Source organism: Somniosus microcephalus, chromosome 1 (genome assembly GCF_052327205.1).
Source record: "Somniosus microcephalus isolate GS21.2 chromosome 1, FLI_Smic_1.0, whole genome shotgun sequence".
Taxonomy (NCBI): Eukaryota; Metazoa; Chordata; class Chondrichthyes; order Squaliformes; family Somniosidae; genus Somniosus; species Somniosus microcephalus.
In genome coordinates this window covers 436,573,464-436,645,552 of record NC_140987.1, presented here as the reverse complement: position 1 = coordinate 436,645,552, position 72,089 = coordinate 436,573,464, and the positions used below count along the sequence as shown (strand labels likewise).

General features: G+C 44.9%; 1 protein-coding gene across 1 annotated transcript; it reads left to right on the top strand.

Moving 5' to 3' along the window:
- Window positions 1-25,959: 25,959 nt before the first annotated feature.
- Window positions 25,960-63,866, top strand: steep1 (STING1 ER exit protein 1). Its single transcript, XM_086000917.1, has 7 exons — window positions 25,960-26,230; window positions 32,810-32,927; window positions 33,383-33,424; window positions 37,857-37,995; window positions 55,003-55,092; window positions 61,804-61,896; window positions 62,656-63,866. Exons 1-7 carry the CDS (start codon window positions 26,107-26,109, stop codon window positions 62,716-62,718), a joined length of 669 nt encoding a protein of 222 aa, XP_085857043.1. The 5' UTR covers window positions 25,960-26,106; the 3' UTR covers window positions 62,719-63,866.
- The last annotated feature ends 8,223 nt before the right edge of the window (window positions 63,867-72,089 follow it).

Genomic DNA, 72,089 nt, shown 5'->3' with positions numbered 1-72,089 from the left:
CAAGGAGGTGGTGACTGAGGTGTGCCACCTGCTTCAGGATGATTTGCAGTCGAAGATACGGTGCAGGACCTCTCTGTCGGTGGCCCTAAAGGTTACTGTAGCCCTGAATTTCTTTGCCAGCGGCTCGTTTCAGGCAGCAACTGGGGACATTGCTAACATTTCCCAGTTTGCGGTGCATTGCTGCATCCGCCAAGTTACAGACGCCCTATATAAGAGGAGGCGGCAATTCATCTCGTTCCCTTTGACACTGGAGAAGCAGCGGGAGCGCGCACAGGGCTTCGCGACAATAGCTGACTTCCCCATGGTGCAGGGCGCCATTGACTGTATGCACGTGGCTTTGCGCGTGCCTGTACATAATCCCGAGGAGTTCCGCAACCGCAAGGGGTTCCACTCCCTCAATGTACAGCTGGTCTGTGACCACCGGCAGCTGATCCTCGCGGTCAACGCACAATACCCTGGCAGCAGCCACGACGCTTTCATCCTGCGACAGGCCTCAGTGGCAGACCTTTTCGAGGCCCCGGCTCACACATGAAGCTGGCTTCTCGGAGACAAGGGCTATCCTCTGTGCCCCTGGCTTATGACCCCGCTCCGCTCGCCCAGCACCCCGGCAGAGGAGCAGTACAACGCCAGCCATCAGGCGACGCGGAACATTGTGGAGCACACAATCGGTGTGCTCAAGCAGCGGTCCCACTGTCTCGACCATTCGGGGGGTGCCCTGCAGTACTCGCCAGAGCGAGTTGCCCACGTCGTCGTTGTCTGCTGCATGCTCCACAACCTCGCCATCCAACGCACCCAGCCAATGCCAGCCGACCTTGAAGGACCAGCAGAGGAGGAGGAGGAGGAGGAGGAGGAGGAGGAGGAAGACGGGAGGGTTCCAGAAACTGGAAGGGCCGTCCGTCAGAGGCTCATAAGGGGTCAGTTCTAGGCCCCTCTGACGGAATGCTTGGTGTCATTGGGAGAGAACCGTCCGGGTCACCCAAAGCCTATGAAGGCCAGAATGATTGCAAATAGTATAGATGGCCATTGTAAATAAAACCTTTTCTTTATTTTCAAAAATGTGCTTCCTTCCAACATGACAAAGCAATGGCAACCGAAAGCATAACTAACGAAATAACACATAACTGCCTCGCAAACCTGCCAGACTACCCAAAACATAAGTAACATTCACAGCAGGTGTATACGGCCTTGAATTCAACAAATAAGACGTCTCAGCAGCTCCCTCTACTCTTTACCCCTTGATGGAGATCTACTTCTCTTACAAGATCGGCCCCTTCCCTCCCTGCAGCTCCTCCGTAATTGGACCCCAGTGGCTGCATCAAGGCTGGGGGACGCCTGTTGAGTGTCCGAAAGCGCAGAAGCCCCTGAGGGACGGCGTGGACGACCTCTGGGCTTGGAGGGCTCGGGTGCTGACTGCTCCAACTGTGCATGGGTGGAAGCAGTCTGTCCTGCAGGTGGTGGCAGCTGCAGTGGAGACGTCCCAGTGGTGGCATCAGGAATGCTGACATCCTGAGAGCGGACACCTGCTCCGTGTTCAGCCGACACACTGGCACTCTGACGGGGCAGCACCGCAGCATGCGCCCCAATCGGCTGGTCCACAGATTGACGGCCTGCTGTGGTGCTGCAAGGGCCCCGGGTAATCCTGCCTGATCCATCGAGTGTGGCAGCAGTCAGTGCTCGCGTGGCCTCAATCTGCGTCTGCATGAGGCCAGCGAGTGACTGCATGGCAGCACTCAGCACTTGCATGGCAGGTGCCAGTGCTTCGGTGAAGCCCTGGACAGTCCTTTCCAGTGCTTCGCTGAAGGCCAGGACAGTCCTTTCCACTGCTTCGGTGAAGCCCTGGACAGTCCTTTCCAGTGCTGCCCCGAAGCCGTGGACAGTCCTTTCCAGTGATGCCCCGAAGTCCTGGACAGTCCTTTCCAGTGCTGCCCCAAAGCCCTGCGCACTCCTTGCCTGTGCTGCCCCGAAGTCCTGCGCACTCCTTGCCTGTGCTGCCCTGAAGTCTTGGACACTCCTTGCCAGTGTCTCGACGGATTCAGGCATCCTTGCCACTGCAGCTATCAGCCCAGTGTGCCTGAGCCGAGCCTGGGCGCTCACTTCAGCGAGGGACCGCACCTCTTCCGTGCTCTGTGCAGCAGTCATCGTGGCCTGACTCGCCCTCCGGGGAGATGGCCCCCGAGCTTCCCTACCTCCCTTGCGTTGCTGCAGCCCGCTGGTTCCTGGAACTGGTTCCTCATCAGAGCCACCCCCGCCCCCCCCGCTCCCCTCCAGTGAAGTACTATCCCCAGTCTCCAGATGGGCTGGCTCGCCTGAGGCTGGCACGGATGTTCCGGCTTCCTCCTGCTGGTCGCATCCAGAGTCAGTGGCACTGGCAGCTTGAGGGCCCGTCTCCCGAGCTGGTGATGCAGCATCTGAAAGCAGGGAGGTTGAAGAGTGGCTTTAGCGAAAGGACAGGGTGGCAGCAAGGGATGCAAGATTGCTGCAATGCTATGACATGGGTCCAGAGTGAAAAGCATGCTGGTGGGGGGAACAAGTGGAAGGAGACAGATCAAAAAGGTGATGACCTTACCATCGCTGTGCACAATGGGGTCGGCAGCTCCAGTGGTGACAGGTCCAGTCATCCGGCCTCCAACAATCTGGTGAACTCTCTCCTCGAGGTCCGTGAGGGTCTGGAGGCGAGGAGGTCCTCCTCCGGTCCGAAGCTGCTCTTTGCGGTTCCTGGCCAGCTTGGCCTGCAGGAGAAAGGACGAGAAGTGATGAAACATGATGCCCTGAGCTGTCATCTCATGCCCCCCATGGTGGAATAGCCCTTACATCATACCCTGAGTTGTCATCTCATGCCCCCCATGGTGGACTAGCCCTTACATGATGCCCTGAGTTTAATGTGCATGTGTGTTCCCAGAAAGGGTCATGGGTGCTTGCTGACAGATAGCCAATGGGGCATCGCGCACCCTCTGGCCATAAAGTCAGGTGCAGATGGAGGGATGAAGAAGATTGCCGAAACACCACTCACCCTGACGACCCGAGTGAGGTCATTAAATTTCTTCCTGCATTGCACAGGGCTCCTGGTCACCATGCTGTTGGAGTTGACCTTTTGCGAAATTTCCCTCCAAGCTCTGCGGTATTCCTTCTGATTAGGCCTCCTGCCATTGTCGGGGTACAGCACAGCTCGCCGGCGCTCCACTGCGCCCACCAAAGCATCGAATGCCCCATTGGTAAAGCGCTCCGCTCTCTGCCTCACCCTCTCCATCTTCTTAAAGTTTTTAACGCCACAGAATGCCCAGCGCCGATTTTGAGGCCTACAAGTCGCAGAGTGTGGCTGCTGACCCTTACTGACCCACCCTTTTAAGAGCTGGCCGGCGCCTGAAAGTCTCGTGGTCATCGATTATTGACAGCACCTGCGCTGCGCCCGCCCACGCCGATATTGAGTAGCGCCGCCGAGTTAGTGCCTTAGGAGCCCCGTGTAATGCCTGATTTTGCGCTGCAATCACCTTTAGGGGCGCTGCAACCCAATATCGTGCGAGGTGGCGATAAGTTGCGTCTGGCTATAAAATTTGCGCAGCGTCAATTCTACGCCCCAAGTGGGGCTATATCCAATTTCTAGGCCTTTGTGTCTTAATGCGAGGAGCATTCGTAATAAGGTGGATGAATTAGCTGTGCAAATAGATATAAACGGATATGATATAATTGGGATTACAGAGACATGGCTCCAGGGTGACCAAGGCTGAGAATTCAACATCCAGGAGTATTCAATATTCAGGAAAGACAGGCAAAAAGGAAAAGGAGGTGGGGTACCATTGCTGGTTAAAGAGGAGATTAACACAATAGTAAGGAAGGCTATTAGCTCTGATGATGTGGAATCTGTATGGGTAGAGCTGGGAAATACCAAGGGGCAGAAAACATTAGTGGGAGTTGTATACAGACCCCCAAACAGTAATGCTGAGGTTGGGGATGGCATTAAACAGGAAATTAGAGATGCGTGCAATAAGGGCACAGCAGTTATCATGGGTAACTTTAATCTACATAAAGATTGTGCTAACCAAATTAGTAACATTGCTGTGGAGGAGGAATTCCTAGAGTGTATACGGGGTGGTTTTCTGGACCAATATATCGAGGAACCAACTAGAGATCAGGCCATCTTAGACTGGGTATTATGTAATGAGAAAGGATTAATTAGCAATCTTGTGATGCAAGGCCCTTTGGGGAGGAGTGATCATAATATGATCGAATTCTTCATTAAGATGGAGAGTGAAGTAATTGACTCAGAGACTAGGGTCCTGAATTTAAATAAAGGAAACTACAATGGTATGAGGCACGAGTTGGCTAGGATGGATTGGGGAGCGTTACTTAAAGGGTGGACGGTGGATAGGCAATGGAAAACATTTAAAGATCGCATGGATGAACTACAGAATTTGTTCATCCCTGTTTGGCATAAAAATAAAACAAAAAAGGTGACTCAACCGTGGCTAACAAGGGAAATTAGGGATAGCATAAGATCCAAGGAGAAGACATATAAATTGGCCAGAAAAAGCAGCAAACCTGAGGATAGGGAGCTGTTTAGGATTCAGAAAAGGAGGACAAAGAGATTAATTAAGAGGGGGAAAATAGAATATGAGAGTAAGCTTGCAGGGAACATAAAAACTGACTGTAAAAGCTTCTATAGGTATGTGAAGAGAAAAAGACTGGTGAAGTCAAGCGTAGGTCCCTTGCAGTCAGAATCAGGGGAATTTATAATGGGGAACAAAGAAATGGTAGACCAATTAAATACTTACTTTGGTTCTGTCTTCACAAAGGAGGACACAAATAACCTTCCATGAGATGTCAAGGAACATAGGGTCTAATGAGAGGGAGGAATTGAATGAAATCAATATTTGTAGGGAAATGGTGTTAGGGAAATTGACGGGATTGAAGGCCAATAAATCCCCAGGGCCTGATAATCTACATCCTAGGGTACTTAAGGGAGTGGCCCTAGAAATAGTAGATGCATTGCTGGTCATCTTCCAAAATTCTATAGACTCTGGAACAGTTCCCTTGGATTGGAGGGTAGCTAATATAACCCCACTATTCAAAAAAGGTGGTAGAGAGAAAAGGGGGAATTACAGACCGGTAAGCCTGACATCGGTGGTGGGGAAAATGCTAGAGTCCATTATAAAAGATGTAATAACAGAGCACTTGGAAAACAGTGACAGGATCGGACAAAGTCAACATGGATTTACAAAAGATAAATCGTGCTTGACTAATCTACTGGAATTTTTTGAGGATGTAACTGGTAGAATAGATAAGGGAGAACCAGTGGATGTGGTGTATTTGGACTTTCAGAAGGCTTTCGATAAGGTCCCGCATAAGAGATTAGTATGCAAAGTTAAAGCACATGGGATTGGGGGTAAGGTACTGACTTGGATAGAGAACTGGTTGGCAGACAGGAAGCAAAGAGTTGGAATAAACGGGTCTTTTTCCGAGTGGCAGGCAGTGACTAGTGGGGTACCACAGGGATCGGTGCTAGGACCCCAGTTATTCACAATATATATTAATGATCTAGATGAGGTAACTAGATGTAATATCTCCAAGATTGCAGATGACACAAAGCTGGGTGGGCGTGTGTGCTGTGAGGAGGATGCAGAGAAACTCCAGTACAATTTGGACAGGTTGGGTGATTGGGCAGAAGCATGGCAGATGCAATATAATGTGGATAAATGCAAGGTTATCCACTTTGGTGGCAAAAACAGTAAGACAGATTATTATCTGAAAGGCAGTAGATTGGGAAAAGGGGAAGTGCAACGAGACCTGGGTGTCCTTGTGCACCAGTCGCTGAAGGTAAGCATGCAGGTGCAGCAGGCGGTTAAGAAGGCAAACAGTATGTTGGCCTTCATAGTGAGAGGATTCGAGTATAGGAGCAAGGATATCTTGCTACAGTTGTACAGGGCCTTGGTAAGACCACACCTTGAGTATTGTGTGCAGTTTTGGTCGCCTTATCTGAGGAAGGATGTTCTTGCCATGGAGGGAGCGCAGCGAAGATTCACCAGACTGATACCTGGGATGGCAGGAATGACGTATGAAGAGAGATTGGGTCGATTGGGTTTGTATTCGCTAGAGTTTAGAAGAATGAGAGGGGATCTCATTGAAACTTATAAAATTCTAACAGGACTAGACAGACTAGATGCAGAAAGGATGTTCCCGATGGCGGGGGAGTCCAGAACCAGGGGTCACAGTCTAAGGATAAGGGGTAAGCCATTTAGGACAGAGATGAGGAAGAATTTCTTCACCCAGAGAGTGGTGAACCTGTGGAATTCTCTACCACAGAAGGCAGTTGAGGCCAATTCATTAAATATATTCAAGAAGGAGTTGGATATATTTCTTAAGGCTAAAGGGATCAAGGGATTTGGGGAGAAAGTAGGGACAGGGTACTGAATTTGGATGATCAGCCATGATCTCATTAAATGGCGGCACAGGCTCGAGTGGCCGAATGGCCTATTCCTGCTCCTATTTTCTATGTAACTATCTATAAGGTAGGTCATGCCTGTCGAACCTGATTGAATTTTTTTGAGGAGGTGACTAAGGTAGTGGATAGGGGAATGGACTTCCAGAAGACATTTGATAAAGTCCCACATAAGAGACTTTTAATTAAGTAGAAGCCCATGGAATTGAGGGCAAATTATTGACCAGGTTTGGAAATTGACTGAATGGCAGGAGACAGGCAGTAGGGATAATAGGCAGGTATTCAAATTGGCAGGATGTGACTAGTGGTGTCCCGCAGGGATCTGTGTTGGGGCCGCAGCTATTCACAATATTTATTGATGACTTAGATGAAGGCATAGAAAGTCATATCCAAATCTGCCGATGACACAAAGATAGGCGGCATTGTAGGCAGTGTAAATGAAAGCATAAAGTTACAAAGGATATTGACAGATTAAGTAAATGGCAAAAACGGTGGCAAATGGATTTCAATGTAGGCAAATGCAAGGTCATCCACTTTGGACCTAAAAAGGATGGAACAGGGTACTTTCTAAATGGTGAAAAGCTAAAAACAGTGGAGGTCCAAAGAGACTTAGAGGGTCCAGGTACACAGATCATTAAAATGTCATGAACAGGCACAGAAAATAATCAAAAAGGCTAATGGAATGCTGGCCTTTATATCTCGAGGACTAGAGTACAAGGGGGTAGAAGTTGTGCTGCAGCTACACAAAACCCTGGTTAGACCACACCTGGAGCACTGGGAGCAGTTCTGGGCACCACACCTTAGGAAGGATATATTGGCCTTGGAGGGAGTGCAGCGTAGGTTTACCAGAATGATACCTGGACTTCAAGGGTTAAGTTACGAGGAGAGATTACACAAATTAGGGTTGTATTCCCTCGAATTTAGAAGGTTAAGGAGTGATCTGATCAAAGTTTTCACGATATTAAGAGGAACAGATAGGGTAGATAGAGAGAAACTATTTCCGCTGGTTGGGGATTCTAGGTCTAGGGGGCAGAGTCTAAAAATTAGAGCCAGACCTTTCAGGAGTGAAATTAGGAAACACTTCTACACACAAAGGGTGGTAGAAATTTGGAACTCTTCCAAAAACAGCAATTGATGCTAGATCAATTGTTAATTTTAAATCAGAGATTGATAGCTTTTTGTTAACCAAAGGTATTAAGGGATATGGGCCAAAGGCGGTTATATGGAGTTAGGTCGCAGATCAGCCAGGATCTCATTGAATGGCGGAACAGGCTCGAGGGGCTCAATGGCCTCCTCCTGTTCCTATACACCGTGCCGCTATATAGAGTCAACCGCTCACTATCTCTCCAAACTGGCACTATCTGTACATCTATTTATCATTTTAATTAAGTGCCATCTATGAGCAGGCCAAGTTAGACAATGCTTGTTAGTATACGGCGAGGGGCAGCTGTACAAACTTATCACACTATTACAGAAATTTTGTGACTAAAAGTATAATTTAAAAGAGTGGTGGTAAAAAATTCTGGAACATGTGTCTACTTAAGTGAAAGGGGAGTAAAATCCCGAGTGGTTGTGAAAGAAGAGAGATCCACAGGAGAGATGAGGCGTCGTGGCAGGATACAAATGCCCTCCGCACCCTGTCAGTATTGTGCTTTCCTTCAAAGAGAGCTGGCCATCGGCTGTGCCGCTTCTGATTAGCCGCTATGCTCTCTGCAGCGTATTCTCATCAGTTTTCCTGTAAATTTTGGCATAAATTTGCAACTTGAAGATTGGAGGCGCACAACATTATAACTCATGGTATTCATCGCCAATATCACCATTGCAGGATATATCTGGCCATTATGGTCTTGGCAGCTCAGGAGCCTGGTTGAGAATAGCTGATCAGGAAAGAAAGCTTTGCAGTATTCATCGCTGCTACTGCTATGTTGATATTTCAAAATCTTCCTATTAGATAAGTTCACTAAGGCCAGGTTGAAGCTGGAATGGAATATTCTGTTTTAAATCTGACTCTACAGCTGAGAAGAGCTGCACAATATTCCACAGTAATGCATCAACAACCAAAAACTAGCTTTTTTCAAAATGTCCATACAGATGAATGGTCTGCTAGCACTGCCTATTGACATTCACAATTTCTTTACAGGTCTACTTTTTCACTATAATTGCTTAAAATGGATATAATTCTTACACGCAGAATTTCAAAATATTTTTGTTTAAACAATGCGTAGCAATAGCAATAAATTTGGAAGCTTGCTGGGAGGAATTTATTAAGATTGATGCAGTGAATTAACACAAAGTTGAAGATTCAGGCTCTAAATATTCACAGCCTTGCCAACAGACACCTGCTGTAAGTCTGCTTATGAGCCAGTGTTCCCAAGATAGCCTTGTGAGGTTCAAGCCTCTATCCACCCTCACAAGACCATACAAGTAAGCAGGGCAGAGCCAGGGGCAAGGACTCCCTAAGCCATGAGTTCCTGCTCTTGGACCTCAGTTGGATCCTGCCATAAGACCGACCAGAAGTGAGGACCACTTGGGGTCAGGGCCTGGACACCTAAAGATGAGGGGCCCAGAAATCTTTTGGAGGTGTTGAAGTGGCTCCCTTTGTAAGGCTACTCGGGATATCCAAATTGTTCTTTTAGTCGGGGGGGGGGGGGGTGAAATCGCGCCTATGTATCTTCTTTAATGACAAGCAGCAGCCTTTTAAAAGCCGGATCCTTGTTGGATTTATATTCCTTCCCAGTCCTAGCTATTCCACAAGATCACCGCTTCAGTCAACATAAATCAAATCTTCTGTCATATAAAAATTCTGTAATATAACTTTGCATAGAACTGTGGTATGAAAGTATGATTTATGAGCATGTGATTGGACTCTTGCCTCATCTTGCATAAAACAAGAAGCTATTTCATTTTTGCTTATTTAAACATTATGGGCTGCAGTTAGAAGTTGAACATTGTTGTGTTATACACATCTGCTCTGTCTACATTACATGTGTTTGGTATCTTTATATAGTGAATGATATGGTCACAGAGTCATAGAGCTGTAGCGTTATAACGGCACAGAAGGAGGCCATTCGGTCCATCGAGTCCATGCCGGCTCTCTGTAGAGCATTCTTCCCAAACCCACGACCTCTTCCACCTAGAAGGACAAGGGCAGCAGGCGCATGGGAACACCACCACCTCCATGTTCCCCTCCTAGTCACACACCATCCTGACTTAGAAGTATATCGCCGATCCTTCATCGTCGCTGGGTCAAAATCCTGGAACTCCCTACCTAACAGCACTGTGGGAGTACCATCACCACACGGACTTTCAAGAAGGCGGCTCACCACCACCTTCTCAAGGGCAACTAGGGATGGGCAATAAATGCTGGCATTGCCAGCGACGCCCTGATCCCATAAACGATTTTTTTTTAAAAATCCAGCCCCATTCCCCCGCTCTATCCCTGTAGCCCTGAAAGTTTATTTCCCTCAAGTGCCTATCCAGTCTCCCCTTGAAAACATTGAGTGTCTCCGCTTCCACCACTTCCGTCTGCAGCGAGTTCCAGGTCCTCACCACTCGCTGCGTAAAAAAGTTTTCCCTCACATCCCCCCTGTATCTCTTGTCCAAAACCTTAAATCTGTGTTCCCTAGTCTTTGTACCATCAACTAGTGGGAACAGCCTTTCCCCGTCTAGCCTATCCAAACCCATCATAATCTTGTACACCTCTATCACATCACCCCTCAACCTCCTTTGCTCTAATGAAAACAAATCCAGCTTCTCCAACCTGTCCTTGTAGCCAAGATCCCCCATCCCCGGAACCATTCTGGTAAATCTCCTCTGCACCCTCTCAAGTGCCTTCACATCCTTCCTAAAGTGTGGTGACCAGAACTGGACACAATACTCCAGTTGTGGCCTAACCAGCGCTTTATAAAGGTTCAGCATAACCTCTCTACTTTTGCACTCAATACCTCTATTTATGAAGCCCAAGATCCCATATGCTTTGTGTATATTAGTTTATAAATGGGACATATGGCTGACTGGGTAAATGCACCACCCAGTATGATACTGAGTCACACAGTCAGAAAGACCCCAAGTACAATGACTGATTTATGCTAAGTTATCTGAACTCAGCCCAACTGGCGTTGGGAGCAGTACAGTTATTCTCAGTGTCCCTAGGCTGGGAGGCTGGAGGATGGTTGCCGCTCCCTATCACTAACTAGAAACCCCTTATGGAAGCATGTGTGTGTGGACAATGGGATGGACAGGACTGTTGTGGCTCTCACGTATAAAGAATGGATGAAGTACTGTAAAATACATGCCAACTGCTTTGAAGAGTGGACCAGCCCCTTCCACCTCCCACCACCTCAACACCACAACTATTCGAGTCCGGTTGCTTTGAGAAGTGATTCTGGCCACTGCCTACTGTGGATAGGAATTCTTACGAGAACAGGAATCCCTGCCTGTAGTATGCAACAGTTCAAAATCAACTCAGGACTTGGGTAGAAGTGGCACTGAGGGAAGGGAAGGAAGTGAAATGTGAAAAGTAAAGTGTGAGGCAGGAAAGGGGACAAGCCAGGAGCAGTGCTTTGGTGATGCAAGAAACTGGGACCAGTGTTTTGAGAGGGGAGAAGGTGGGTGCAATACTTTGGGAAGAAAGTGGGGAAATACCAAGAGCGATGCTTTGAGCTAGGGAGGGGGTGGGAGGCAGGAAAGAGACCGCCAGCATTAACTGAGAGGAAAGGGGAGGAAGAGTTGCAGCATTAACAGAAAGGCATATGGGATACTTGCCTTCATTAGCCGAGGCATAGAATATAAGAGCAGGGAGGTTATGATGGAGCTGTACAAAACGCTAGTTAGGCCACAGCTGGAATACTGTGTGCAGTTCTGGTCGCCACACTATAGGAAGGATGTGATTGCATTGGAGAGGGTGCAGAGGAGATTCACCAGGATGTTACCTGGGTTGCAGCGCTTCAGCTATGAAGATAGACTGGACAGGCTGGGGTTGTTTTCCTTGGAGCAGAGAAGGCTGAGGGGGGACCTGATTGAGGTGTACAAAATTATGAGGGGCATAGATAGGGTAGATAGAGGAGAACTTTTCCCCTTGGTGGATGGGTCAATAACCAGGGGGCATAGTTTCAAGGTAAGGGGCAGGAGGTTTAGAGGGGATTTGAGGAAAAACTTTGTCACCCAGAGGATGGTTGGAATCTGGAACTCACTGCCTGAAAGGGGGTAGAGGCAGGAACCCTCAACATTCAAGAAGCATGTAGATGAGCACTTGAAATGCCACAGCATACAAGGGTACGGACCAAGTGCTGGAAAATGGGATTAGAATAGTGAGGGCTTGATGGCTGGCACGGACACGATGGGCCGAAGGGCCTCTTTCTGTGCTGTGTAACTCTATGGCTCTATGACTCTATGAAAGGGAAGGAAAGTGAATGCCAGCTTGATCTGAGAGTATTCGAGGGAGGAAAAGATTGCCAGCTTGAACTAGGGGAAGAAGGTTGTCAGCTTAACAACAGAAAATGCTGGAAAAACTCAGCAGGCCAGGCAACATCCGTGGAGAGAAATTAGAGTTGACGTTTCGGGTGAACCCTTTTTCAAAACTGGAAAGGAAATGAAATAGATCGAAGGCAGGGCTGCGATAGAACAAAAGGAGTAAAGAGACATTAAGAGGTATTCAAAACCAGATGAGATGGTAATAGGACAAGTGGAGACAAAAGATGGCTCAGATTAGGTGTGAAGTGTACTGGCAGAAAGAGAGACAGCTGCCATGTGGGAGAGAGAAAAAAAAAGGAAAGGGGGGGAGGGAAAACCCAAAACAAAGGGGTGGAAAAAAAATATAAGTAAAAATGTAATAGGGGCCGAGGTTATGATCTGAAATTGTTGAACTCGATATTGAATCCGGAAGGCTGCAGAGTGCCTAATCGGAAGATGAGGTGCTGTTCCTCGAGTTTACGTTGAGCTTCCGTGGAATAATGCAAGAGACCAAGGACGGTGAGGTTCGAGTGGGAATGGAGCGGTGAATTAAAATGACAGGCGACCGGAAGCTCGGGGTCCCCCTTATGGACTGAACGGAGGTGTTCCGCAAAGCGGTCACCCAATCTGCGTTTGGTCTCCCCAATGTAGAGGAGACCGCATCGTGAGCAGCGAATACTGAAGGTTGTCAGCTTCTTTGACACCAAGCATTTCTTAGGAGTTAGGATACAAGCAGCAGAGTTTTGGATGAGCTGAAGTTTATAGAAGGTGGAAGGCCAGCCAGGAGGTTATGTTACTGGACTAGTAATCCAGAGGCCTGGATTCATGATCCGGAGACATGAATTTAAATCCCACCACGGCAGCTGGGGAATTTAAATTCCGTTAATTAAGTAAATCTGGAATAAAAAGCTAGTCTCAGTAATGGTGACCATGAAACTACCGGATTGTAGTAAAAACCCTTTAGGGAAGGAAATCTGCCGTCCTTACTCGGTCTGCCCTATATGTGTCTCCAGACCCACAGCAATGTGGTTGACTCTTAACTGCCCTCTAAAATGGCCTAGAAAGCCACTCAGTTGTACCTAACAGCACTGTGGGAATCCCTTTACCTCACGGACTGCAGCGGCTCAAGATGGCCGCTCACCGACACCTTCTCAAGGGAAATTAGGGACGGGCAATAAATGCTGGCCTTGCCAGTGATGCCCACATCCTATGAATGAATTAATAAAAAGGAATAGTTGAATCTGATGGTAACAAAAGTGTGGATGAGGGTTTCAGCAGCAGATGGGCTGAGGGTTATTATTTTGTGTAAATAACAGCAATCACTACACCTCAAAAAAAAAAATAATTGTGTGTGAAGCCCTTCAGATGTCATGAGGCTATTTAAATGCAAGTACAATTAATCTTTTGTTGATTTTTATTAATATTTTTTATGTGAAAATGAAACTCTGCCAGATCACTGTGACATTTTAGCATCTATTCAAGGAGCAGAACTCTCTTTAATCACGTTATGAATTAAAAAAAAATATTGGAACGGAAAACATCAAATCAAGTGGCGTTTATAATATGATTTAAGATCATTTAAATCTCAAGACTCAAGGGATTTTAGTGCTTATTAAAATGAGGGGCGCCCGTGCTCCAGAATGGAACACTTTTCCATTTGTGGCATCTACTGTGTCAGGATCAAGCACTTCAAGATCATGTATAGCATGCATTAGGTATAGAAACATAGAAGATAGGAGCAGGAGTAGGCCATTCGGCCCCTCGAGCCTGCTCCGCCATTTAATGAGATCATGGCTGACCATCCAAATTCAGTACCCTCTCCCTGCTTTCTCCCCATATCCCTTGATCCCTTTAGCCTTAAGAAATATATCTAACTCCTTCTTGAATATATTTAATGAATTGGCCTCAACTGCCTTCTGTGGTAGAGAATTCTACAGGTTCACCACTCTCTGGGTGAAGAAATTCCTCCTCATCTCTGTCCTAAATGGCTTACCCCTTATCTTTAGACTGTGACCCTTGGTTCTGGACTCCCCCGCCATCGGGAACGTCCTTCCTGCATCTAGCCTGTCTAGTCCTGTTAGAATTTTATAAGTTTCAATGAGATCCCCTCTCATTCTTCTAAACTCCAGCGAATACAAGCCCAATCGACCCAATCTCTCCTCATACGTCATTCCTGCCATCCCAGGTATCAGTCTGGTGAATCTTCGCTGCACTCCCTCCATGGCAAGAACATCCTTCCTCAGATAAGGCGACCAAAACTGCACACAATACTCAAGGTGTGGTCTCACCAAGGCCCTGTACAACTGCAGCAATAGGGTGATGCTCTCTCTATCCTTCCGCAGTCAGATACTTTAACCCCCGCAAACTCCAATGTGCATCCCAATGTACTAATGTGATTTTTCCCCCCATGCCAGACGTCTATGTACTGCCTCTAAATTATACTGTCAATTTGTGCCAAATTGGGAAATTTTGTGATGTGGTACTATTCCCAGGGGTTTCTATGTTGAAACTGTAAAATATGTTTCACACAGAGCCCTTACAGTCAACAGGGATCAGAGACTTCCATCCCATTAATCTGAACTGGATTCAAACCCACGTTCTAAAGATAAAAGGACAGTTCAATGATCCCTGGATGGCTCAGTCAGTAGCTGAGCGACACAAACCAAGAGGATCCCGGGGTTGGTCCCCGATCTATACCAAGTTAGATTATCTCAATCAGAACAACAGCAGGGGCTTGACAATTGGTCTTAGCATCCCTGGGTTAGGGAAAATGAACTCAACAGCATCTGTTCATTAGTTTTTAATTTGAGAACTCGGGTGAGGAGCAAGACACCACCAAGGTTAAAAAAAAGAGTACGAAAGATGATAAGGCAAGTCACAAAGTAGTGATTAGGTGACGTGAAACTTGAGTTACAAAAGCTTGTGTGTTAGAACAAGAGAAATGTCCTCATGGCTCGGGAAATCCGCAAGCTGAAGGGAGGCGAGAGCTGCCAGATCCAGCAGGTAAGTGCTTTTTAAAGCACTGCTTATGGGCCAGGAGGAGTAGGAGTGCTTCCCCCCCCCCTCAAGCAAACCTGCTGTGAGATCTCCCTTCCATGCGATCAGCTGATTCCCCCCCTCTCTCGCAATCAGCTGACCCCTCCCCCCCAACGACCTGAGGCCGCCCCGCGATCCGACCCTCGATCATCTCGATTGCCGTGGACCGTCCCCATTTAATCTGTTTTGGTGGTGTTGTCTAAGGGAAGAATGTTTACCAAGACACCTTCCTACTCTTTTGCCAAATAATGTTATGGGATCTTTTATGCCGACCTAAAAAGACAAACGGGTCTTGGTGTAACATCTCATCCCAGTGACGGCATCTCCAACAATGCAATACTCCCTTAATATTACAATGAAGTTGTCAGCCTGTACTATGGCCTGAATTTTCACTGTCCGACATGCCGGCAGTGGGGGAGCGCGTGGGGTACCTGGAAGTTTCAGTGGCGCGTTTGTCAGTGGCTTTTTAATGAAGACACTGCATTTGCATCTGACTTTCGGGCTTCCCGACCAATTAACGCTAGCGAGCATGATGACGTCACGCATGGGTCCAATTCAGCTGAGGTATTTAAAGGAACGCTGCAAAGAGGACAGTTGAAGATTTGTGGAGGTGGCAGAAAGATTGCTTGGAGACAAAACTTGGGGTTGCAACGTACAAAAGCCGCTCCTCGTTTCAGTGCTGCCTCCCTGGACCTCCTGCTGTAGGGTGTTAGGGCCTGCAGGGAGGTGTTATTCCCTGCTGACAGGAGGAAGAAGCCAGCCTCAATGACAACGAAATAACAACAGAAAATGCTGGAAAAACTCAGCAGGTCAGACAACATCCGTGGAGAGAAATTTGAGTTGACGTTTCGGGGGATTGTGGCGGAGGTGAGCAGCAGGAGTGCGGTGGCACGGTCGTGGATTCAATGCAGGAAGAGACTGAATGACCTCATGAGGTCAGCAAATGTGAGTACAATGCCACATTCAACTACATCCTGATGTGCGCGCCACCCCAACCCCCTCACTCTGCATTCCCAAGCCTACTTCTGCACATCACACCTCTGTTGTCTTTATTCTCTGTGGTAAACCACTGTTATACCTGTCTGTATGTGTATGTGTATTCCACTAGGTACAGGTCTGGACATGCCTCGGCTGACTCCTCCCACTATTCCAGGTATATAATTGACTACCTCCCAGTCCCTTAGTATTCTGGACGGGTCGACCACTCGAGATTAGACCTTCATTCTTTAGTTAATTAAAGCCTGGTTGTTACTCGCTTAACCTCAGTCTTTTGAGTAATTGATGGCGCATCATTCTCCCACAGGCCCACCAATGTACAGGAAACTCTAGTTTAAACGGCACCTAAATATCCAGAATTCTCTATTAACCGGCAAAATTCATACTCCGAAAACACCTCAATAACTGGCAATGTTGTCGAGTCCGAGTCTCCCGCGGTGGCCGAGTTAGTCAGTGGGGGTAGTTCTCCAAACTGCCACTACTCCGCTTCTTGGCGCTGTCGGAATCCGAACACCTCAATAACAGGAGTCTGACTCTCCCGCGCTGCCGGTAGTCTCTTCCGATCCGCTATTTTTCTGTTTACTGTATAAGTTTTGTTTTACTGTTAAGTAATTAAAGAGTTATGGATTACCCTCAACTGGCAGTACTGTACTTAATCAAGCATCTTCCACCATCCATTTAAAACAACATTCTGTAGGTGAGTACCCAATTACTGTATACGGCACATTTCTTGATTTTTTTTATTTTTGTTTGTTAAAAATAGCCTGGTAGATAACCCTCTCTGTCATCCAGAATTTTTAATCAACCGGCAACACGCCGGTCCCGTCGGTGCCGGATACCAAAGAGTTTCCTGTACCTTGCAGATGCACCCATCCATCTCTGTCTATGCACTTCCTCACATCCCCATCTGACTCTCCACCACTGACACTCACCCTCATAATGCAATGTAATGCCTCTGCCTCATAGTCTCCTTCTACAGATGTTGCCCATCCATCTGTTCCACTCATTCCATGACTCTCACTCAAAGATCTCTTGTTTCCCTCCTTGCAGGAGAAGAGAGCACAATACTAGGGAAAGGCTGAGAACCGGAGGTGGCCCTCCAGTCATCACCACGCTGGCTGCTGCAGAGGAGGAGGCACTGGAGCTAAGTGGAGTGTCGGCGTTGAAGGCGGTGGGAGATGGAGAGACGGGGAACTCCCAGCTACCTGGTGACAGAATTAAATATCACACAGCCACATGGCATGCAACAGTCACTCATACTGACTTGATGTCAGCAGCCAGTGAAATATGATCATGTGCATAATGTTCACTTAAAACATTCTTACCGTGATGGTTCTAATTCATGTTTTTACTCTCCCACAGGTCAATCAAGTGTCCAACAGGCAGTGGAGCTGGAGGAGGAAGACTCCTCAGAGGAGGTCGCTAACTCTGAGGGTGCACCGTCACAGGACGCATGCACACCAAGCACCAGTGCAGCTACACACACGTCGGTGGGACCATCAAGTCAGATAGTTGTGTTGTCACCTGGTGTCGCACAAATCACATGTGAGCAAGAGCAGATGGTGGAGACAGGGACAGCAGTGGAGAGTCCTCGTCGTAGGGCACAGGACACTGCAAGCTCTGCTCAGCTGGATGCAGATGCTGAACCTCGGGGGCCGTCGACAAAGAGGATGGTTCTGGAGGAGCAGCAATAAATGCGTGAGGCCCTCCAGGATTTCCAGCCGATATGTGCACACTTAGAGAAAATGGAAGAGTCCATCTCAAGCATGACTGGCATGATGTCACATGCCTTAGCTATTATGTGTTCATCCATAGAAAGGGTGACCACTTGCATGGAGCATCAAACGAGGCAGTCAAATGAGTGCATGCTTGCCCTCACCAACAGCTTGCACACTCTGAATGCCACCTTAACTAGGATGGATAAATACCTAGGCTTGGCCATTCACTGCCCCACTGATGTGCAGCAAAGTTCTCTCCAGCTCCTTGCTAGCAGGGAAGTGTGGGTGGGCCATCAGAGGGATGATAGCGAAAGGGGACATAGAAGTGGGGACACTGCTCAAAAGACTTTCATTTCTCACCCATTGCTCCCCCCCCCTCAGTCATTGCCCCGCATGCTGCCTCGTGTCTCGATGGCCAAGTCTATCCCTGAACAGGTGCAGGTGGAGCAGTCTTGGGGCCTTCACGGGCTCCAAAGCCCAGAGGATGTTAGCCAAGAGCATCTCAGCAGTCAGAGCAGGCAAGTGAGCAGCCTGCCTCTACCTCCGCTGAAGCCACAGGGGTTGCACGACATAAAAGTGGTAGGAAGAGGAAGATGGAAGAATTCTAGTTGCACATGGGTGTGTTAGCCAATGTTACACTGTGAAGTTTATGTTTAAATTTCGAGGCACATAAAATTATTTCTTTGCACCACTTTCCCATCTTGCCCATTTTTGCCTGCTGCCTGGCAAGTGGTCTTGTTACTTGAAATGAATGGTAAGACATGACTTAACTGCGAGTGATAGGTGTCTGTGAAAGGAATGGTTTGGTCATAGTAGGACTGCTTTGTGGTTGGCGGGGGGGTGGGGGTGTTGCCAGGGGCAGGTGGAAAGTGGGTTCAGCATCTGACTGCCAGATGGGTGCACTGGTGCCACCTAACTAAATTGTAAGAAGTCACACAACACCAGGTTATAGTCCAACAGCTTTATTTGAAATCACAAGCTTTCGGAGCGCTGCTCCTTCTTCAGGTGAAGTGGAGAAATGCATAAAGACACAGCTTATATAGTCAGAGAATCATGTCAGATGTTTACAGGTAACCTTTCCAACTGCCATTTATCACACCTCGGCAGAGAGATAATCACAGCAGTCAAAGGTGTGAATGGTGTCCAAACAGGTCAGTCAGGGAAACATTACATCAAAGAACAATGAGGTGGGGTCACAAGGGGTCAAATATTGCAGATGCTGGGGTCTATGAAAAACAAAAAAACAGACAAAAAACATTTTTTTTGCCTGGAAATCACAGCAGGTCCGGCCGCATCTGTGTAGAGAGAACAAGCCAATGTCGACTCGAGTCTGGATGACCCTGCATCAGGTGGGGTTACATGTAGCGTGACATCTGACATGATTCTCTGACTATATAAGCTGTGTCTTTATGCATTTCTCCACTTCACCTGAAGAAGGAGCAGCGCTCCGAAAGCTTGTGATTTCAAATAAAGCTGTTGGACTATAACCTGGTGTGTGACTTCTTACATTTGTCCACCCCAGTCCAACTCCGGCATCTCCGCACCATGGCTACTATCGACACCACAAACTGCCGGCTCAAAGTGGAGAGGATCTCCAAGAAGATCGCGCATATCGACACAGACATCAAGTTTCTACAGAGATGCAAGAAAGCAGACAAGATCCCGAAAGGACTACAGATCACTAACCCACTCAAGTCGACCTACAACACAGACTACACTGAGAGACTCTGCCGTCGTACCTCTCGCACACTCCTCAACCATCTCGTACACCAGCTCTACAGCAGACGCCGCAACCTCGAAACCGAGATGGAGTCCATGTTCTCAGCCTGTGCTCAGGACGCAGCAGACCAGCTACGAGACACCGCCAAACAAACAAGGCAACGGAACTACGCTACCTACATGCACACCAAGAACAGGAAGCTTGAGAAACTTGGCATCACCAGCAGCAGCAACCAAGCCTCCCCCGGTACCACGGTTGAAGCCACAGGGAAATCCATCGTCAACCTGTCCAACCACACCCTTCAACCAGACGAAATTGAAGTTCTCAGCCGAGGGCTCAATTTCTGCCCCACCACCAAAATGGACCCCATCGGTCTCGCGGCAGACAGAGGAATTCATCAGGAGAATGAGGCTCCGGGAATTCTTCCACAAATCCCAAGATGTCAGCAGCGAACCCAATGAGACAATCAATGATCCGGAACAGCAGACAGAGGGATCCGCAGTGCAGCAACCGAAGAAGAAAGAGTCAAATTGGACCCCTCCGGAGGGTCGCTGCCCTAAGCTTGCCATGTATGCTCAAGCTGTCAGGAGATGCATCAATGCCAGATTCATCAGCTGCACTCACAAGACAGTCCAGAATGTCACCCGAGCACAACGCAACGCCATCCACGCTCTCAAGACCAACCGCAACATCGTCATCAAACCAGCAGACAAAGGAGGTGCCATCGTCATACAGAACAGAACGGACTATTGCAAAGAAGTATACCGACAACTGGACAACCAGGAACAGAACAGACAGTTACCCGCAGATCCGACCAAAGAACACACCCGCCAACTCCACAGACTGATCAAAACCTTCGATCCAGACCTTCAAAGCATCCTACATGCTCTCATCCCACGTACTCCCCGCGTGGGAGACTTCTACTGCCTCCCAAAGATACACAAAGCCAACACACCTGGACGTCCTATCGCATCAGGCAACGGAACCCTGTGTGAGAACCTCTCTGGATATGTCGAGGGCATCCTGAAACGCATCGTACAGGGAACCCCCAGCTTCTGTCGCGACACTACAGACTTCTTACAGAAGCTCAGCACCCACGGACCAGTTGAACCAGGAACACTCCTCGCCACAATGGATGTCTCGGCACTCTACACCAGTATCCCCCACGATGACGGCATCGCTGCGACAGCCTCAGTACTCAACACCAACAACAGCCAATCTCCAGACGCCATCCTACAACTCATCCGTTTCATCCTTGACCACAATGTCTTCACCTTCGACAACCAGTTCTTTACCCAAACACATGGAACAGCCATGGGGACCAAATTCGCACCCCAATACGCAAACATCTTCATGCACAAGTTCGAGCAAGACTTCTTCGCTGCACAGGATCTCCAACCAACGCTATACACCAGATACATCGACGACATTTTCTTCCTATGGACCCACGGCGAAGAATCACTGAAAAGACTACACGATAACATCAACAAGTTCCATCCCACCATCAAACTCACCATGGACTACTCCTCAGAATCAGTCTCATTCCTGGACACACGAATCTCCATCAAAGACGGACACCTCAGCACTTCACTCTACCGCAAGCCCACGGACAACCTCACGATGCTTCACTTCTCCAGCTTCCACCCTAACCGCGTTAAAGAAGCCATCCCCTATGGACAAGCCCTGCGAATACACAGGATCTGCTCAGACGAGGAGGAACGCGATGGACACCTACAGACACTGAAAGACGCCCTCTGCCGAGGTGTGATAAATGGCAGTTGGAAAGGTTACCTGTAAACATCTGACATGATTCTCTGACTATATAAGCTGTGTCTTTATGCATTTCTCCACTTCACCTGAAGAAGGAGCAGCGCTCCGAAAGCTTGTGATTTCAAATAAAGCTGTTGGACTATAACCTGGTGTGTGACTTCTTACATTTGTCCACCCCAGTCCAACTCCGGCATCTCCACACCATAACTAAATTGTACCATTGAGGCCATCCCGGGCAGCAATGTTCTCCACTACTGATGTCCTGTCCACATCAAGTTCCTCCTCCTCCTGTTCCTCCTCCGAAGAGGCTCTGTGCCTTGCTCCTCCTGCAGCTTCAATCCTCGCTGCCGTGCAGAGCGCAGCATACCACGATCATTCAGGAGACCCTGGCTGGTGCATATTGAAGGGCTCCTCTAGATCTGTCCAGGTATCTAAAGCGCATCTTCAGCATCCTGATTGCTTGCTCTATTACACATCTCGTCGTTATTTGGCTTTCATTATAGCGCTCCTCGGCCTCATTGCTTGACCTCCTCAAGGGTGTCATCAGCCGCGTCTTCAGTGGATAGCCTTGTCTCCAAGCAGCCAGCCGGTAAGTCTGGTTGAAGGTGCAAAGAGCTGCGGGAGGATGGACTGGCGCAGGATGAATGAATCATGGCAGTTCCCTGGGAATCTGGCACACACCTGCATGATGATCTTTTTGTGGTTGCAGACGAGCTACACATTGAGGGAGTGGAAGCCCTTCCGGTTCACGAACACGCCTGGGTGATGTGGGGGTGCCTTGATGGCCACATGTGTGCAGTTGGTGATGCCCAGCACCTGTGGGAAGCCAGCCAGAGCCACAAACACAAGTGCCCGCTCATTCTGACTGGCTTCATCAGTGGCAAAGTGTGCATAACTGCCTGCCCTGGCAAACATGGCATCGGTCACCTGGGTGATGCATTTGTGGGCAGCCGACTGCGAAATCCTGCAAATATCTCCTGCAGATCCCTGGAAGGAGCCTGAGGCAAAGACGTTGAGGGCGATTGTCACTTCGATAGCCACTGGTAACGCGTGTCTACCAGGTGTACTTGGCAGCAGGTCTTCTTCCAGCAAGCTACAAATGTCTGCTATGGCCTGACGTGATACCCTGAGCCTCCTGAGGTACTGGTGTTCAGTCATGTCCAGGAAGCTGATCCTCTGCACAGGCTGAATCTCCTCCTGCGAGGTGCACCCCTGTGCTCATCCCCACGCTCATGTGGAATGGCATGTCAGTGAAGAGAAAGCTGTAGCCACTGCTGCTGGTGTTGCTGCTGCTGCTCATCTTGGTCCTCATCTGATGTCCAAGGTGAAACAGCATAAGCGGTGTAAGATTTGCAAAATTTCTGCATTTCCCCGAAGGCTGTTATTAATAAATGGGACCCTGCGTGGAGATTTTAAATGAAAAAGGGTACCCAAGATGGCATCCGTGCCTTGTGGCAGAAAGCCTGTGGGATTTTAAACTGGACTCTGCAACGCAGACAGCTTGTGGATCGAAACCCGAGCTGCAGTTTTCTGTGAAGAGAGACTTTGTATTTTGAAACCAGACAGGACTCTGAATTATGTATTAGACCGAATTGGAGACAAATTTAAATTCAGTTTAGGCCTATAGTTAAGGCCATCAAGCAGTCTACATATATAATCGGAAACAGATTAAGAGAGCCATCGAGGCTGGACAGGCCCATCAAGGAACATTCATGACAATACAAGTCGATTATCGGGCCGGTAGATGCGATTACCGGCCATCTAAAAACAGTTAGTATGGATTGCTACCATTATTTAAAATAGCCCGCCAAGATTAAGACAAAGAACTAACCTGATTTGGCACGCAGATAAGGGTTTTCAAAAAGAATATAATTGAAGGCACCCGGGTAGCAATCGCTCTCTTCTCTTCTCTCTCTGCTCTTCGGCCCCTCGCCCTCATGGCTGTCGCTCTTTCCCCGTCCCGCGCTTACCCCCTGGCCTTTGCCCGTGCCTTTTGCCACTCCATCGGGAAATCGCCCCGGCACTGCATCGGGCGGACACGGACAATTCAGGCCAGGCGAGGTGGGACGCGATGAGGGGAGGAGGGAAGACCAACTGAAGAAGACCAACTGAGGAGACGAACTGAGGGGAGGCTTTGAATTATCAGGCCTTCAGCCTCAGCCAACCTGCAACTATCTTCATACAAACTCAAACTGTCGGCCGACAACGAAGAATCATCCCTGCAAGGTAAAGTACCCAAACAGAGACTTTAACTTTGGGGTACTCGAACCTGGACAATGCCCTTGCAGCGCCCGGAGACCACGTGATGACGGTAGGCTCCAGAGAGCACCAAGAGCGAACCCCGAACCCCGCCGCTGTTTTGAGTCCAACAAACCCTTTTGTTTGGTGAGCATGAAGTTCTGACCCCTCATAGCTTAATCTAGTTAGGTATAGTGGGTGGGATAAGGATAAGGGGATTGTTAAGATAGTTGTTTTCCCTCGATGTGCCGTGTGTCCCCCATTCCCTGTATAAGTATAGTTATTCTTTTGTATTTTTGCCTGTAGAAGTGTACACTAGTAATTTTCCATAAGATTGTATCAATTTTTCCTCTTCAATAAAATCTTGGTTTTTGTTTACATCCAACCACCTGTCTACTGGAGTCTTCTCTGTACCGCCGCCTTGTACCTAAGTCCGGTGTCTAGAACCCAGGGGCGTGGGAGCGATTCGAACCGCTCACAAAACAGTCAGAGGCATAACTGACTCGGCGCACGCGCCACCCCCTGCAGCGGCACACATGCTGATCTGATATTTGACAGATGTAAAGTGGAGATCAGACATACAATCCTCCAAAGTAGTGATAGTGACCTCCAAAGTTGTGAGAGCAAACTCTCAGAACAAGTGCTGTGAGCAAAAGCCTTTCACTTAGACAAGGAAGCAGGTGTGAGGTCTCGGTACTTATGCGATTTTTTGCCTGTCATTTGTTCAGCCCTTCAATTGCACATACAGTTAAATTTGAAAACCCATGTAAAAACACACACTTAATAGCCTCTTAACTAGCTCTTAATTGCTTTAAATTGGTAACCCGCCGCTGCTGAGGGGCTTTCTCGCTTACAGCCGAACGTGCTCGAGTGAAATGCAGAAGTCAGCGGGTTGAAGCCGGCTTCCCGACGTGCTGTCAATTTCAGCGCATTTAACCACCCACCCGCTCCCAAACCCACTCTATCCTGTTAAAATTCCGGCCTATGTGTGAGACTTGAGTCCACAACCTTCTGATTCATAGTTGAGAGAGCTACAAACCGCAGCAAGTTGATAATGTAGCTTTCAATAGCTCCGAGTGAGTGAGTACAGATATGAGCAACCAAAATAATCTGGCTATTAGGAATCTCAATTTATGAGCAAAGGTCAAGAAAGTTGAGCATTGCTGTGCGTAAATTGGCTGCCACGTTTCCCTACCTTACCACAGTGACCACCCATCAGCTGGTCCAGGCAGCGGGCGGTCAAGGGGGTCGTTTGGCCCGACTGCCTGCCTCTCTTCTGCGGCCACGTTCGCACCCGGGTGGCCCTGGAGATGGAGCAATCGGTGTCCGCCGGCACGTTCGAGGCATTCCGCGACTGGGGGGCACGGAGGGACTGGGGTGCATCATCATGTCCATGAATAGAATTTTAATTTAAGTTGTTAAGTTTTCTTTAACGTTTATTATTAAGTTACAGTTTATTTGTTTCACCCCCCCCCCCCCCCGAAAAAAAGGTACAACAGTGACCACACTTCAAAAAGTAATTCTGGCTGTGATGCCCCGAGATCGTGAAGGGCGCTAATTAAATGACAGTAGAAAACGCTGGAAAAACTCAGCAGGCCAGGCAACATCCATGGAGAGAGAAACAGAGTTAACGTTTCAGGTCGAAACCCTTCTTCAGAACTGAGAAAAAAGCAGGAAATGAAACAGATTAAAAGGCCAGTTTGGAGGCTGGGAAATGGGGGAGGGGATGAAAGAACAAAAGGGAAGGTCTGAGAGGTGAAGAAACATTAAGAGATATTCAAGATGAGACGAGATGGTAATAGGACAGGTAAAGAGATAAAAGATGGCTCTAGATGAAGTGTGAAATGCGCTGGCAGAATGAGACAGCTGCCATGTGGGAGAGAAAAAAAGGAAAAGGCACAAACCAAAGGTGTGGATAAAAAATATATAAAAATGTAATAGGGGCCGAGGTTATGATCTGAAATTGTTGAACTCGATATTGAGTCCGGAAGGCTGTAAAGGGCCTAATCGGAAGATGAGGTGCTGTTCCTCGGCTTACGTTGAGCTTCCGTGGAACCATGCAAGAGGCCGAGGACGGTGAGGTCTGAGTGGGAATGCTTCAAGGACACCCTCAAAGCCTCTTTGAAAAAGTGTAACATCCCCACCGACACCTGGGAATCCCTGGCCCAAGACCGCACAAAGTGGAGGAGAAGCATCCGGGAAGGCGCCGAACACCTCGAGTCTCTTCGCCGGGAGCAAGCGGAAGCCAAGCACAGGCAGCGCAAGGAGCGCATGTCAACCCAAGCACCCCACCCCTTCAACCACCGTCTGCCCCACCTGTGACAGAGACTGTAGGTCCCGCATTGGACTAATCAGTCACCTGCAAACTCATTTTTAATGTGGAAACAAGTCATCCTCGGTTCCCAGGGACTGCCTAAGAAGAAGGAGGAGGAATTGAAATGACAGGCGACCGGAAGCTCGGGGTCACCCTTAGGACTAATTAAATGACAGTTCTGTGTTTCTTTGGATGAGGTCTGTCGCCATTTTGTGAGAAAGCATGAGCGAATGTGGGCAGGTACTGTTAGTGGGCACTTCCACTCAGCCCACACTGAACAACCGCTTGCAAAATCTTTGCAAGCGATCCCACAACACATCGCGGTCTGAATTTCCAAGATGGCGGCTGGGGAATAGCCTCTATCTCTAGTGCGGAGGAGGCGGTTGTTACGGGTTTCCGTCTGTCTCGTCCCGACCCGGAGTGAACCAAGATGCCGAAGGTGGTGTCTCGCAGCGTGGTGTGCTCCGACACCCGGGACCGCGAGGAATACGACGATGGCGAGAAGCCCCTGCACGTTTATTACTGTCTCTGCGGACAAATGGTGCTGGTTCTCGGTAAGCAAGCGCCTGAGTCTCGACAGGCCCCGAAGCCTCGGTCTCGAGTATTGAGTTCTGCGGGGGTGGTGGTGAGGGTGAGGACCTTCCCAGGCAGGACACAAATATACATGCGAAACTTTTTTTTACACAGCAAATGCGGGCGTGGGGTATTATTTTTTTCTCCTTGGGTTTAAAAAAAATTACAGATGAGATTTGGGAGGTTTGATTGATGGTGATTATGTTTTTGTTATAAATTAATCAAAAGTATCATGAAGCAATATAGTGCAAAATCAGCTTAAATAAAACCCTGAAGTATAATGGGATGACATATGTAGAATAGAAACATAGAAGATAGGAGCAGGAGTAGGCCATTCGGCCCCTCGAGCCTGCTCCGCCATTGAGATCATGGCTGATCATCCAAATTCAGTACCCTGTCCCTGCTTTCTCCCCATACCCCTTGATCCCTTTAGCCTTAAGAAATATATCTAACTCCTTCTTGAATATATTTAATGAATTGGCCTCAACTGTCTTCTGTGGTAGAGAATTCCACAGGGTCACCACTCTCGGGGTGAAGAAATTCCTCCTCATCTCTGTCCTAAATGGCTTACCCTTATTACCCTTATCCTTAGACTGTGACCCCTGGTTCCGGACTCCCCCGCTGAATATGGTTATGTAAAGGTCCATGACAAACTTGGTGATACAGTGAGATGACACGTCTGAGAATGTGTGGTACTGCAGCGTGCTGGGATAAAAAGAAAAACTGTATGAAGGGAATGTGGAATAAAAATGGAAGAAGCTGGAAACTAAGCCGGCCCATCAGCATCTGGAAAGGGAAAATACAGTTAACATTTTGGGAGAAGACTTGTGTCAGAACATTAAAAAAGGACGATAGGAAAACTTCTTCAGGCGCGTCAGCCTTCACTTCGTGCTAGAACTCTTGTGTCAGTTAGAAGGTTGGGACTTGAACACTTAACCTAGGCCAATACTTCAATGAGGTACAGCATGCACCATGCATGCCACAGTCAGTTTCTTCAGGTGCTTGGCAGTCCTTAAAGGGACTGAAGGAGCTGACACCAGAAAGGGAAGCTTGATTTTTTTTTTACTTACCTCATTGTGGAGCCGGCAGTAACAGGAGTACTCTTCCTGGCCCTACATTAAATCCATGGCCGCTGCCACTCGCATCGCCTCCCGATTTTCCCCCACACCCCGGTTTTGATGGAGTAAATAAGGAGAAACATTCCACTGGCAGGAGGGTCGGTAACCAGCGGACACAGATTTAAGATAATTGGCAAAAGAACCAGAGGGGAGAGGAGGAATGTTTTTTACGCAGCGAGTTCTTATGATCTGGAATGCACTGCCTGAAAGGATGGTGGAGGCAGATTCGAAAGTATCTTTCAAAAGGGTATTGAAAATATACTTGAACAGAAAAATTTGCACCACTATGGGGAAAGAGCAGGGGAGTGAGAATAATTGGATAGCTCTTTCAAAGAGCAGGCACAGGCACGATGGACCGAATGGCCTCCTGTGCTGTATAATTCTACAGCTCCCCCCCACCGGCGTCATTAGGCCTGTACAATGTCTGCTCCAATCTGGGCACAATCTAACTTTTAGGCCTTGGTTTTTACTGGGTCTTCCCAATTTGTGTTGGTTCTTGGAGCTCAGTTTACAGGGTGTTCAATGTGTTTCATTTGCATGGTCCTCCACCATGACACTGTTCTTTGGCCTGTCCTTGTTCTAAACTTCCAATGATTTGGGTCAGCACCAGCTCATACTTTAGGTACTTTTACTTTAGGTGGTCTGTCATTTGTTGTTTTGTAATATTCACCACCGTTGTGTTATCCAGCATGTTATTGACTGGCATCTGTTCTCTAATGTTGGTGGCGATGCTCAAGATAAAGAATAAAGGGTTTAGTTCTTGTGACTGAAGCACCTTCTTCCGTACTTGTCTCAAAATCTGCTCAATCCAGCAGCTGCCCTCCTCCTCTCTCTTCCCCCCCCCCCCCAATCACACTGGTCCAGGCCACACTGCTAAGACCAAACCCCAGCTCATTTGATTGATATTGGGAGTGAAGCCTCTGCCAAGTCCTGAGCCCCTGCCCTTGAACCAGTGGTTCACACATCTGACCCTGTCTGTATACCTGCCTATGAGCCATGACCTTGTCCTGTTGCTGACTGGGGAAAATGTAAGTGCATTTACCCCACACCTCCAAGCCACAGGGCCTTGACAATACACAGTAACATGAAAACAGAATTAATTCCCTGAGTGAGGGGAAAACTGAATGAACAAGGACTGCAGATACAAATTAAGTCATGCAAACACCATGTTCACCAGCTAACTCTCATATATTCTGTTTGTACCTCGGGGGTTATCTCCCGAGTCCAGCAGTTTTTTGATCTGCCTTTGTGAAAATCCCACTAGCAGCGATTAAAGTAAAAAAAAAAAGACAGGTGGAGCTTCAACAGTATAAAAGTTTAATAAATTACTGTGAAGCAATCTTATTTTTCTAGCTCCCTTGTGATTTACCATTGCATTTTAAATTCATCTCAGTAGGGTGTTGACATGCTGTCTTACCCAGTTGTGCGACAAACATTTCAGTTCTTTATTCAGCTGATGAACTTTTTATACATATATAGATATATCCTTAGAATATTTATCGATATATCCTTAGAATATTTATCTATATAAATGCAAGGGATTTAAACATGAGGGTGAGAATTTTAAATTTGAAGCACTGGGGGACTGCGAGCCAAGGTAGGCCAGTGCGCACTGGGGTGATGGGTCGGTGGTACATCGTGTGGGTTAGCATGTGAGCAGCAGAGTTTTGGATGAGCTGAGGATGCGAGGTCAGCCAGGAGAACATTGGAATAGTCCAGTCTGGAGGTTACAAAGGTCTGGATAAAGGTTTTGGCAGCAGCTGGGTGGAGGTGGGCGATGTTAGGGAGGTGGGCGATGGAAACAAATAGTCTGGTTCCACCTGAGGCAATGGCTGGGGAGGGGGATGGAATCAGTGGTGAGGGTATGCAGTTTGTGATGCGGGGGGGGGTGGGGGGGGGGCTGAAGACGATGACTTCAGTCTTAATGTTTTAACTGGAGGACTTTGTGGCTTATTCTGGACTGGATGTCGGACAACAGAGCAGCACTGAAGGGGTCGAGAGATGTGGTGCAGAGGTAGAGCTGGATGTCATCAGTGTACATGCGAAACCTGACCCCTTGAGGTAATTTTGACTTTGGGTAATAGTGTTAAATGGGCGATTATCTGATCCCATTATACGTCTCGCCCGATTTCTATTTCCATGGAAGTCAATTTAATTTCTAATTTTCTTTCCTTCTCTTCATCTGAAGCCATTGTCACTTTGCACAGAATTAATACAAGCTGCTACTTATATATTTTTGAGTTTTTGTTGATACAGATATTACAACAAATCAAGTTATGATAAATACAATCTGGTGTATTTGACAGTATCTGGGCTGCTGGAAAGTGCATTCAGTAGAATGATCAAAACCTTGCATATGGAAAAAAATATATACAGGAAACTCTTTTTTTTATCCAGCACCGACGGGACCGGCGTGGTGCCGGTTGATCCAAAAAGTCCGGATTACAGAGAGGTATACTTACCAAGGTACGAGAGCCCCGTACACGGCCACAGGTGCAGGAGCCCCGGTTACACGGCACTTGTGCAGGAACCCCAGTTACACGGCCACAGATCCAGGAGTCCCGGTTACACGGCACTTGTGCAGGAGCCCCGTACACGGCCACAGGTGCAGGAGCCCCGGTTACACGGCCACTAATATACAGTAAAACGTACCTGAGCCTACTCCTGAATTTTGCCGGTTAAGAGAGGTTTCCGGATATTTAGGTGCCGGTTAAAAGAGAGTTTCCTGTATTTTTAATGAGATAACAGGATGTATGGTTTTACAGGTGCCAATTGCCTTCTGGTACTTCACCAACTAACCATTTTCAACATGTGGACCTACATTGTGAGATTTGGCAGGTTATTTGATGCTAGGCCATCACAACTCTAAGATCCAGCCCTTACCTGACAACCACACACGTATTGATCACTGGATCATTATCTAGAGTGGGAGCCCTGACTGTTTTTACTTCCTAAATTGGGGGCACTGAAGCTAATTGTAGCACCCCTATCTCTGCTGCTTTACCCGAGGAACGATAAACATGGCACAGATCAGGGATCAAAACGGAAGATGACCTTGGTCTGTGTGGCTCTGCTACACATTCTCTTAACCAGCTGAGTCTTTGAGGCAGACTTCACCTAAGTTTCTCGAGTCTCAACGACGTCTTCAGCACTCGCTGTTCATAACCCAAATTCAAAAACGTAGGCACATGGGAACAGGAGTAGGGCATTCAGTCCCTTGAACCTGTTCTGTCATTCAGTTAGATCATGGTTGATCTGTATCCTAACTCCATCTACCTGCCTTGGCCCCATATCCCTTAATACCTTTGGCTAGCAGAAACATATCGATCTCCGATTTAAAATTATTAATTGAGCTAACATCATCTGCTTTTTGTGGGCCAGTGTGCCACACTTCTACCACCCTTTGTGTGAAGAACTGTTTCCTAACTTCTCTCCTGAATGGCCTGGCTCTGATTTTAAGGCCATGTCCCCTTGTCCTAGACTCCCCCACCAGCGGAAAACGGTTCTCTCTATCAATTCCTTTTCAAAATCCTAAAACCTCAATCAAATCACTCCTTGACCTTCTATATTCCAGGGAATACAAGCCTAGTTTATGTAATCTCTCATAATCTAACCCTTGGAGCCCGGGTAACATTCTGGTCAATCTGCGCTGCACACCTTCCAAGGCCAATATACCCTTTCTGGTAATATCCTACAGCTAGGCAGAGTATGAATGCAAGCCTCGCAGTTTGCAGAACAGTGGGTATGCTAAGGTGCCACAAGTGAAGGGGAGGTGATCTAGTGACTCCTTGGCATTATGAGCACTACTGATTTAGACTAAAGTAGTAATATAGCAGAAAAACCGAACCACCACTTCCAATACTTTATAGCATTTTTAAAAAATCAACAAATAGGGACCCTTATTCTTAATGAGGTGGTGGTTGGGAATTTTTTTTAGTTCTGCAATACTTAAAAAAAAAAAAAAAAAATAGTGGAAGAGGTTATCCCTTTAACGACCAGCAAGTCATGTGATCAGTCCCATTTCTCTTTTAATATAGCTAGCATGAATGCGAGAGGACATTTTGACTCCGGCATAATTTTTTCTTCTTGAATTGATCTTTTTTCCCTTCTTATTTCTCCCTGTGCTTTGCGTATTCCTTAAGCTTATAAGTCAGACTGGAGCCCAGTTCCCACGCCTTCATATGTGCCATGCTGGAGCTGGTCACCCAGATTGACCCTCAATTGAAGCTCCTCCTTCCCTCTCGGTGGCAAGGGCTTTACTGCTTCCCATAGTAACTTCTTTGAGATGGTTGTGTGGAGAATTGCAGATAAGTTGCACCACTGTGCCTCCCCCATGCACTATTTTGATTATTTAGATAGACTGGCATTATGAAAAAAACTGCAAGGTCTGCAAAATTTTACTAAAGCTGTCATTATTACCTCTGACCTAAAACAACTCGGGTTTACTATTACGATAGCAAAATACTGCGGACGCTGGAAATCCGAAATAACAACAGAAAATGCTGGAAAAACTCAGCAGGCCAGGGCAGCATCCGTGGAGAGAGAAACAGAGTTAACGTTTCAGGTCGAAGACCCTTCGTCAGAACTGGGAAAAAAGCAGGAAGAGGGATAGATTTTAAAGCAAGTGGGGGCTGGGAAAAGGGGGAGGGGATGAAAGAACAAAAGGGAAGGTCAGAGATAGGATAGAAAGCCGGAGAGATTAAGAGACATTGAGAGATATTCAAGGAACAAAGGATGCCTCCCATGTGGCAGCTGTCCTTCATTCTGCCCAGGCCATTCACATTTCATCTCGAGCCATCCTTTAGTTAGTTCTGGTTTGAAGCTACTGCAGTGAAATTAGCCTACCTATGTTTTCTCCTACCGCACTCCCATTTGTTTTTAAATTGGTTCATATTTGGGTTACTACATGGAGGATCTCACAACATTGGTTCAGTTCACCTTGGGATAAGGAGATGTGGAGAGATTGAAAAAAAAATAATGATTTACCTCTTATCTCTTCCCCTTTTCCAAGAATTGCAGGTAAATGTACATCTTCCCAAAAGTTGAGCATTTTTTCCCCTGCAATTCTATTACCTTTTTTTTTTCCTGAAGACTTATGCTAGGTTACATTTCCTTAAGCGCCTGCAGTCCTCTACTATCTCCCCATTGAGGCCATGTTTTATATATTCGCCTAGACGGTGAATGTTGGCAGGCTATTTGACTGGATGAAGCAGGAACCTTATCTGATTCCGCCCCCCCCCCCCCCCCACTAATTCCCTAACCCAGGAACACTGACAAATTGGACCCCAACTTCTGCCCTGGCAGAGCTCTGTTAACGCTGCATAGATTAGGTTCAAACGTGGGAATTTCTGGTCTATACGGTTCAATCTCACGCTACTCACTAAGCGATCAAGGCAGTGACGTGCATGCTTTTTAAATCAATTTTTTTATTTGCCCCTTCAGATTGTCATTTGGAGAAACTGCCCATGAGACCACAAGACCGAGCGCGGGTCATTGATGCATCTAAGCATGCTCATAAATTCTGTAATATTGAGGAAGATGAGAGCATTTATCTTCGAAGGTAAGGTGGCAGTGTTCGATGTGTTCTGGAAGCCTCGATGGAGGTTGGAGTGTGCCTTCGATAGTGAACTATGACCTGTCGTGGTATCAGATATTCTTGGGTCAATGATTTTACTGGCCAGATGCAAAGTAGTACTTTCATTCCCTTGCCTTCAGAAAGACATCAGTGTATTAAAGAGGGTATGGAGAAGAATGAAATGCATGGTTCTGGGTCTTGAGACTCTATGGTTCTGAGGAGAGATTTGCAGAGCTTCACTGGAGAAAAGAAAACTGAGGGAGGAGATAACTATGTAGCACACATGGTCGTGGGTAATCTAATTGCAGAAGTAATTTCCATCTCATCCATTACTTTCATGAAACAGATCCGGGTCAATTTAAAATAAAATTCAAGCGTGAATTGTTAATGATAGTAATTGCTCAAAACATTTATCATTTTATTTTTTTCCCCATTTGTAGGCCACAAGGGATAGAGAAGCAATTCAGGAAAAAATGTGGAAAGTAAGTACTCATCATTTACTTGGAATTTTATTGTAAAAAGCGGTCTCCTGTGGTGTTGCACTCTGGAAGTCAAGACCAAGTGTACTCAAAAGTGAAGTGGCGTTAAAGGTGGTGGGCCTTTGCTATAAACTGCTGCAGTCCTTGGGTGATGGTGTTCCTACAGTAGCGTTAGTTAAAACTTTATAGGGTTAAGAGTTGTTCAAGAGGAAACTGAGCTTCATGGAGGCAGCTTTAGCAATGGAGGTGATAGTGAGACCAAGAATATCAACGGATCAAGAAGATTAGAAGTAGAGCCATCAATGGTAAGAGGTAGTTGCTGTTGGTTACCCATGCGAGAAATTACGACAAAATTGTGTCGTCCAAGAATTGAAAGAAACAAGATTTTTGTTTGCTAATGGACAAGATCAAACATAGTAATTCAGTCATCAAACTGAGGGTATGCAATCTGAAGGAGGTTGCTGCATTTAGAATGGAATCATCAGCAAAAGAGTGGATTAGAAAAAGACTTGGATTTATGTACTGTACTATCTTATTATGTCTCCAATTTCTCAGCATATTTCACCTATAATGAATTACTTAATGACTTCTTATGTGGACAAACATGTTATGTAGGAAAACATGCACAATGGGCTGGATAACGATTTGAAGAAGTTATTGATATGAATTAGGAGGGCGAGAGAGCAAATCCTAAAGGCTTGGGGGAAATCAAGCACAAACAGTGACTTATATATCAGCTTAGTGGTGGCGCTCTTGCCTGTGAGTCAGAAGGTCGTGGGTTCAAGCCCCGCTTCAGAGACTTGAACACTTAATCTAGCCTAATCTGACAGTTCGGTGCAGCACTGAAGGGGTATTGCATTGTGGAGGGGCCATTTTTTGGATAAGAGTCTAAACTGAGACCCTGTCTTCCTGCTCCAGTGGATGTAAAGATCCCATGGCATATTAGTAGAAAATCAGGGAAGCTCTTCTGGTGCACATTAATCCCCTAACTAACATCACTTTTATATTTTATAAAAATATCTGATTATTTTTCTCGTTGTTTGTGGGACCTTGCCATTTGCAAATCGGCTGGTACATTTGCCTACATCACAAAAGTAATTCATTGGCTGTAAGATGTGAAATATGCTATATAGATGCAAGTTCTTTTTTGCTTTCTTGAGGAAACTAACTATAGGAAACTCTCGTTTAAACGGCACCTAAATATCTGGAATTCTCTATTAACCGGCAAAATGCTCACTCCGAAAACAACCGGCAGTGTTGCCGAGTCCGAGTCTCCCGTGGTGGCCGAGTTAGTCAGTGGGGGTAGTTCTCCAAACTGCCTCTACTCGGCTTCTTGGCGCTGTCGGAAGTCGGAACACCTCAATAACAGGAGTCTGACTCTCCCGCGCTGCCGGTAGTCTCTTCCGATCCGCCATTTTATAGGGGTGCTGTGTGTCTCCCGCGCTGCTGGTAGTCATTGCATTGCATTACCCTCAACTGGGCGTACTGTACTCAATCAAGCATCTTCCACCATCCATTTAACACAACATTCTGTAGGTGAGTACCCAATTACTGTATACTGCACATTTCTTGATTTTTTTAATTTTTGTTTGTTAAAAATAGCCTCGGTAGATAACCCTCTCCGTCATCTGGAATTTTTGATCAACTGGCAACACGCCGGATACCGAAGAGTTTCCTGTAGTTATAACCATGGTTTTGATGGGAAGCATTTGATTGGAGCTTGTTCAGAAGTTTAGTTGTTCTGTGCAGTAGCTACCCTTAATGAATCGCTTATAAATCGCTGAAACAAAATTGACTTCCACTGTTGAAATTGTGATCTTTCAGTTGTCCACCGGGCCACTGGATGTAGTACTACACTATGGATGCGAGGTGCCATCTTTATTTGACACTGTAGAGCGATGTAGATGGTAGCTGTGGAAGTAAATTGTTTCTGTAGCTCCGATCATCCCATCCTCTTTTTTATTAAAATAGGATTGGCGATACTGTAGTCTTTTTCAAAAAAAATGTAATGAGAAACCTAGATCGAGGGCCCAGCTGCAGAACACCACCAATGTTGGAGAATACGTGCGATAAGTTGAAAAGTGATAGTTACATAAAGACAAGCTAGGGTTTAAAAATACAAAAAACCTGGCCTTGAATTTCCACTCAGTTGCGCTGGTCTTTTCGGCGCAATTTGCCCAAAATCGACGAAAACATTGCAAAAGATCGCGGAATTTTAAGCGCAAATCCAGCTTCCGCAATTTTCTGCATTAGTTCAAAAAATATCGCGCTAGAAGCCGGCCACACCCCCTTATCGAATTAATCGCTATTGTGAGTTTGTAGGCCTTCGATGTTACCACTCTTAAATATATCGAGGAATATTTTTTTAAAGCAAAATTAAAAAAAAAAAAAAAAAAAAACAATTCTAAAATGCTGCCTGATGCACTGGTTCATGGTAGATTTTCAGCAATATGCAAATTAGTTTGAGCAGAACCTCCTGGGGCGGGGGGCGGAGAAACACTTCTCAAACCTAGTGCAATTTTGGGCACAATTTGTACCCGAATTGCCAATTGTGCCCAAAGCGGAAACTCTGCCCCACAATCTATAAGTTTTAAGAGAAATAAGTAAAGAATTTCAGAATTTTGAACTCCTGGATAAGAATGAATTAGGCTCGGCGACTGCGCAAGTTTTGATCCAGTGAGGGTATAGGGAGGAGGAAGTGTGTGAAGAAGGGCATATTTAGAGCTTAAGAGGAACAAGAGAGGAAAGTACAGAGGATCAGTAACAATTGAATAGCTTCCAGTGAAGAAAGAGGTTGGAGGCGAGACATGAGAAAATACTGACCCATTGGGTAACGGGCCTCCCCATTGGGCAACGGGCCTCCCCATTGGGCAACGGGCCTCCCCATTGGGCAACGGGCCTCCCCTTGTAACTTGTCCAGGGACATGAGAAAATACTGACCCATTGGGTAACGGGCTTCCCCTTGTATCTTGTCCAGGGATATGAGAAAATAGCCAGAAGAGCCTCCCCAGATGTAGGAACAGTATTCAACTCTTCGATTGTCTTGGGTTTTAGAGAGTTATGAGTTGCATTTTACCGTGCGCATAATGAATTTGTCTACAAGATTATATGCTGCTTTGACTTCCAAGGCAGTTTGAAGCAGTTCCCCTTACACACGGCAATGTTAAAGTGGTAGTGCTGGGTGCAAACTCAGTTTAATCTCTTCAATTTGAAGAATCTAGTCACGAGAGAGTACTAGAATGAGCACTATGGAGTGATGAAGTGAAAGTCTATCCAACATTGGGAGGAGTAGCAAAGTACAATTTTTGATTTCACAATGTGCAAAATAATGCCAAACGTGGGTGTTCAAAACAGCTTGCGGTATAACCCCATTATTTAATTTTAAGGAGCTGCAAAAGGAATTTATCCCTTGTATCAGGAGTTATTTAGCACACCACTTGTGAAATACATCCTCTGTCAGATCTGATTTTGCATAGAAAGGAGAAACATTTGAAGAGATGATTACCAGAATAGACTGTTAAATTGGATTTACTTGAGAATTGTTTTTATATAAAAGTCTTTAAACTGAATTGTTAACAGCAGAGGTTACGGTTAGGCATGTAATAAGCCCTTAATAAAACATTTCCGTGTTTGAAAATGCTGACCTGTACTATATCTTAAATTATATTGTTACATTTATATTACTTTGCTACATTTGCTGTATCTGCTCCATTTGTTTCATTTATTTAAAACCAAACCATGTTCCTTGCATTCATATTCAGTGGAAAAATTCAGAGCGAAGCAGCAGAATTTTAAGCACACGAGAATTAGGAGCAGGAGTCGGCCTTACGGCCCCTCGAGCCTGCTCCGCCATTCAATAAGATCATGGCTGAACTTCTACCTCAACCTCTACTTTCCTGCCTGATCTGCATTTTCCTTGATTCCCCATGAGTCCAAAAATCTATCAATCTCAGCCTTGAATATACTCAACAATTCAGCATCCACAGCCCTTTGGGGCAGAGAATTCCAAAGATTCACACCCTCTGAGTGAAGAAATTCCTCCTCATCTCGGTCTTAAATGGCCGACCCCTTATCCTGAGACTGTGCCCCCTAATTCTAGACTCCACAACCAGGGACATCAACCTCTCCGTTTCTAACCTGTCAGTCCTCAATGAGTTTCAATGAGATCACCTCTCATTTTTCTAAACTCCAGAGAGTATAGGCCCAATCTTCTCAATTTTGGGAACAAAATATAAGGAGTTGATTATAAATTTTTAATATTCTTTTGAACATTGTGTTTTTTAATGGTGACGTGTTATCTGATGATATAAAATTTGTGCTATTTTTGTGAGGGTTTGGTTTAATATTTCTGAAATGCCATGTACTTACCAAAATGTCTAGATATTTGTTTCTCTTGACTGTCTGGTACAGTATGGTGACTGTGTACCTTTTGCAGATGTGGACTCCTCCTCTTTTATCAGCACCAGCAGAAGAACACTCCAGTTACTTTCATTGTAGACGGTGCTTTGGTGAAGTTCGGCCAAGGGTTTGGCACCACTAGCATATACAGCCAGAAGCAGGAACCGCCAAAGAAGGTAACCCTCTGAAAATGAGGTGGAATTTTTAAATAGTTAAATATTGTCATTTTCTAATTTAATTGACTATCAAGCAGTTTAAAGGGTCACCTAACAAAAAATAATTACTTGGGACAATACATAACAACTCATTAAGGACCGCACAAGAGTTCAGTATTCGGGCGAACAAGATTATTAGATTAAACTGTTAACATATTTTCAATGGCGAGATTGGGGTATGGACAACAGAAGAATACAGAAAAGAAAATTCCCAGAATAGTTGATTATGTAGTCTAATCTAGAATATACAAAAGTGACTGACTCAGCAAAATATGTGCATATAATATGCTAAAAAGGCATTGACTTTTCTGGTACAGCACCTGACTTCCATTCAGTACTTCCCCAAACAACACAACTGAAGTTGGGAATGGAAGGGTGGGGAGGAGTAATTAAACTTAAATTTTTCCCCTCCCATTACTGTACTCGCATGCTTTGATGCTAGCCTATATAGTTATGACAGCCATTTATGGATTATTGGAGGATTTTTTCAACTTATTTTGGTAAGACTAAAACATTTTTTTATTCGTTCATGGGATGTGGGTGTTGCTGGCAAAGCCAGCATTCATTGCTCATCCCTAATTGCCCTTGTGAAAGTGGTGGTGAGCTGCCGCCTTGAACCACTGCAGTCCGTCAGGTGACTGTACTCCCACAGTGCTGTTAGGGAGGGAGTGCCAGGATTTTGACCCAGCGACGATGAAGGAATGGTGATATATTTTCAAGTCAGAATGGTGTGTGACTTGGAGGTGGTGGTGTTTCCATGAATGTACTTTTTTATTTTACAATGCAAAATGAGATTCTTTGCAGGTAAACGAGGAATTCTATATGTGCATCTGGGCAGGGTATATCAGCTAGCTGTTGAACTTTGTGGCGGTCATTGCAACCAAACCATTATCTGCCCAGAGTCTGCCTTTTCCAGCAGGAGATTCTGGACAGCAGTCCCTGGTTGGTTTTTATCTTTCCTCCCAACCTAAGAGCTTTGAAAGCAGTAGTAGCATCACCATCACTGCCGATGTGGCTGACATCAGCTAATTCAGCATAGACCAGTTATCGAACTTGGGAAGAACATGGTGTTTTGTATCACTCAGTTGTCACATCATTTACCCATTGAGAGATTGGAAGAGTTCATAAACCATGTTCAACACATTTAACAGCAACAATAACTTGCATTTATATAGTACCTTTTTAATATAGAAAAACGTCTTGAGGCACTTCCGAGGTGTAATCAAACAAAAATGGCCATTGAAGCAAAGCAGGAAATATTCGGAGAGGTGAACAAAAGCTTGGACAAAGCTGGGTGTAAGAAGGGCCGTAAAGGAAGGCGGAGAGCCAGAGAGGTTTAGGAAGGGAATTCCACGGTATGGGAACTAGACGACTGAAAGGCATGGCGGGATGAAGTGAGGGAAGGCTGCAAACAAGCTTAGTCAGAAGATTGGAGGGGGGAGGGTTGTAGGGCAAGAGAAGGCTGCAGAGGGGCAAAGACAAGAAGGGATTTAAACAAGAGGATGAGTTTAAATTGGAGGCTTTCGGAGACTGGGTCAGTAAGGATAGAGATAATAGGTGAATAGAATCTGGTGCAGGTTAGGATATGGGCAGCAGAGTTTTGGATGAGCTGAAGTTTACAGAGGGGGAAGGATGGGAGGCCAGCCAAGAATGCATTGGTATAGTTGAGTCTGGAGGTGACAAAGACATGGATGACGGTTTCAGCAGCAGATGGGCTGAGGCGGGTAATGTTGGGGAGGTGGAAATAGGTGGTCTTTGTAATGAAAAGTATATGCGGTTGGAAGCTCAACTCAGGGTTAAAAAGGATGGCGAGATTGCAAACCAATTGGTTCAGCCTTTTTAAAAAAAATTTAAAAAAAATTGTTTATGGGATGTGGGCGTTGCTGGCAAGGCCAGCATTTATTGCCCATCCCTAGTTGCCCTTGAGAAGGTGGTGGTGAGCCGCCGCCTTGAACCGCTGCAGTCCGTGTGGTGAAGGTACTCCCACAGTGCTGTTAGGTAGGGAGTTCCAGGATATTGACCCAGCGACGATGAACGAACGGCGATATATTTCCAAGTCAGGATGGTGTGTAACTTGGAGGTGGTGTTCCCATGCGCCTGCTGTCCTTGTAATTCTAGGTGGAAGAGGTCGCGGGTTTGGGAGGTGCTGCCGAAGAAGCCTTGTCGAGTTGCTGCAGTGCATCTTGTAGATGGTACACACTACAGCCACGGTACGCTGGTGGTGGAGGGAGTGAATATTTAAGGTGGTGGATGGGGTGCCAATCAAGCGGGCTGCTTTGTCCTGGATGGTGTTGCGCTTCTTTAGTGTTGTTGGAGCTGCACTCATCCAGGCAAGTGGAGAGTATTCCATCATACTCCTGACTTGTGCCTTGTAGATGGTGGAAAGGCTTTGGGGAGTCAGGAGGTGAGACACTCGCCACAGAATACCTAGCCTCTGACTTGCTCTTGTTGCCACAGTATTTATGTGGCTGGTCCAGTTAAGTTTCTGGTCAATAGTGACCACCCCCCGCCCCCCCCCAGGATGTTGATGGTGGGGGATTTGGCGATGGTAATGCCGTTGAATGCCAAGGGGCGGTGGTTAGACTCTCGCTTGTTGGAGCTAGTCATTGCCTGGCACTTCTGTGGCACGAATGTTGCCTGCCACTTATCAGCCCAAGCCTGACCATCGCCCAGGCCTTGTTGCAAGCGGGCATGGACTGCTTCATTATTTGAGGAGTTGTGAATGGCACTGCACACTGTGCAGTCATCAGTGAACATCCCCGATTCCCATTGACTTCAGTTTTACTAGGGCTCCTTGTTGCCACCCTTGGTCAAATGCTGCCTTGATGTCTAGGGCAGTCACTCTTGCCTCGCCTCTGGAATTCAGCTCCTTTGTCCATGTTTGGACCAAGGCTGTAATGAGGTCTGGAGCCGAGTGATCCTGGCAGAACCCAAACTGGGCATCAGTGAACAGGTTATTGGTGAGTAAGTGCCGCTTGATAGCACTGTTGATGACACCTTCCATCACTTTGCATATAATTGAGAGTAAACTGATGGGGCGGTAATTGGCCGGATTGGATTTGTCCTGCTTTTGGTGGACAGGCCATACCTGGGCAGTTTTCCACATTGTCGGATAGATGCCAGTGTTGTAGCTGTACTGGAACAGCTTGGCTAGAGGCGTGGCTAGTTCTGGAGCACAAGTCTTCAGCACAATAGCCGGGATGTTGTCGGGGCCCACAGCCTTTGGTGTATCCAGTGCGCTCAGCTTTTTCTTGATATCGCATGGAGTGAATCGAATTGGCTGAAGACTGGCTGCTGTGATGGTGGGGACCTCCGGAGTAGGCCGATATGGATCATCCACTTGGCACTTCTGGCTAAAGATGGTTGCAAACGCTTCAGCCTCGTCTTTTGCACTCACGTGATACAGTAGTAGCCAGAGAATGGGATAGAATTTGTGGTAAGGATACAGAGTTTGTGGCAGAGATGAAGACAATGGCTTTGATTTTTCTCACTGTTTAACTGGAGGAAATTGCAGCTCATCCAAGCCTTGATACTGGATAAGTAGTTTGACAACACAGAGGCAGTGGAGAGGTTGAGAGAGATGGTGAAGATGTAGAGTTGGGTGTCTTCGGCGTACATGTGGAAGCTGACCCCATGTCTGCAGATGGTCAAGGGGCAGCATGAAGCTGAATCAGAGAAGGGGAGCCACAAATAGATCCTTGGAGACTGGAAGAGAAGCCATTGCCGGAGGTGCCCTGCTACGATTGGATAGGCAAGAGTGGAACCAAGCGAAGGGAATCCCACTGAGCTGGACAATTTAAAAAAATTAAAAAAAATGCTTTGGAGTATTGTGTAGTTAATCGCGCCATAGGCTGCAGAGACATCGAAGGGTTAATGCACCACAGGCACTGAGGACATCATTTGTGACTTTTTTTATTCATTCATGGGATATGGGTGTCACAGGCAAAGCCAGCTTTGATTGCCCATCTCTAATTGGCCTTGGGAAGGTGGTGGTGAGCCGCCGCCTTAAACTGCTGCAGTCCATGTGGCGAAGGTACTCCCACAGTGTTGTTAGGGAGAGAGTTCCAGGATTTTGACCTCCTGACGATGAAGGAACGATGATATATTTCCAAGTCAGGATGGCGTATGATTTACGTAAGAACATAAGATATAGGAGCAGGAGTAGGCCAATCGGCCCCTCGAGCCTGCTCCGCCATTCAATAAGATCATGGCTGATCTGATCCTAACGGCTGATCTGATCCTAACCGCCAATCTACTATCACAGAACCATCTCCTGAATCTAACAGAATTAGACACACGAAATAGGAGCAGGATCAGGCTACACGGCCCCTGGGCCTGCTCCGCTACCCACAGGGCCATGACCGATCCGAACCTAGACTCATGTCCAAATTCCTGCCCGCTCCCCGCAACCCTTAATTCCCTTTACTTCTAGGAAACTGTCTATTTCTGTTTTAAATTTATGTAATGATGTAGCTTCCACAGCTTTTTGGGGCAGCATATTCCATGGACCTACCACCCTCTGAGTGAAGTAGTTCCTCCTCATCTCAATTTTGAAAGAGCAGCCCCTTATTCTAAGACTATGCCCCCTAGTTCTAGTTTCACCCATCATCGGTAAGTGGTGAATTAAGTAAAATTAAAACATTTTTTCCACAAGTTTATTATTTTTAAATACTTTAAAGAAAGGTAAGTTTATTTTTAGCCCCATTAAAAACTAATTAATTTTTTCAAAAATTTTAATTGTTTAAAATAGTTATTTTTTGTAATTTATAGTTATTTTAAAAAGTGATTTAAAAAAAAAAAATGTATTTGAAGTTTTAGTTAGGTTTTGGGGCCGATCTCTATTCCTGTCAAATTTATGAATGGAGATTCCCTGCTACGATTGGCTCTCCATGGCCCACGTGATCCCAGGGAATGCTTCGAACTAACTGCGCCCCTGGGATATGCAAGCACTGCGCGCCGGCAGCTGGAGGAGGCCCAGGATCGGAATCCCACGCGGGCCCACAACACAACGGCAGGCGCACTAGGTAAGTGCAGATCGGGGGCTTGCACCCGCGGGAAGCCTCCGACCCGAATTTCTGGGCCATTATCAATCTCCTCTAGGATCTAATTGAGAGTATTATCGACTTATTGCTTCCACTAAAATCAACCCGAACACATTTTGGGAACATACAAGAATATTCCCCCCGGACTGTTGATTACAAATGAACAGAAATAAAGCATTTTTGACTCTTTTAATTTTTATAATTTTGGAAGAATTGAAAGAAGGACTTGCATTTATGTAGCACCTTTCATGACCACTGGATGTCCCAAAGTGCTGTACAGCCAATTGAACAACTTTGACAAACTAAATGCTCCAATGCCAAGTGCTTACCTTGGAGGATACTAATTTCATCTTGCCAGGGCAAGGTGGAACCCATCTCCACCCAGTTTCTCATCGGGATGCCTTTTAAAATATTTTTACTGGTTCCTTGGTCTGACGTTGATCTCTTCTGCAGACTCCCTCAATCTCTATTGTTATCGTGATATAAACAAAATTTGCAAGTGGGCAGAACTGTGGGAACTGAAATTCAGTACAGATACGTGCTGGTTGTTAAACATTGGAAGAAAAATGGGTGGCACAATGAATGGTGTTGACCTAGCTAGCAGAGAGGCTGAATGAGATCTGCGCATGATTGAATCAATACTTACCCATGTCTAGAAATTATGGAGCAGCAATCAATAAACTAAACAGAATGCCGAGCTATACTGCCAAAGTATGAGGCTGTCACACTGAAGCTGTATAGTGCTTTGGTTAGGCGGCACCTTGAATACTGCATTCCCCGAGTAGCAAACCCTGAAAACGTTGCATGCAACTACTATATGACTGATCTCTAGTGTCCGAGGACTATTATGAGAATAAATTTGAAAAGTTTGGTCTCTTCAGCCTCAAAAGGAGGGAAATTTATAGAGGTACTTATAGAGACAAATGGAATAGAATAATTAATTTGGAGCACTATTTCAAATTAAACTGTGACTACAGAACATGGGAACCTGGGTACAAACTGGTAGAAGGTGATTGATATTTGAAATGGTCTTTTAGTTAGTGGAAGAAAGAAATCTGGAATTGTTCAAGAAGCAGTTGGATGCTATGACAAGGTAACAATAGGTTTCTATGGAGACGTGACAAATGGGCTGAATGGCCGCCTTCATCTGCACTCTAATCTTTCATCCTGATGCTGTTTTTTTTTAAAAAGAAGGAAAAAGTAATGTTCCATTCCAAGCAATATCATGCAGAGATTGTGAAAGCTCTAATCTTTTGAGTGTTCTACAATCCAACTCCAAGAAATGTTGTAGTCGAGTCCTTTTTGGAGGGAGTGCAGAATTTCAAATTGTAAATATAAGTATATGTTAATATCAAGCCTAAAGACCAATTTCCAAAAATTGTGTGCCTTGACCACCTTTTATCATTCTGTTGCACACAACATAATGGGCAGGAATTTGCGGTCGAGATGACAGCGAACTGGCAGCGTTCGCTGTCATTCTGCCTTTGAAATTGACCGCAGCTTTGGGATTTGGCGCAGGCGTGTGCAGAAATCCCACAGTGTGATCTGTCATTGACAGCTCCGAAGCAGACTGCGCTGTTCCCCACCCCACGGAGCCGGCAATCAGTTTAATCTCTCAAATCGGGGAAACTGCCGAAGAATTTGTCTCTTCCGCAGTAAGTACGCAGACACTAAACGTTAGGCCCAAAGGGGTTAGGTGTAACTGGGGTTTTGCCAGCGTTATTACTGCTCAACAAATGTTAAGAGCCTAGAAAACTAATTTTAATTTTGTGCAGTGTGAAATTTGACCATTTTAATAAAAAAAAATTAACATTTTTAAGAAATTAAAACGTGATTTTTTTTAATGTTTGTCCATCTTTATTTCAGGTTTGCTTTTTCCCCATGTGAGAGCACCAATCTTTGTTTTGCTCTCTCTAACATTTTTTAAAAGTTAGAATTTTAAGAGCTTACTACTTGCTTGTTCGCTGTCTGAGAATTGTACATTTTGATTGGCTGCTTAGACAGCTTGTTGACGTCACAGCAGCTCGCACAAGGGTATCCCCACTATCCTTCGTTGATTTGAATTGAATGTTGACAGACCCGAGGTTCTCGCCGCAGGGATCGTGAGATCCTTGTGTGAAATGTGCTTCGGGGCCAGCGCCGAAAGGCTTCGTTTCGCCGCTGACTGCAAATTCCGGGCCAACATTGATGTACAATTATTCAGTCACTTTATACTATGCTTTCTCACCAGCAGAGTGTTTACCGCAGCAGCTGACTTACTGTCAATTCACAGGGTGTGATTTTATATGACAATCTGGGAATATTCCTTTCTGATGATGTGGCTGAACTGAGCCAAATACTCAAGAATAGTGAAATAATTCTTTTTACAACACAATTTGGGACATTTTATTCTAGCTGCAACTCATATAAAAAAAAAGTTATTAAAACTGCCTCTTCAAAGAGAAGGAATGGAAAAAAAACTGAACTTAAATTTATGCAGATAAACAGACCATGTAATAACAACAGAAAATGCTGGAAAAATTCAGCAAGTCAGGCAACATCCGTGGAGAGAAAAAAGTCAATGTGTCGGGTCAAACCCTTTGTCAAGACTGGAAAAGCCCAGGAAATGAAATAGATTAAGAGGCCAGGCTGTCTTGACAAAGGGTTTGACCCGACACGTTGACTCTATTTTCTCTCCACAGATGTTGCCTGGCCTGCTGAGTTTTTCCAGCATTTTCTGTTGTTATTTTGGATTTCCAGCATCCGCAGTATTTTGCTAACAGACCACGTAAAGTTGTTTAGTAGAAAATCTTGGTGTACCTGCATTTTTATCTTGATGTGTGCTGAGTAATAACTTGGCCTGTTGAGCTAAAGGATGTACGTTCCTGGTTGCTGCGTTTAATGCTCTTGTTAGACAGGGGAGGGGAATGTCCTAGCTGCATTGCTGAAACTTGCTGCCTAACTAGATAATAGTGGAGTCGTTTTAACAGCAGTCACGGACCAGTCTGCTGTCCTAATCAAATATGGGAGGAAAATGTGTTTTTTGTATTACATTTTTGTTTGCTTTCCCCATGTGTAATCCAGTTACCTCAACTGCTTGCTCTTCTACAAAAAAACAAAATCTTTTGAACATGATAACTTTACAAAATGTTCCCAATGTTCTATGGTGATAACGCAAGCTTCAGGTCTAGCAGACAGCAGCTGAATACAGCATGAGACACACATGTATTTCAGCTAGCCATATGCCTGTTCAATTTTTATTTCTGTAAGGAGCAGGGTGACATTTGTACATGAAACAGCTTTTAATTAAAATTTCAGCCTATGCATTAGGGATAGCAACAAAGAGCAAGACAGAAAGGAAAGGACTCTGGAGGAGGGCAGGGGTATTAGGAAAGCTTAGCATTGGAGCCTTTCCGAATCTTCCAGCCGCAAATTGGGGGAGGGGAGGAGACGAGAGTTACGGCCCATTGGAAAATTGCTGATTGTCTCTTTTTTTCTTTCTCTACCGCCCCCCCCCCCCCCAAAAATAAACCTTTCTGCTCTGTGCTGAAGATCCAGGACTTTACCCAAATCTCCATATTTAATTTGCAAGCCTAGCTTGTGAGTGGTGATAGTACTTGACCACGCAGGGCGTCACAGCCGATCATGACCCTGTCCTCAATTAATGTTGTGCATGCTTTCCACCAGGGGTTACTGGATGACAATCGAGAGCGGGGAATCCTGCTAACTTTTTTCCCCCCTAGCCCAGCAATACTGAGGCTATTTATGTAACATCTCGCCACTGCTGTGAATAGCTAACTTGGCACAGAATGGGAAATGAACCTGGGACCTTCCTATCTGTATGACGCATCTACATACTGGGTTGTACAAATACTAACGGAGCCATTGGAAGAACTAATGCTGGTTGGCCTTAATTTGTGTGACACTACAGTATATTCAATTATTCGCAAGGATGTCATTATGTTAGAATGTTAGCGGATGGTGTGTTTCTAAGACTTGAGTTTGAAGCAAGTTGTGATGGACTGCTTTCTGATGACCCCGGTCAAACTGCATTATGGGAAAATAATTAAAGGCATCTTGGCTGACCTACACAGCTTGGAGACTTGTCTCTGGGACAAGTTGAACTTGTCTCCAAGGGTGTTTTTATCTATTGCCGCGGTTCTGGTTAATGTTTGCGTTTAACCCGACATTCTTCTCTGCTGATAATGACACCTTGTTTTTAGCAGCAAACGGGAGCCAAATCAATGCGTTATTTACTCCCCCCCTCCATGTTTCCCTGTTCAATATAAAGAATCCAAAAAAGGGACTTAAATGTAATCCTTGGGTTTTGAAAATTTGGTAGACAAAGAATGATGCTGCTTTCTGCTGTGGCGCAGTTGAAAGTAAAATAATAACTGAGTCCTCAGTGACTGAAAAAAAGTATAGCTGCTGCAAACTTGGCTGTTTGCTACTCACTTCTTGCTTTCCCATTCCTGCTGCAACTGAAGTCATTTTTAGGGGACTTCCCAGCCTCGTGGTTCCTCCAAGTATTTGTGTAAAACTACCTTCTAGCAACTGTTCAAAATGTTGCAAATGTACATCGGTTGCTGCATATGCAATTATTAAAAAAATGCTAGGAGGAAAATAGCCACATGCACCAGTAAGTCCGCTGAAAAATATTTTGGTTGCAATAGGAATAGCGGCTACTTTATTCTCTCCTTCAGAAGCAGTTTTTCTATCTGTTGCTGGTGAAACAGTTCCGGACCGTAAATAAACAGTTGGAGGTAGAAAATGTAAATCTTTCCAACCCAATGTGAGATTGCTATCTGCATCAAGTTTATTAGGTTAGCTTGGGTTCTGCATTTAAGTTTTCATGGAACTTTAAAAACGTTCACTTCAGCAAAGAAAATACTTAAAAGTTGAATAACTGCAAATAGTAAAGCTACATATAACCAGCAGCCATTCTTCACTTGCATCACAGAGACCCTATAAGCCCTTCCACCTGATAGATAAGCAAGCCCTGGTGTCAAGTCCTCAATAGGATGAGCTTGATCCCTGTTTGTTCCAGTTGAGTGGATTTGTTTGTATTTGCATCCAGCAGTATGCTGAAAGTATGATTTACATTTACCACAAAAAACCCTCAAGACTGCTTTCACTGAGTCCTTGATAACATGGATTCATTGGATTTTCGAATAAAGTGTCAGGATTCAACAGCGCTGACACAAAAGAAAAACCAGCCTCAGACCAAATGGTTCATTTAGGAACATGAGTAGGCCATTCAGCCCCTTGCACCTGCTGTGCCATTCAATTCGATCATGGCTGATCTGTCTTTCAACTCCATTTACCTGCCTTGGCTCCATATCCCACTTCATGGAAGTAAATGTTCTGGAATTCAAAAGTAAACACCAGAAAATGCTGCAAATGCCCAGCATGTCAGTCAGCACCTAAATGAGGAAAGCAACCTTGACATTTCAGGCGTCCAATGAAGGGTCCCACTGAAACATTAATCTCTCTTCCTCTTTCAGATGCTTATTAACCTGCTCTGCCTCTCAGAATTTTTTTTCATTTCAATTCCTAGAACTGCAGTGCCTGTTTGCCCACTTAGATCGTGGAGCCAAAATGCAGGATCCCTTTCAGACTTTTTGCCTTTTTTTAGGAATCCAATATTGGATTTAAAATGTGGAGAAAAGTTGGAACAATAGTGATTTGCTACACTTGGTGTCCACGATGCTTTGTAAATATAAAGGGCCAAAATATTTGCTAAGCGGTGCGTTTTGGTAGGAGGAATAAGGAAGCCATGTGTGCCTTGGAAAATAAGGGGGCGATTTTCCCACTGGAGGCGGGTTTTGGTTTGGGTGGGTTCGAAACCCGCCTCCACTGATAGTTTTGAAAAAATTGCGACTTTCCCCTGATTGGCCAGTTGATTTCAGAGGTGTGGGTTGCCCTTGGTCAATTAGTGTTTTGGGGCTGAAACTCGCCTCTGCTGACATCACTAATCCAGCCTGATTTAAGGGCTGCTTGCTGCCTTGGATCATTCCACTGGATTTCTGCCAATGCTGCACCACCTGCAACATATTCTGAGAAACCACTATGTCCAATTCCAGGGCAAGGGCCTCCCCGCGGTTCTCCGATGAAGTGCTCCCAATGTTGGTTGAGGGGGTGAGAGCTAGCCGGGAGGTGCTTTTCCCCTCATCTGGGAGGAAGAGGCCTCCCAAAGAAACCAAGGCTGTGTGGGTCCAGCTGGCAAGGGGTATAACCTCCAGATCTGTGTGCAGATTGGGTGAATGTTTCTGTGTATTGATGAAATGCCACCCCTGTTGGAAAGCATTAAAATGATTTGATGCCAAAATGTTGGCGTGATGGCATCTGTTCTTTCGCCTTAGGCAGCTACACATTGCGGGCTCCGCGACACTTGCGTTGTCCGGTTGGTGGCCAGAGTGAAAGGAGGCCAGAGAGTCATTTCCATTGTCTATGATGTCTTAAGATGGAGCCAAGGACATGTGCCAACTTGGGCAACCTATGCAAATCTGGCCAGGATAAGTTTATCCCTTGCATCCCGGGCAGCCATGTGCTCACGTGCTGCCGCTGCTGCTGGTCGATACACCGGTGCTCTGACCTCCTCCTGCTCTGCCACCTTCTCCTGCTCCTCATCCTCCTCCTCCTCTGAGGTCCATGGTGAAAGAAAATGAATGGTTCCCATGCTGCTTGCAGATGCCGCCGTTGGGGAAACGCTCATTGCAAACGGGGAGAGGGTCTTCCAAGGAGGTCCCACGGTTAATAGATTCAAGCTGCAGCACCTCTGACTTTGGAAGGCCTGCTAAAAGTGCTCAGACCTTTTAAAGCAAAGTTCTGCCACCTGCAACTAATCCCTGATGAAATCTCTGATTAATGTTTGCGCTGCAGCTGTGAGGAGACCACCCACTTGTCAACCCACCAGGTTTAGCAGGTGTGGTTTAGGAGGGTCGTGGAACATGCCTAAATGGTCGAAAAATAACGAGGGTCTCTCAAAATAGGCTTAGAGAGGCCCTTAACGAGCATTTAAGCCTCTCTTACCAAGCTCTCTGGCCAACTGGAGGCGGGACCATTTCCCGCCCTGCAAAACCGGCACCAGCAAAATCCCACAGAGGCGGGTTCCGAACCCGCACTCTTTTCCAATTTTCCTGCCTTTCCTGCCTCCAAACCCGCCTCCTCGGGCCTCAGAAAATCGCCCCCAAGAGTCTAAATGGGATAGAGGAGCAACAGGGTATAAATCATTAAAAGTACCAATGCAAGTTAACTAAGCCAAAAAAATGCAAACGACGCAAGGAGTTCATTTCTAAAGGAATAAAATTGAAAAGCAGGGAAGTTATGTTAAATTTGTATAGAACCTTAGCTAGACCGCATTTGAAATACTATGTACAGTTCTCGTTACCATATTATTACAAGGATATAGAGGCTCTGGATAAGGTACAAAAAAGATTTATAAGGATGATACCAGAACTGAGGGGTTATAACTATCAGGAAGGACTGAATAGACTTGGGCTTTTTTCTCTAGATAAGAGAAGGCTGAGGGGTGACCTAATAAAGGTCTTTGAAATAAAGGTCTTTGAAAAAGAGCTGTTTGATGGGGTAGATGCAGAGAAGATGTTTTCACTTTGGGAGAGTCCAGAACTAATGGGCCAGAAGTATAAGATCGTCACTAAAGAGAAACTTCTTTACCCAGAGTGGTTAGAATGTGTAACTTGCTACCATACGAAGTAGTTGAGGTGAATAGCATAGATGCCTTTTAAGGGGAAGCTAGATAAGTACGAGGGAGAAAGGAATCGAAGGGTATGCAGATAGTTAGATGAAGTAGGGTGGGAGGAGGCTCGAGTGTAGTATAAACACCACCACAGACCAGTTGGACTAAATGGCTTGTTTCTGTGCTGTGAATTCTATGTAATTTGCCAGTGGGAACAGTGCAAAACCTTTATTTCCAATGTTATCTAATAAATCTTTTCTGTAGTGGAATTGGAGTTTATCTGTGATGATTGATCTTTTTCATTTCTGCAATTGAACGAGTTTTCAAAATCTAAAGCTAGATTGCTTCACAGCTGTTTTCAATCTAATGGTTTTGAATAATTTTAATATGCATATTTTACTCCAGAAAATGTCTACTCCTTTTGGTATTGCCAATTTTTTCTTATAATGCATGCTACTTTGTATTAGGACATTGGCTCAAGGCCAATTATACTATATGGAAGTAATTCTAATTTTTTGTTTTTGTTTAAAAATGTTGGTCAGGAATGCAAAACTGCAGGCAATCACTGTAGTCTGGGTACATGCGACTGAAATACCTGATCAGTAAGCTGAAATAGTCTTGCATAGTTTCAAATCATCTTTGTCATAGTGCAGAAAACCCTTTCCTGCTAAGATAACTTCTTGAACCTTAATTGACAGTTGTATTCCATGCCCTTGATGCACGATGACATTAACACAGGAGGGTCAACACTCAGAACCTCATTACTCTAGATTTACATTTGAAGATGATCCGTAGATGGATTTTGGAAAATTACTTGTCTCACCTATGTACTGAAATAAAAAAATGTTGTTCTAAAATGTTATGATTTAAGAACTGTTTTTTGATTCAACATTTTTTCCTGATTCTATTTTTGAAATGGTCAGGATTCAAAAATTGGAAATTCATTGTTGCAGATGTTTTGACGATAAGAATATTTGTAATTTGAAATTTGAAAAGCTTGGGGTGGACATGCCCTGTGGGTCAGTGAGTAGATAACCTATACATAACAGTGAGGATCCAAGCTTGATTTCCTGTGTTGAGTTAGCTGATCTTGGGTTGGGTGCATTAGCGATGCTATATTTGGTTCAGTATCCCTGGCTTAGGAGGTAAAAATTGCTTCTGATCGCCATCTGCAAATGCACGAGGACAAGTTTGCATTTGGTTGTGATGACCTGTGGTTAGTTAGCCTACAGACACTAACGAGGCTTGCTCACAAATGTTGGCCACTTGAATGAGGTTTTAGGGGGCAGTCAGCGCTCAATGAATCATACCCCAAAATGGCATTAATGTCTTCAGGAGACTGCAGGAGAAACTTGATGAGAAAAATATTAGTAAGAAAGTCAATGGCCGTGGTGCAGTTTGTTTGAGCTCTTTTTTTTCTTTGACCTAAGTTTGAATACAACCGGAAATTTGGCTGCATAACAATCGCTGCATTTCAAACTAATTTACTGTACGTGAAGCAGCTTGAGAAGGGTTGAGAGACGTGATAAGGGGCTATATAATTCTAGTCTTGTTTTTCTTTACAAAATACTAGGATGAAAGTCTTCTCTGCCCGTGGTGAGGGTTCTATGTAGAATGAAAATCCGGCAAACTCAACCCAGTTCCTTGTGCTATTAGTCCACTGTACAAAATTGCAGAATTGTGGGTATGCAAGATGGAAGTTCGATTGGCATGGATTGTATAGGAAATGGCAGTGTCGAGCTGGGGGTGGGGTTAAGGCACATTGAAGCAGTAGAGAGAACTTACCTCTGCATCTGTCTGTGCACCTAGCATCAAAGTGTTTCATGCTAATACAAGAAATGGAAATATGTTCCATTTCCCCCACTGATGACGTTCGCATAGATACACTCCAAACAAAAAAGTTTTAGCACTGAGTGAATTGAGTAGACGTTGGCAACAATTGGCACGCGCACAAAAAAAAATATGATTTTTAATCTGAAATCTGACTTTAAACCTCATTAATATGTAATACTGGAACACAAAGTGGGCAGAATCTTTTCCTGGTGAACCCAGTATGCAACTGAAATTTAAAAAATATATATTTTTGTAAACCAAGAGACAGTTCATATAAACAGAAACTGCTCCTCAGAGGACATGGCCTTCAGCAGATTTAATTAGTATAGTTCAGTAGGGACGTTCTGTCAATCTTATTTAAGCAATTAGCTGTTTTTATGTTGCTATGTTTTGTAAGAGTGGTTTGATAATGGCTTTCTGGAGCGTACAAATCCAGTTACAGCTCGCAATTGGGTTTCTGCTGCTGCTGGATCAAGTTAAGTCAGTTAAGCCATTTATATTTCCAAGTACATGGCAAGTTTGTGGTTTTTGCTTAACCTTGAGTGGGAAGAGGGCATGACCAGTCGATACAAGTCACTTCCTAACAGGGCACAAAATGTTGAATGCGTCAACTCGGACAGATTGCAACCATTGCTTGGTGCCAAGTTACAACAGGGTAGGGGCAGAGGCCTTGAAGGAGGTGGTTTGCTTGCCCTTTGAGCTGGGAACAGTGCCTGCTGGGATGAGAAGTGGCAGGGATTCACAAAAATAAATCCAAAGCTCAAGAGAAAAGTAAAAAGGATATGTGAAGAAAACTTTTTAAAGTTTCTAATTTTTGAAAATCACTTGCTCAGTTTGGTGCAGTCCGACATTAGCCTTGACTGATTGAACAGTTGCATCTTTCATCAATAACAAGGATTATAAATCAAATATTTTGGAGCACACAAGTTCACCACATATGCCTACCCTCCAATTTTCTGCAAATGGCAGTTAATGCAAGAAATGTTATGTAGGGTGCTTGTTTTCATGGCTGCAGTATGGGCACATTGTGAGATCAACATACAGCACTGAATTACATCATTTTTTCCACTATCTGAAGAGTGAGTTCTGTTTATTGTCACTCTGCAATGCCGAACCTCCCGTTCTCATTAGTACTAATCATTGCATGTGTTGAACGATTAAAGAACAGTGCTTTGGGAGAGATGAGCATTTTAAGCTAAAGTATTTCGAGTGAACTACTGGAAAAAGAAAACTATTGCAAATGCTTCTTCCTGTGAGGACATTGCTCTCTTTATTTTATCTGGGAAGGATATCCATCCCTACCCTAATCAGTGGCAGCTGACAGGAGCTGGATCAGATGGAGACTTTGTCTGAGGGTGCCTTTTCCAACCAGGAAGCCCATTTTTGTGAGGCAACTTGCACAGTGAATAAATACAAAATGTCTCCTCCTTTAAGCATTTTTAATGAAAAGCAAAAAAGTTCCGATTCAATTAGCTATCTTTTGTTCAGATGTTGCTGGAGGAGAAGTAATCTGGAGGCGTGGGTGGGATGATCTGAGTCACAAATTGGATGTTTTTGCCGTTTGACCTTTTGTGTGTGTAAGTTTAATATATTTAAGGGTTATGGAGCAACTGCCATAGAGGCAGTTTGACCTGAATAAAAGGGTAAGAAAGATGATGAAGCAATGAAGTTGGAGCTGTATATCACCGTGCTGGGATATGCCTCTAACTGTGACACAAAATATTAATTCTAATGTTCTTTTTAGCAGTGAATTGCTGGGATATGATATAATGCTTTATTGAAAAATTCATAGTTTTGCTGCACCACGAATTTTATACCCAGTTAGGAAAATCATTAAGTTGCACCCTTCAGGCGTGCAAGTCATAAAATCTGTATGAAGCTACCACCCTGTGCACTGGATATTTAATATTATGTATGCTACACACCATATTGTAAATATACTACACAATATGTATTCTATTAAATATATTACAACTAGAAAGTGAAGCACACCCTGCTTGGTGCTCCAGCATACTGTGCCCTGGAGTGATCGTGCACAGGTCTGTGCTTGTGGCTTTCCTGATCACGGCTGTACCATTGGGGGAAGACTCTGATCAAAGACTTTCCTGCACATGGGGGGGAAGTTAAGATTAGTAAATCTGAGGGCAGTCTTGTGCACTAGTGATCCTATCCTTAAAAACAGCCGAGGGCATGGTACAGGTTGGACTGCACGGGGGAACCGGAAAAGAGAAAAATAAATATAGCATTTGTTGGTTAGGAAATAAATCTCAAAAAATATGCCCTTTACAGCCTCCAAAAAAAAAGGCAACAGATTGCCTCATTAAATAGCCTGCACATTTTTCTTTTCCTTTTAAAACATCAAGCAGAATATGCCTTAATTACTAACACTGATCCTTCGGGTTTCTGCTTCCACAGGTGATGATGACCAAGAGGACCAAAGACATGGGTAAATTCAGCTCTGTCACCGTGTCCACCATTGACGAGGAGGAGGAGGAGATTGAAGCGGTGAGTTTCATCATACAACAAAAGTCTTCATTAGATTGGTATGCTTGTTAGTTAGAAATTAGATTTAACACTGAAAATATATTTAACATTGACAAATATTAATATATAACAATATAGTAATCTTGAAGGCATTTCCTGGATTCCAATATTAAATTTTAATATCCATTATTAATGTTCATTCTGTTTTTTGTGATTTTTTTTAATATATCGCCATTCAAATAGATTTTTAAGGAAAATAAATGATTGGTGTGCCCTCATACACCCTCTCCAAATGACATGAATTGTGCCTTTGGATTGGAAAAATGCAAATGTCACTCCATTATTTAAGGAGGGACGGAGAAACTAGGAAACCTGTCAGTTTAACATTTATTCCAGGTGAATCTTAAATCTTCCATTATTTTGTAAAGGCATATTTGCCCAGGTAAAATGAGCGTATTATGGTTCCCGAACCCCTCCCCGCTTTCCCATACCCCAGTTACTAGTCAGAAGAATATTGTCTGAGACTGCATGCCTTGAAGCCAGCATGGATTAACCTGCAGGGTGCGTCGCTCAAGACCTGAGGATTTTGTAATGGAGAGTTTTTTGTTTTGGGTAATACTCCAGTCTCATACCAACGTGGTTAACTCTTAACTACCCCCTGAAGAGGCCTGGCAAGACACGCAGCTGTATCACCACCCTCTCGGCAACTGAGGATGGTCAATAGATGCCGGCCTTGCCAGTGACCCCCACATCCCGAGAATACACTTCTAAAAACTTTGTACCCTTGGCCATTTCACAAACAGCCGGGAGATTTTAATTTTCAGATAGATTGCGAGAAGCAGAACAGCTCAAGTTGTAAAGGCAATGAATTTCTCAAATATATTCGGGACAATTTTCTGGAACAATATGTTTTAGAATCGACAAGATAACAGGCCGTACTAGATTTAATGATGGGTAACGAACCAGAATTTCTTAAGCTGATGGTAAGGGAACATCTTGCAAATAGTGACTATCATATGATTGAATTTGATATTAAACTTGAGGGGGAGAAGGGAGATTCACAAAATAAGGATTTAAATTTAAGGCAAACTTTGAAGGGATGAGAAATGAATTGACCGCAGTAAACTGGGCTGGGTTGTTGATGAGTAAACCTACAGACAAATGGTGGGAAGTATTTGTTATGATACAAAACCCATAAAAGGTAAAGCCTCCACACGTGTAGTTAAGCAACCATCGTCAACAAATGAGGTAAGAGCCAATCAGGCTTGCATAAATGCAAAGAACAGTGAACTGGGAGAGCTATAAAAAGCAACAAAGGAATACAATGAAAGTAATAAGAGGAGCAAAAGGGTATATGGAAAAAAAAACATGCAAGGGATATCAAAACGAACAGCAAAAGTCTTTATAAATATATTAAGAGACTCAGAGTGGTTAAGGGAATGTGGGCCAATTAAAGACAGATGCAGGCGAGACTTTAATGGGCAATTTGGAAATGGCAGACTTGGAGGAAGAGGACAAAATATCAGTGATACAAGGGAACCTAAAAAATAAGTCAAGGAGATTAACTTGGTGGATTTAATTTTTTTTAAATAATGGGACTTAGAATTAGAGAATATACAGTACAGAAACAGGCCATTCAGCTCAACCAGTCCATGCCAGCGTTTATGCTCCACTCGAGCCTCCTCCCAGCCTGCCTCATCTAACTCTATCAGCATAACCCTCTTCCCTTCTCCCTCATGCTTATCTAGCTTCCCCTTAAATGCATGTATACTATTCACCTCAACTCTCCCTGTGGTAGTGAGTTCCACATTCTCACCACACTGTGGGTGAAGAAGATTTTTCTGTGTTCCCTATTTGATTTATTGATGACTATCTTATATTGACGGCTTCTAGTTTTGCTCTTCCCCACAAGTGGAAATGCGCTCTCTGGGTCTACTCTATCAAAACCTTTCATAATTTTAAAGGGGCTTTAGTAGACAAATCTCCAGTATCTGATAAAAGACATTGGTGAGGAAATTGCAGTTGCATTTTCCAAAACTCCCTAGATTCAGGAATTGTGCCCTTTGGCTTGGAAAATTGCAGGTGTCACTCCATTATTTAAGAAGGGAGGGAGGGAGAAACCAGGAAACGCCAGACCTGTCAGTTTAACGTCAGTTGTGGAGAAGTTACTGGAATCTGTCATCACAGAGTGACTGAACACTTGGACAAGTATGTGCTGATCGTAGAGTCAGCATGGATTGTGAAGGGTAGGTCATGTTTGACTAATCTAATTGAATTTTTTGAGCAGGTCATTAGCTTGGTAGCTATGTTAGGAGATGGATTCTTACTGATTTGAGGAGTAAATTATGAATGTTTCTTATACTTTGAAAATCAGGTGTCACAGATTTATTAAGTATACAATGCATGCAACAGTATTTAAACATACATTTAAAAGACAATGGCCTAGAAATTGGGTTGGGGCTCAAAAGTCGCCTGAGCGCAGGATTTAGCGCAGCGATCGGAGTAATACCGATTGCCAGAAATTCAGTTTCAGTGCCCCTCGAGGGAGACGGGGCGAGGCTCGAGGCGCTCCGCGTCCCTCTTAGGGCGCTGAAACTGATTATCGCAGCGCAACGTGCCGCAGCGCCACACGCTGTGGCACGGCACGCTGCGGTACTGCAGGCCTTCCTCCCACTGTTAAGGGGGAGGTGCCTGCAACAGCGCGATCCCCGATCGCGAGTGCCGGCAAATGAGCCCGGCACCAAGGAGAAGTGCCGGGCTCTTGGGAAACAGCCGGCAATGCCGCCGGGGGGCGGGGTTAGGAGGCCGGGGACGGAGGTGCTGGCAGGCGGCCGCCGAAAAAGCAGCCGCCCCGCACCTCTACCTTAACTTGCGCCGCTGCCAGCACAGTAAGGCCCTGTGAACCGGGCACGGGTAGCGAACGGCGCAACTGCGGCGTTCGCTACCAAATATCGCGAATGGGGCGCTGCGCACACCGATGACGTAATCGGTGGCGGCGCAGCGCAACAGGCTAACGCCACCATTAGCGCCCCTCCTGAATATCGCGGGAGGCGCAGCCAGTGGCGCTACAGCCACTGCCTGCCTCTTTAGGCGCTAACAGGTGGCGCTACTCACCCAATTTCTCCCCCAATACTTACAACTGAACCAGCTGGTATGGTTGAGGCACTCTAATGTGTTACAGTTCTGACCTCCGTATCTTAGGCCTTTACAAATCCAAATACTCATTACAAACAAACAGTTTTTATACATTTCACTTACTTCCTCTATGCGAAGTCTGCACAATTCTGCATTACATAATTAATAAAATACAACTCCATATAAGGAGAATTTCATTGACTTATCCCTATTACTTTAGTTTTCCTTACGTAAAACTTTTTTTCCATTGAGCTAACCAGTATAACTCCCTTCCTTTGTTATCTTACTGACAGTTTCACTCTTCCATATAATTGCTATTCTACCAAGTGAAACCTTTAATTATAATCTGTCTTTGTTTCTGTGTCATTCGTACCAGTTAAAAAGGATAATGTATGCCCAATGTTTGCCGAACTAACTTTTTCCACACTGTTATCAAATGATTCAATGGCAGTCTTTCATTAACCATTTTATTACCTAATCCTGAAACTGACCATTGCTGCAGGGTCAGCCCTGGCCCAATGGCACAGTGGTACTTTAAATTGAGCTAAACTTCGCTGCTTAACAGGCAAAGGCTAAATGTTAACATTGCTGCAATATAAAGAGAAATCAATAGTACAGGAAACTTTCTGGTATCCGGCACGGATGGGACCGAGCTGCTGCCGTTAGATCAAAACTGCCGTATAAACCGGCGCTAATGTTAAAACATACAGAGCTTTTCAGCTCCGTGAGAATCAACAAACACTGTTGCTTAGCAACAGCTTCAAAATAGTCGGCTGCAGCTGCAAGCGTCTCTAGCTGAAGCTGTTGCTTAGCTACAGACCTTGCAGAGCCTGACTGGGGGGAAAAAAAAGCAACGAGAAGTAAAAAAACTTATAGAAAACAGCTCCTGAATTTTGCCGGTAGATAGAGCTTTCCGGACTTTTAACCTCCGGTTAAACGAAAGTTTCCTGTAGTATAACATTAGTAGACTTCAGGACTGTCTGATTAATCCTTTTCTTAGTGATACTTAATTGTACAGAGCTTTTGTCAGTCTCTATCTGGAGTTTGGTTTTGGGCCCCGAAACTCAAGAAAGATAAATTGGCCTTGGAGGGGGTACAGCACATATTCAGCAGAAGAATACTAAGGCTTAAAGGGATAAATTAGGAGGTTGCATAAACTTGGTTTGTATTCCCTTGAGTTTAGAAGGGTTGATCTAACTGAGATGTTTAAAATGATAAAGGGATTTGATAGAGTAGATACAGGGAAACTATTTCCAAATATTGAGATCCAAAAAGGGGGTGGGGATGGGATGATCTTAAAATCAGAGCTAAGCCATTTAAGAGTGAAATGGGGAAACAATTTTTCATGCAAATCTGGAACTCTTTCTCTCTTCTCCCCCCCCCCCCCCCCCCCCTCCCCCGCCAAAAAGGCTTTGGATGCTGGGTCAGTTGAAATTTGCAGGACTGAGATTGACAGATTTTTGTTGGGTAAGGGTATCACGGGATATGGAGCAACGGCAGGTTGAGGTACAGATCAGCCATGATCTAATTGAATGGCTGAAGCCCCTCAATGTCAGAAGCTGTAAGTAACTCATTATGGGTTTTGAAGACTGTCCTGCGCTCTATCCCCACAAACTCTTAACTCATCCAAACTCCACCGCCCGTGTCTGTCCCACACTTAATCCCACTCGCCCATCAATCCCAGCCCTCGCTGAACTCTAATGGCCTCCATCCCCCGACACATTGAATTAAAAATCTTCATTTACAAATCTTTCAACAGCCTCAACCTTACTCTACCTTTTCACCTTCTGCTGTTCCAACTCTGACCTCATGTGAATTCCAGACCCACCTGTTCCACCATGATAACAATTAGCCATCAAAGCGATACATAAAAAAAAAACTGTCTCCTTAAAACCCTTTGCCTTACTACTTATATCCTTGCCTTCAAATGCTACCTCAAAACTTCATCTTCCCTAATTCTACTGCCCGGCATCTGTTTCTCCTCTCTGAATTGTATTAAGACATTTACTACACTATGGCCCTGTGGGTAGCGGAGCGGGCCCAGGGGCTGTGTAGCTTGATCCTGCTCCTATTTCGTGTGTCTAATTCTGTTAGATTCAGGAGATGGTTCTGTGATAGTAGATTGGCGGTTAGGATCAGATCAGCCATGATCTTATTGAATGGCGGAGCAGGCTCGAGGGGCCGATTGGCCTACTCCTATTTCTTATGTTCTTCTGTAATTGTAAGTTAGTTATTACCATTGCCCTTGTTCAGAAAATACTGCAATTACTTCCAGGATCCAAATAAATCAGTAAGCTAAAATCCCAGCCTTTCTTGACTTAAAACTGGAATGTTCTAGCTGTTCTGGTTAAGCAATAGTTTGCATATATATTGTTCAGACAATCATGCAGTGGGACAGTGGTGGGGGTCGGGGGGTTCAAGTTCAAGATCCCTGACACCCTGCCCCCCCCCCCCCCCCCCCCCCCCAATCATTTGAGGATGGCCAAAACTGGTTTGGAGGACCACCTCCATTTCACTCCCAAGAACTGTCACTCATCTTCGGCCTCCTGATTTTGGCCTGTGTGGTTCCTGACTCAGCCTTTGGACTGGATATGTCAGCATTCCCCAGTTCCCAGTTCAATCCTCTTCCTGCTAAATTGGCCAAACTTAGCTCCTCCACAGAGTGCAGGTGTGCAACTGAACCTAGTTCCTAGTTTGATATCCATGGACTTTTCAGTAGGACTCACTTGACGTAGCTCTGAGGCTAATTGCAATGCCCCTATATGTTGAGATCCTTTAACTTGACAGAAAGCAGAAATCTTGGTCTGTATTGTTTAGTGCCACCTTGGGTAGAACTCTTTTCAATGAAGCCATCATGGGAGTTAAAATTGGACAACAATTAACTCAACAGTATGCATTTAATTTGTTTTAGCTCATTCATTTTCTGAAATCTTACCTTTCATTGTAGGAAGAAGAATGCTGTTTGCTGTATCATATTTGTACCATCTTGTGAGATTTTGACCGCTTGCAATTGGTAAATTTGACTTTGAAAGGAAAATACCGATCTAGCAGAATATCCCCACCCCAACCACCCATGATTGTAACCTTTTCTCCTCCTTCAGACTGTACACCTGTTCATCCAGTTAGATCAAAGAGGCTGTAACTAGTCAGTTCTGAGTCTGTAAAGATTTCTGCTGCCTGCCAGTTTGAGATAAGGTGTCTCTCGTGTCCAGTTGCATTTTAAGAACATATCTCAAAAAATTTATAAATCTAAGAATACAAGTGTGTATTTGGATGAATTTCCCCCTTGGGTCCTCCTGTGCCATTCATCAATGAAAGAGAAAGCTGCTTCCAGACCTCTGTCAACTCTGCTGTAATTGTGTGCAAGGCAATACAGCTCCAGAGTATGATTCTTGCCTCCAATAGTTTAGAGAGTATGTATTACCATGCAAATCTCATCCAGTGAAAGGGATAGATTTGATGGAACAAATGGCCTTTTTTCATTCTGTACTTTTCTAAATCTTCATCTGTAGTGGGCTCAGAACAACAAGCTCACAGCAAGTCAGCATTCAAAATTGTCACTCCATGCCACTAATTCATGTTTTGTGTATTCGACAGAGGGAGATTGCTGATTCCTACGCACAGAACGCCAAAGTGATCGAGAAGCAGCTGGAGCGAAAAGGCATGAGCAAAAAGAGGCTGCAGGAACTGGTATGTGAATTAGCATTTTTACCATCACTTGCATCAAGTGTGAAAGATCCATTAGTCCAAGTTCAGGATACAGTTGGAACCTGCAGAAAATCTCGCATTAAACTGTGGGACTTGTAAAATAAATTAGAATGTTCTTGCAGTGTAATGCCATTTTGTTTAAAAAAAGGACACAACTTGCAAATTCCACAGCTCGCAGGGGATGCCTTTAGTGGCAGAAGCCTGCTCGTGCAGCATTGCAATACCCAGTAATCCAGCTAGGATTTAGCTGCTGGGCCAGATGTCTGTTTTGGCCCGTGCGCCAGTGGTATTCCACAAATATGACTGTGACCTTTATTAGCTCAGCCTTGACAGCTAGTACGCACAAGCTTGCTCCCCCTTGCCATCACGGAAATCAACAAATAGCTGAAGGTGCTTGCAGTTGAGGCCGAGTGCATACCCATTGCATACTCAGATAATGCTATTGTAGGATTTCATTCCAGAAAACAAAACATTATACCATATAAACACTACATTTTTTTGTTATTGAGGAACAAATTTAGCACATCAAAAATAAGCTGGCCCCTAGAAGCTGAAGCATTCATGGCTACAAATTATTGTATATCCATGGTATTAATGTAATTGCAAAAAATAAAATCAATAGGAGTAAAACTCACTGCTTTAATTCTCATCTATGCTTCCAATTAACTTAGGGTATTGTTTTCAACAGAGAGGTGGGTTTAAGTTTCCTATCTAAAGTTCAGTGTTTTCCTTTCTTTACAGGCGGAGTTGGAGGCTAAGAAAGCCAAGATGAAAGGTACCCTGATCGACAATCAGTTCAAATGAGCACTTTCATAGACTGCTGGCGGATTCCTCCCACAGTCCCTACTGGCCAACCAACCAACATCAAAGGGATTCTGTCATTTAATAGACCAGCTGTCAACGTAAACAGGGTCATTTGTACCTTCATGTAGTATATAGGGGATAAGGATAGGTAAGGAGATTGAAGAATTTGTATGTTTTAGAATTATTGATTTTTCACATTAAGGTTGCTTTGTGTATGAAAAAGGGGACTGTCTTGCATTTTGATATTTTCACAGTACTAGAGTGATCTAAAAACATTTGTTGCATAATAGATATACTGTTGGATAAACAGTAGACAAATGTGTTTGTGCATCTGCTATATTTTTATAAATTATTTTCTTTAAACAGCCCCTTAAGCAGCTATATACTTCTATATCCTTAAAACCTTTAGCCCCAAACAGTCTGTTTTCTGGTCTCCTATTGCTCATGATCAAATTGCTAGAGGGTGTGTTATAACAAATGACTTTGTGGAGAAACGGGCGTGTCCGCTCTCTCATCCTATGAAAGCACAGCAGAGATGGTGTGATCCCCGTTGTGTGCTACACTATCTCTGGGCTGGGTGGGAGGTGAAAATCACACAGGAGCCCTATTCATGATTTGGCTTCCAGTTACGACCCTTCCCCTCTCTCTCTTTCCCCCCTCTCCTCCCCCCCCCAAACGTATGATCATTAGGGTTCTCTGTAATGCTCCTCAAGGTTGAATAACCTGCCAAAACACACAGTCCTAGAAATTCGCTTCGGGTCGTGGCTCAAAGCAGGCGGTATCGGATCAGCCGCCCATTATACGCAGCGCCTGATATTCAGTTCCATTGACAGCCCTGCAATTGTGTGATAAATAAAGTATATTTTGACTTGAAAGTCAAATAAATTATTCTAAAGCAATGGGAGCATTTATAAAAGGATGGGTAGAAAATTGACATTTGCAACCGATTGCTTTGTTGAGAGGAAAAAAGAAAACTGAGAAGCTGGATGGGAGCTGTATTGTTAGTGTCCGAGATACTGTTAACCGTACAGTTCACTCCAAATGTTGCCAGTTTCAGTCGGTTCATTTGTGTTTTTAAAAAAAACACTTTTTCTCCAGTGTTTTGTATTCTTAAGCGGAACATTCAAAGAATAAATCACTTTAATAAATGTGTCTGGTTTATTTTTGTTGCGATGGCTGTGGGTTTTGTGGAGAAATCCCGTAAAGGAGGGCCAACAAATGCTTTCAATCAACTGCTGTGGGGAAATAACAAGTGTAAAAACTTACTGTAAAAAGGTGACTGGTGTGAATTATACTGGAAATTATGTTGGAAATCTTTAGCACTAGATTGCAGCTCAGATTATGTGTGTTTAGCACTGAAAAAATGAATCTCTGCAAAAGGTTTGAAAGTCTCTGCATTTTAAATTTAGTAATGGTAAATGATTCCGAAGTAAGCAGAGTTTGTAAGATCGGTGAAAGTAGATCATACCAAGAAAATTACTTGATCATATTCGATTACCCCAGTATTAGAATCCAAATAAGATTTACAAAGATGATACCACAACATCTGGAAAAGATGAACAAACTGGGCTTCTTTTCTCTTGAAAAGAGAAGGTTGAGGGGTGACCTAATAAAGGTTTTTAAAATTATGAAAGGCTTTGATAGAGTAGACACAGAGAATGTTTCCACTTGTAGGGAAGAACAAAATTAGAGGTCATCAATAGAAGACAGTCACCAAGAAATCAAATAGGGAATGCAGAGGAAACGTCTTTACCCAGAAAATGGTGTGAATGTGGAAGACAATTAAAGGGTATGCTGATAGTTAGATGAGGAAGGATGGGAGGAGGCTTGAGTAGAGCATAAACTAATTGACTGAATGGCCTGTTTCTGCTGTATATGCTATGTAATTATGTAGTATGTGCGGGGAGGGTGAATGAAATTGATGGGAGTTGATAATGTCCAAAATCATGATTTAGTCGTTTGCAGGTAATTTGACTCATTAACTTGCACTCTGGATTAGGGGAATCTATTACTTCACCCATTTTGTAACCTAGCCCTACTAAAAAAGCTTGCTTATCTTTGAGTTTTCAGATTGATAGAGTTGCATCTGAAAAGTTGACTTGTCTTTTCTCTTTATGGATATAGACTGACCTGTGAATTTCCAGCATTTTTTTGGTAAATCTGGAGTGCCTTATGCAGACAAAACTCACAAGGTGGTTACAACCTGCAATACTTCCCTAGCCATCTCTTCGTATTATCAAGATTGCATCCTTTGAAAGGAGGGATAGACAAATGCAGATGTAAGCAGGCAACTTTGCCTAAGATTGCAAGCAAAGAACTAGAGGACAGAGGTTAAAGTGAAGACTAAAATGAGATTGGAAATCAGAATTGACTGCCTAAACTTGTCTCTGATTTTCCATTTGAACATGGAGATCAAGTTCCCTATCACTCTGGTCCATGAGTGGTACAGTGGGTTAGAACATTGGCCGTTCACCTCTGGAATTTCCTCTGTGAGCAATCCAGGTCTTGCATGAAATTAATTTGACCAGTCTCGGTCCAATTTCTAGTAAGGCCAGGTGTGTAGTATAAAGCAGTGAACAATTTGATGTAAATTTGTAGTCTTGCTCAGTTAGGTTGGCTGCTGTGCAAACTGGGAAGCTTGGTCCAGTAGGGTGTGTTGTACTGAGGTTAAGGCCAAGGCACCTTATTGAATCAGAATAAAGGAGTTTTGGTTGTCATCTGAGAGTGTTTGATACTAGGACCAAACATGGGAGATATGTTCCATTCTCCAATACTGATGCAGCCTCACTTTAACAGAAAAATTCACTTGAACAATTCTGGACATTTTGACATTTTCACTAATTGGATGTTGAATGAGCATTTCATTTCCCTTTTCATTATTTTTGTCTTGTGGTCTTTGAACATTGGGTGAAGTCATTTACAAGCATAACGATTGTAAAATGGTTGGTGGAATATATATAAACAGCAGAGGCAGCCATTGGAGAAGGTTAGGAACCATTTGACCCGAGTAGTGCACATGTCTTAGGCTAATCATTTTGGATGGCATTTGTAAATTTAGCATTTGGGATTGATAGCTGTGTCAAATACTACTGTTTGGATTTACTAGCAGAAAATTTCATTTTGACAGATTAAGTTCATGTCGGGAGTTAAATTTTAAAAATTTCTGCCTGCTCCAGAGTTACTTATGAGTTAATTTTAATATTTTTTCCATCTAATGTTTTCTGCCAGTGCTGACTGTAGTTGTTCGCACTTCCACAAACATCAGCCATTCTGCAGTCTCTCACCCAAGTGGTCATGCTTAATGTCAAGACCAGAGTATAGGCAGTCTATTTTACCATAGGGGATGTCACAGCCGAATCCATTTAAGTCCTCTCCTGATGTCTGCCGACACAGTTTCCAGGGAACCTGGGATATTCTTGTCTGCACCTCAGTTCTACTTCCAACCGAATCACCCTGGGGAGTCTGATTGCTTCTGAGTAATTGTGGTGGGTAGAGGATGCTCTTCGTCCAGTATTCTTTGAATTAGGTAAAATACCTATTCATCTGTCACCTTGGACCTTTTTTGGAAGGTGTAAGGATTTTGCAATAATTGAGATTTCCTACAGTTCTGAAGATTAATTTTGATTAAAAGAATACCTGGGGTAATATACCTTTTAAAAATCCAGGGATCAAAAATGGCCATCAAGCCGCATGGCAGAAGACAAAAGGACCTGAAAAGGCAGCCTGCTGTCTGTGAGAAAGGTTCAATGGAGCAGTCAATCTGCCAGTCAAAGGGAAGTTCCCCTCCCTGCAGAGACAATCGATGTGTTTACAGAAACTGCTACACAAAGGATTACTGCGGTTTCAGTCTGACCGCAAGGACAATGACTTTTGTTTACACTACTCAAGCAATCAAGGAAATAGACATGCTTTTTTTCAAACCACGGCAGCTTTATTCAAAAGCCCATCGCAGACAATGAGGACACAATTAAACTGGGGGAAAAAAAACAGTTTAAATGAAAGGTTTGGATGAATCACCCAATCACAAGACAATGGGGACAGTTGGATCCCTTTTGTTCAGCCCAGATACATCCGGATTTGGGCAGGCCCCAAATGGGGTATAAAAGATAGCTTCTCAGAAGCCTCGCTCTCTGTGGCCTTGCCTCCGTCCTCTCTACAACGTGAGAGTCTGCCTGAAGAAGTGGAACACCAACAGTTTACTTTTAAAATACTGGGGTGTTTTTACTTCGGGGCAGTGAAGATCACAGGGCACGGAGAAGGCGTTTTCATTGGTGAGCATATATTTTTCTGGCCTTTACAAGGCAACTTAGAATAGGTATAGGGGTGGGAATTAAGTGGGAATTTTGTTAGAACTGTGATTTTAGTCAATCTTCCCTCGTGTCCATTCTCTCCTCCCCTATTTAAGTAAGACGGTGTTGCACTGAGCAGAGAAGTGCTCCAGTGGACACTGAGTGGTGTACTGCGTCAAGCAAAAGTGCTGTACCAGGCATAGCTGTGCTGTATCGATTTTTAAGTTTCTTTTTGTTTCAATAAATACTGGTCTGTTTTGCACCCAAACCACGAGTCACGTTTGTTTTTCTGTCCACATCGCTACCGAATAAGTCTGGTGGTCAGAACCGGGAATAGGGGAGCGCTTCGAAACCGCACGGGGGTTCCTGGAGCAGCTCCGAGGCTTCTGACTGGCCAGGGACAAATACCCCCAACCCCGCTAGCGTGTGCTAATTCCTTACAAAATGGCGACCGTGGCAGGGACGTCAACAACGGTGTGCGATGTGGCAGACAGTGGTTTGAGTCTGGAGAGAGCAGCAGTTATTGGATTTCTTTTTATCCCACTGGTTTCTTTGTGGTTAGGTTCCCGCAGGCTTGGGGAGATTACCCGCAGGCTTAGGGAAGCCACGGCAGAGAGTTAGGATAGGGAAAGGGAGGTTGAGGAAAACCAGGCCAAGGTAGAGCGCCTGGTAGTTGTTTAGTGAGGGCAAAAGCCACACGAGGCACGAGTCAGAGTACCTGAAGTGCCTATTTGCAGAGGCCAAGAATAATGAGATGAGGGTGCGGGAGGAGAACGCTCGCCTCATACAAGAAATAAAAGAGCAGGAGGAAAAGGTTAGGGAGGTAAAGGCAGCATATAAGCTGGCCTGCGAGCAAGGGTTTGAGGAAGCAGATCATGGCCCCTGCAGAGCAGAGATAGAAAGCCTGAGTATGGCTTTAAAAGGGGCAAAGGGGATGATTTGCCTGATCAGCCCGAAGGCAGGTCTGAGCTTTCAGGAGCCCTGGCAGCAAAGGGGGGTGGAGGATGAGGTGGTAAAGACAGAAATTTCCCCCCCCTGGGTCGAGTCACTATTGGAGGCAGTGCGGTCTCTTCTGACTGCCCAGGGGAGCGTAGCAGCCACCAACGGTGCTTGGACCCCGTCTGCCCCATCCCACTCCCAGCAATGGCTAGAGCCAGTGCAGCCTGTCGACCTGTGTCCCCGCGAAAATGCTGTGGGGAGCAGACCCTATGTTGAGATGGGGGTGAAGATGGTGCAGGGGAGATATTGAGTGGACACTGGAGCCTCCAGCACGGTGGTCCACTCGGAAGACCTGACCAATTCACCCCGGTCTAACGAGGCCCCATCTAGCTTAATGGGACCCACAGGGAAACAGGCAGCTGGGAGTGAACCTGAGGTCAGAAATCCTCAGCCCACAGCAGGTACAAGCTCACAGGCTGCACAGGCAGGCACTGTGGCTTGTGCTAGGGGAGGAGACATTCATGACCAGTGCGAGCTGTTTAAGCAGGGGAACAGGGAAGGAGAGCTCTGGGACCCCTGTAGAGCAGGTCCGGTAGCAGAAATCTAGGATAAGGGAGGCACACAGGATAGTTTTGGCCCCAGATCGAAAGCAGGTCCAAGCCCAAAATTCCCCATTTAAAGCCACCCTGGTAAGAGAAAAGGAGTTTGAACAGGATTACTGGCAGGCAGCCAGTAATATCAAACAGTGCGGGTTGTTTAAGCAAGTAGTGTGTATAAGGTTAAGGTAGAACGTGTATTAAGGTAGAACGTGTTAATTTTAATTTTTATCTTGCAATTAATGTTAGTGTATAAGTTTTAAGTGTGGTACCATTCCAGAATTGTATTGTGGATCGAGGTTGCGGGACCTGATTACACTCCCCCGAGCCAGGGGACCTGGCAAGATTTTTTTTTGTTGTCTTTTTCAGAGTTCCGGAAGGCACAGAGGACCAGCGTGTTGAGGAGTGCTCAAGGAAGGAGCACTCCCAGCCTGCGAAGGAAGGGGTCTGCAGGAGGCAGATGCCCACAACATTTAAACTGTTACTGGAAATACAATTTAAGACTAAGAATTTACAAAAACTATTTTACTGCTTGTGTGGAGTTAAGGGAACAAACAGCATATGCCCAGGAATTGTTGTGCTTGCAGTTCAAGAATATTTAAAATACATTTCTGGCTGAAGAACAGTGCCATTTTAATAAAGTGCCAGGCAATTGCATTGTAATAAAAAAAAGGGGAAGCTGGTTGTCTTCCATGTGTATTTTTAGATGTATCATGTTAAAATTATGTTACAAGTGGTGCAGGGGCGTTGGACCCCCTCCATGCTTGAGTTACTGTGAATATAAGTGGTGTAGGGGCATTGGACCCCCTCCGTGTATTGATTATTTAATTAATTTTGGTTTTCTGTCGATAGATGCCTACCATACTGCGATTCTCTCTGGGCAGGGGAGATGGAGGTGTCGGGGGAATCAAAGATAGATTTAGATAAGTATAAGGGAGGGTTGTTTCTGGGGGGTCAGAAATTATTGCTCACCTTTGGCCAGAATACTACAAGCAAGTTTTAGTATCCGATGGGGGACTGTAGGGATTTTGCAATAATTTCAAGATTTCCTACAGTTCTGAAGATTAATTTTGATTAAAAGAATACCTGGGGTAATATACCTTTAAAAATCCAGGGATCAAAATGGCCATCAGACCGCATGGCAGAAGACAAAAGGACTTGAAAAGGCAGCCTGCTGTCTGTGAGAAAGGTTCAATGGAGCAGTCAATCTGCCAATCAAAGGGCAATTCCCCTCCCTGCAGAGACAATCGATGTGTTTACAGAAACTGCTACACAAAGGATTACTGCGGTTTCAGTCTGACCACAAGGACAATGACTTTTGTTTACACTACTCAAACAATCAAGGAAATAGACATGCTTTTTTTCAAACCACGGCAGCTTTATTCAAAAGCCCATCACAGACAATGAGGACACATTTAAACTGAAAAAAAACAGTTTAAACGAATGGGTGATTCATCCAAACCCATCACAAGACAATGGGGACAGTTGGATCCCTTTTGTTTAGTCCAGATACATCGGGATTTGGGTGGGCCCCAAATGGGGTATAAAAGATAGCTTCTCAGAAGCCTCTCTCTCTCTGTGGCCTCGCCTCCATGCTCTCTACAACGTGAGAGTCTGCCTGAAGAAGTGGAACACCAGCAGTTTACTTTTAAAACACGGGTGTTTTTACTTCGGGGCAGTGAAGATCAAAGATCGCAGGGCACGGAGAAGGCATTTTCATTGGTGAGCATATATTTTTCTGGCCTTTACAAGGCAACTTAGAATAGGTATCGGGGTGGGAATTAAGTGGGAATTTTGTTAGAACTGTGATTTTAGTCGATCTTCCATCGTTGTGTCCGTTCTCTCCTCCCCTATTTAAGTAAGATGGTGTTGCACTGAGCAAGGAGTGCTCTAGTGGACACTGAGTGTACTGCGTTAAGCAAAAGTGCTGTACCAGGCATAGCTGTGCTGTATCGATTTTTAAGTTGTTTCTTTTTGTTTCAATAAATACTGGTCTGTTTTGCACCCAAACCATGAGTCACGTTTTTTTTTTTCTGTCCCTATCGCTACTGAATAAGTCCGGCGGTCAGAACCGGGAATAGGGGAGCGCTTCGAAACTGCACGGGGGTCCCTGGAGCAGCTCAGAGGCTTCTGACCGGCCAGAGACAATTAACCCCAACCCCGCTAGCGTGTGCTAATTCCTTATAGAAGGTCTAAAGTTGCAAGTAACATTCACACCACACAAGTGCCAGGCAATGATTATCTCCAACAAGAGAGAGTCTAACCATTGCCCCTTGACAATCAATGGCATTACCACTGCTGAATCCCCCAACGGTGCACCCCACCAGAAATTTAACTGGACCAGCCACATAAATACAGTGGCTACAAGAGCAGGTCAGAGGATAGACATTCAGCAGCGAGTGACTCACCTCCTGTCATGACGCCCCAAAGCCTTTCCACCATCTACAAGGCACAAGTCAGGAGTGTGATGGAATACTCTCCACTTGCCTGGATGAGTGCAACTCCAACTCCAAGGACAAAGGGATTAATTAAGAGTGGGAAAATAGAATATGAGAGTAAGCTTGCAGGGAACATAAAAACTGACTAAAAGCTTCTATAGATATGTGAAGAGAAAAAGATTGATGAAGTCAAGCGTAGGTCCCTTGCAATCAGAATCAGGGGAATTTAGAATGGGGAACAAAGAAATGTCAGGCCAATTAAATACATACTTTGGTTCTGTCTTCACAAAGGAGGACACAAATAACCTCCCAGAGATGTCGGGGAACATAGGGTCTAATGAGAGGGAGGAATTGAATGAATTCAGTATTTATAGGGAAATTGATGACATTGAAGGCCGATAAATCCCCAGGGCCTGATGATCTACATCCTAGGGTACTTAAGGAAGTGACCCTAGAAATAGTAGATGCATTGCTGGTCATCTTCCAAAATTCTATAGACTCTGGAATAGTTCCCATGGATTGGAGGGTAGCTAATGTAAACCCACTATTTAAATAAGGTGGTAGAGAGAAAATGGGGAATTATAGACCGGTAAGCCTGACATCGGTAGTGGGGAAAATGCTAGAGTCCATTAAAAAAGATGTAATAGCAGAGCACTTGGAAAACAGTGACAGGATCGGACAAAGTCAACATGAATTTACAAAAGGTAAATCATGCTTGACTAATCTACTGGAATATTTTGAGGATGTAACTGGTAGAATAGATAAGGGAGAACCAGTGGATGTGGTGTATTTGGACTTTCAGAAGGCTTTCGATAAGGCCCCGCATAAGAGATTGGCATGCAAAGTTAAAGCACATGGGATTGGGAGTAAGGTACTGACTTGGATAGAGAACTGGTTGGCAGACAGGAAGCAAAGAGTTGGAATAAACAGGTCTTTTTCCGAGTGGCAGGCAGTGACTAGTGGGGTACCGCAGGGATCGGTGCTAGGACCCCAGCTATTCACAATATATATTAATGATCTAGACGAGGGAACTAGATGTAATATCTCCAAGTTTGCAGATGACACAAAGCTGGGTGGGCGTGTGTGCTGTGAGGAGGATGCAGAGAAAC

Excerpts from the sequence above, each read along its gene's own strand:
- steep1 (XM_086000917.1), top strand. The coding sequence starts at position 26,107 with ATGCCGAAGGTGGTGTCTCGCAGCGTGGTGTGCTCCGACACCCGGGAC. Across the intron at positions 33,425-37,856 it reads TTCAGGAAAAAATGTGGAAA|ATGTGGACTCCTCCTCTTTT; the intron begins GTAAGTACTCAT and ends TACCTTTTGCAG. Across the intron at positions 37,996-55,002 it reads AGCAGGAACCGCCAAAGAAG|GTGATGATGACCAAGAGGAC; the intron begins GTAACCCTCTGA and ends CTGCTTCCACAG.